The 64,345-nt window shown below is 32.4% G+C and overlaps 2 protein-coding genes across 2 annotated transcripts; both read right to left on the minus strand.

The window, feature by feature from the left end:
* Positions 1 to 2,602: 2,602 nt before the first annotated feature.
* LOC110642837 (chaperone protein dnaJ 11, chloroplastic) lies at positions 2,603 to 3,337 on the minus strand. The gene has a single exon (XM_021795013.2). The coding sequence runs from the start codon at positions 3,311 to 3,313 to the stop codon at positions 2,867 to 2,869; it is 447 nt and encodes a 148-aa protein (XP_021650705.2). The 5' UTR covers positions 3,314 to 3,337; the 3' UTR covers positions 2,603 to 2,866.
* Positions 3,338 to 23,583: 20,246 nt separating this feature from the next.
* LOC110642834 (calcium-dependent protein kinase 28) lies at positions 23,584 to 34,933 on the minus strand. The gene is made up of 12 exons (XM_021795012.2): positions 34,297 to 34,933; positions 33,062 to 33,192; positions 32,893 to 32,934; positions 32,601 to 32,712; positions 32,433 to 32,511; positions 26,546 to 26,715; positions 25,894 to 26,020; positions 25,672 to 25,787; positions 25,468 to 25,575; positions 25,268 to 25,330; positions 24,677 to 24,850; positions 23,584 to 24,116 (listed from the first exon to the last, which is right to left on the minus strand). The coding sequence occupies exons 1-12, from the start codon at positions 34,705 to 34,707 to the stop codon at positions 23,952 to 23,954; spliced, it is 1,698 nt and encodes a 565-aa protein (XP_021650704.2). The 5' UTR covers positions 34,708 to 34,933; the 3' UTR covers positions 23,584 to 23,951.
* Positions 34,934 to 64,345: the final 29,412 nt, after the last annotated feature.

Raw genomic sequence — 64,345 nt, forward strand, 5'->3', positions numbered from 1 at the left:
GTTGGATGTAGGACAGAGAGATCACTTCGCCATTAAATGGGATCGAAGAGATGACTTATAAAGTTGAAAATGCCTAACTAGCTAGCTGATGCAGATCATTTTTGTGGGCTATCTCCTTGAGGTGACAATTAGGGCATGGCAAAAAACAATGAACTTTTGATTCATGGAATATTATTGGGATTCAAAATAATTTTGTGTAAATTTAAATTTTCTACATCTAGACATTGTAAAGTTTTTGGTGCTGCTACAAAACTATGTAATTAGCCTAGCCTACTTGGTTAGTGCTGCTATAAAGTTATGTAATTAGGCCATTATAAATTTCTAATGTATAGTCTATTTGATTTAATAATTAAAAGCATATTACTCACTTGATAGAATCAGATTTAAATTTTTACTCTCTTAATTTATCAACTAAAAAGAAAACTAGAATTTAAACTGTGATGGTGTCCTTTTTTTTAATATAATTACCAGATACTTATCAACTTCTAATATTTAACAAAAAAATTCTCCACACTCACGCATAAAATGATCATAAAAACATCTATCTTCTAAAAACAGTAAAAACATATTTGCAACTTTAAGTGTAAAAGGCACATTTTTTTTTTATCAATGTGTTAAATTTGCAGCTTAAAAAAATTAAAGGGCATAGATCAAAACCCAATGTTTAATTAAAAGCCAACTAATAAGTCTTATTATTTCTTTGGTTTTTCTGAAATTAAATATGAGCATATCTAATCTTTTTCGCAATAGATTATTATGGGCTTTATTTTCACCCATATAATGTAATGTAATATCCAAATTGGGCCTCCTCTTGAGTAGTATTATAAATGGACCTGTATTTCATGGTAAGGCTCAATCTGTATCTAAGGAATTCATCCATACAAAATGTGGGTTCAGTTAAGTGACGCCCCTAATTTTTTATTTTTTATTTTTTTAAAATAAACTGTGTTTTAAGTCGTTTCTAAGACTCTTTGATTGAAGATCTCACAAAATAATAATGTGAGGCTTTTCTTTAGAAAGTGCTAATATCAACACTCATGTTTTCCAATCACGTTTGGAAGCAGAAATCATGCATGCTGTATGTGTAATATAATAATACATACAGCATGATTGAAATTATTCTTTGTAAAATATCACAAATTCAAATTATATCAAGAGGTATTAATTAGTCTTTGTTCTATATTTTTATATAAATATTATAGAAGAGTAGCAGAGTTTCGTTTTCAATGAAGATTGATGAGGAAGCATAACTCTAATGGTCATGGGTTTGTTTCTTTAAACCATCCACACCCTGACCCAAGCTATAATGGACTCATTATTATTTGATGCTCGACATACTTAGTTAATAATGTAATTTACTATTTAAAATTTAATTAATGTGAGGCGAATTAATTCATTTTATCAACTTTAGAATTTAATTAATTCGTTATGTCTTTGAAAAAAAAAATACTATTCAAATACCACTTCAATCAAACTGAAATATTAGCTCCATCATATATATATATATATATATATATATATATATATTCATGCGCATTTAGTGCAAAAACTAATAATGGGTAAGTTGTTGGTTATAATATTCTATATAATGATGGCGAAGACAAACATTTTAATTTATAAGTTGCTAGAAAACAAGTGACAGAGAAGAAAAGTTCATCAAGTGTGTGTGCGAATCTAGTATATAGACAATGGGGTGTAGTTAGATTTTAGATTGATAATAGAAGATAGTTCAACTTGTTTATATATATAGTGACAAAATTCAGAAAATATATTACATAGATTGCAGATTCTTTGACAGCAAAATGGCAGCATGCATCTCATCAAGTCTCAACTATTGTAAAGCATACAATTTCTTTTTTTTTTTAGGTACAATCAAATTGAAATAGAATATTAATAAGTATATTTATTTTTATAAACTTTCATAGCAATGTTAGCTGATGTCTTATTCTTTTACTGGTACATCTGAAAGAGAAATGAGTGGCGCGCTTCCACAGTTTCACCCTCTCGCTTCCCTTGGGCGCTTTGGAATCTATAGTTCCATGTCTTGCCCTGCTGATTGCTTGGCCAAGTTAGGCCATAATATTTCTCATGGGTCTCTACTTCTCCTTTGGCTCTCGAGATGAAGACTGGAGAGTTTGCATTGTGCTGTTTGGTGTTGGCTTCTGCCATCGGCAGTTGTTCTTTTCTTTGTCATCGAAAGGAAGACAAAAAATGAAAATACTTTTGTACAGATTTTAACCGCCGATTGGTATAGGTGGAATTATTATAAGATGAATTTTATATGACAATTAATTTAATAAATATTAAATTAATTATTTATATTTATGCACTCATTCTTTATATTAAATGCATTCATTAGTATAATATAATGTTATTGTGAGGCCAATTTAATTTTCTTCCTTCCAACTTGTCCTATTTCATTTGCTCTTAATTATGATCAACCATACTCTACTTAAATTATGACATAATAGATACATTTTTTCTGTATTAATTGTCCTTGTAACCTAATCAATAAGTTGGTAATTTTTCTTGCTAATCAAAATAAAGGTTAAATTATTAATATAAATAAAAAAATTAAAATTAACTTTTCTTTAAACAAAAATTATCTTTTAAATAAATAAAAGTGTTATTTAATATTATTAATATGGAAGATTTAAATTACAAAATAAGGCATGTCTCAATTTACTGGTCTATTTACGGCTCTGATTACTGGTGGAAAACTTCCATCTGTGGCGACGCAAGCAAGTTAGCAGTAGCAGTTGTTTGTATATGCAGAGTTCATATTGCCATAACTGCAAGTTCGGTTTCATGCTATAATCTCTCTGATTAGCTAAACCCAGTAAGCAAACCAGGTAAGCCACCTCAGTTACCAGCACTGGTCCGTTTCCCAATTCCGGCCACGATACCCCGGAAAACTGGAGGTCAACGGCCCGTTCCTTCTGAAAAACTTGCGATCATAAACGGCGCGTTTCTCAGGATCCGATAGAGTGGAGTACGCAGCATGAATTTTCATAAACTCGTCCGCCGACGTGTCCTTCCGATCCAAAGCGACGTCAGGATGGCATGTCCTCGCCAATCGCCGGTAAGCTGACTTGATCTCGTGGCTCGTGGCTCCCACAGGAATCCCCAGAATCTCGTACAGCGATTTGCACGATGCCATCCGTGGAGGACTAGGGTAAAGATTGGACCTTTCCTCATAGGCGTTGGCGGTGTTAGCAATAAACAGCCGCCGGAATCTGTTCCGTTGAGGCGCAGGGTACGGAGATTTGATGGAAATTTTGGGAAGAGGAGAGAGAGGGGCAGAAGAAAGCATTGCTCGTTGCAGTGAGGTGCTGCAGTGATTTTGAAAAGAGTTTGAAGGAAGATATATTTATGGGTATAAATTTAACTAGGGTTAAGGTTTTTTTTTTTCTTTTTAAATCGAAACTAGGGTTAAGTTAAGAAACGATAAATGACCATCCTCACTTTTATTTGGATAAAGGAGAATTCTTAGTTAAATATAATTTATCATATGTCTAAATATAAATATATTAATTTACATATTTAATAAATAAATCTCATAATATATATTATATTTTTAATTTATAATAAAATTAATTTAAATAAAAATTTTTTTAAATAAATTATAAGTTGCCCCTTCTTTATAAAATACCATTCATCTTTTTATTTTTAATTTAAAATTATTATATTTTTAAATTATATTTATTAAATAAAATTAATTTTTATTCAAATTTATTATAATTTATTAAATTAAAAGAGCTTGTTGAATAATTCGTGAATTGAAAGATCTCAAAGTTTATATAATTCTAATGAGCATCAAATAATCAAAACTCTGATACTACGTGGGACATTTGAGTCCAATTCAAGAGTCCTCAAAACATATAATTTTAGTAAGCGTTAAATATTCAACTATGTGATAATAAATTAGAAATTAAGAAAATAAAAAAATAGTTGTATGTAAATAAAAGAAAATAAAACATTTACGTAAATAAAATCATTTTATTGATAGAATAAAATATAAAAAACGTAATTGTTTTAACTTGAAAATAATGTTAAAAATATTCTAATTTTTAATCTATAACTAATAATAAAATAAAAAAATTTGAATGGAAAAATAACGTTAAAATTATTTCAAATTTAAATAAATTGAGATATGATTTTTGGTAAATTTGAAGCGGCAACTTCTAATTTTTTTTTTATAAATTTAATTTTGAAACTAAATTAATAAAATAAAATTTGAGGATAAATCGTTACACAAATATAAATGAGAAACATGAAATTTGCTGTCCTTTAAGAATTTGGTGACATTGACAATGAAAGTGTTTTCCTTCGTCCAAAACTCCAAATTCAAAGGATTTAGCAATGCAGAGTGGACCTTTGGTGCCTCTTATCTAAAAATGGGATTTAGCTTATCCACCTTTTTAAGTTTCAAATGCTGTCTTAAATGTCGCTAGTGTGAGTTGTCTTTTATGTCCTAATCGTCTATTCCTACATGTCGTAGGATACATTTGGGAAGATATAATTCTTCTCATAAAAAATTGTTGATTATTATTTTTTAATTTCTTCCAATAATAACAGTTATTAATTTTTTATATATACAAAAATGAGCAACATAAATTTTTAAAGATTACTATTTTTATACATGTTTTTGTTAAATTGTAATTAATAATAAGAGATATGAACTTGCAAATCAAATTAAAATTATCTAAAATTTAAAGAATATTTATCTTCATGCTATAGATATGTGTATAATGATATATAAATTATCTTAATTAATATTTTTTGATGCTATTTGTTAAATTTTTTCTATGAATTTTTTTATGGATAGAGATCTGTAAGATAGGAGAGAATATTCGGTAGGTTGCATTAGGTAACTTTTTCGATGCTTAAATCAATAATTGTGTCATGACCCAACCTATAGGCCGGACCGGTACTAGAATTTGGGTCAGTCTAAAGCCTCCGAGGTCCGTAGTAAGTCTAATTATTCCTTAACCCAATTCTATAGCCCAATTTCAAGAAAATAACTGGATTGAATCTGGCCATAACATGGACCATACAACGGAGAGTTTTTGACTCGCCTGACCTGTAAGCATAATATATAATAATTTGAGGAGCTCAGCTCACCATCTACATACTCATAATGTCATAAACTCAAATGGGAGCTCAGCTCCCTCATTCAATCCAATCATACACGCATCTAATAATTTTACAGATCCAATTCAAATAAAATATTTCTAACACATGTAGAATTCTAGAAGTTAGTAAAATTATATAAAACATCACAGACATTAATAGATGACTTGTGAGGGAGAGAGGCAGGTTAAAACTCAACAAGAAATCTCCTATATCCTGAAAAAATAAGGTGAACAGGAGTGAGTGTTTGACTCAAAGAGTAAAATACCAATTTTAACTACAATTTCTATAGCTATCTAAAGTTAGTGCATCCTAAAGAGTGGAATGCAGCATCATCACAATTTTTATACAAATCACATCATAACAGCAAAAAGGTAATTTGGAGCATTCACGCACCCATGTAGTATGCAAACTGTACATATATGGGAGCTGATCCCCTATACAGCTCTCTTAATCCAACCTCTGCCAGCGAGTACATTTTAAGTCAGACTTTCGCTTAATAGACCAAATGTGGGGACCAATGAGATCAGCTCGAGCCGTGCCTACCTCTACTTATCCATAAAATGATCAGGTCTCAGCGAGTCAAGCTCCAGCTGCGTCTACCCGTCATATCCATATCCAACACCACACACTAAGAGCACGCCAACACACGCACACTGCTCCAAATTAACAAAAAACAATATCCATGACACTTCATCAATTAAGAATGCAATATAAAACGTGCCTAGAGTTTAACTACATAGATATATATTTATAAGTGATGCATGGGCATGCCTGAACATATAATAATATTAAAATTATAATTAAAATCAATATTTTACTCACATACGTGAATCGAGGTCACTGCAGCTGCTGAACGAAGGAGGAAAGTTGTCCCAGTTCACCTGACAATTTCATTATAATTATTTAATATAATTGATTCAATACAAGCTTAAAAAGAACCAAAGACACCCTAAGTCATGCCGAAAATCTAGTAGAGTCTCCCTTATACCTAGGACCTATCCAACTCATAAAAGGGTTCAAAATATACTTCTATATCCACAAGTCATACAACCACAACTCAATCACAACACATGGCCCCTCCTAGGCCCATCCAAACAGTCAACAACCACAATTTAGAAAATTACTATTTGGTCCCTACAACTAACCATTTTGTAAAAACTATCCAAAATGAGCTCTAAAAATTCTAAAACTTTGGCCTGTTGTCCCTGGCAAAATTATCAATCAATGCAAAAGAAATTATAATTTTCTAACCTACCACGAATATTTTATAGATTTTTAATCAAAATCAGGCCTAGATAATTAAGAAAAATGAGGGTTCAGGCCTATGCCAATTCCGACCCTTGGGACGCGTCCGGGGCGTCTGAAAACGGTGAGGTAGCTTATAATTTCAATACGATTATGAAGCTTTTCTGGTAGCCTGCCTGCTCGGCCCGAAATTGCAAACCTGAGCAACTGTCGAATTTTCACAAAATGAGCGTACCTACACGAAGCCCATAAACACGGGGGTTAGTACATAATTTTTATAGAATTTATCAAGCTTATTTAATACAGAAAAAAAATACAGCGAAATTCTGTGAGACCCATCAAAAAACGGTGTCAGAAAAATTCGAAATGGGTATTGCCGCGAAGCTTTCGTCGAGGGGAGTACTTTAGTACTTTCAGATTTTTCGTGGGGTTCACAGTTTGTGAGAAATCTAGCACAAAATTTAAAATGGGCTAAAACTTCCAGAATAAAAATCGGACAAACCGCTCAATAAATTTTTGTGTTTTTTGTGTCTATGGAAAGCTCTCGAGGTGTAGATGGGTTTTGGGACAATACCTGATCCAATCGGTGGCTGGATCAGCCAGAATCCACCCGGGAAGCTGAAGCGGGGTGCACGAGCGTAGGGGGAAGTTTGGCGTGACTTTCCGGCCAACTGGAGCATCGACCGACTGCGAGGAGGCGTCTTGGAGGTGCGCTGGCCACCGGAGAAGGCTAGGGTGATAGCTGGCCGGAGAGGGGAGGAGGGAGGAGAGAGAAAATGAAGAGGGAAGAGGGAACATCAGGCGCACGAAGGAGAAAGGAAAAGAAAAGGAAGAGGGTCGGTCCAATTCGATTCGGTTGGTCCGATTCAGGATACCTGAAATTGAATTTTTATTCTGCCCTGGAACAAAAAACGAGGCCTAAAAATTTCAAAAAAATTTCATAAAACTCAAAAAAATTTATAGAGTCTAAATATATTTTTAGTTTTGTCACGTGGTCTTTAAATTAATTTATAAAAATTAACAAAGTTTATTGATTTTGAAAAATCAAACCCGATTCTAAAATTTGAAAAATTCAAATAATTTCCCCAAATTTTTAATAAAATAAAATACTAACATTTATCCATGAAATAATAAATTTAAAAATTAGGGATATTACAAATTGAAACTGAGTAGATTATAGAATTGATTAGAGATAACAGCATACCTGACTTTGTAAGTTTGAACTCTTTAGTATTTGACATAGAATTCCTATTTTAGAGAAAGTTTAATTAGAGTGGGATTCAGAATCCCTAATAAGATGGGATTCTTATCCTTAGTGAATAATATTTGTATCGGATTAGAATTATATTCATTTGGTATTTTGGGTGGTACTGTATCATTAGTCCCCTCGAGTGAGAATCTTTAGGTTCGATGTCAGATGATTTGTTAGATGATAGAACTTTGACCATGTGATAGAGCCTTTTTTAAGCGAACCATTGCCCTATAAATTTTTGGCAAATTGACATCTTGATGTTGGGTGAGTGGTTGCCTTTGGGTAAACACCTTAAAGATGGGCAAATGATTGCCTTAAGGCAGACGAATCATGCATCTTACGTATGGGTGAGCGATCTTAGTTTGGCAGACAGAGAGATGCCTTAAGTTAGGTGTGGGAGTACATTCCTTTTAGGTGGATGGGCGAGGCAGATAGATATACAACTTAGGTAGGACGAGAGAGTGATCAGCCCGATAGTCAGGCAGATAAACGTCATAGTGTTCTTAGCAGGCAGATATACGCCTCAGGTTAAATGGGTGAATGATCAGCTTGGTAAGCAGGTGAATAAACTCCTTAAGTCTTTTTGGCAGATAAATATATGCGTTAGCTTGAGCAGGCTAGTGATCAGCCTGGTAAGCAGGTGAATAAATATCTTAGTTAGAGCGAGTGAGTGTTTAGCTTGGTAGGCAGGCCGATAAACACCTTAATTTGGGCAGGCTAGTGTTCGGCCTAATATTCAAGCACATAAACGCCTTAGTTTGGGCAAGCGAATGTTTGGCATGATAGGTAAGTGGATAAATGCCTTAGGTCTTCTTGGCAGGTGAATATATGTCTTAGTTAAGTGGGTGAGTGATTACCCCGGAAGGCAAATGGATAAATGCCTTAAGTTTTCTTATCATGCAGATATATGCCTTAACCTGAGTGAGAGAGTGATCAACCTAATAGGCAAGGGGATAAATGCCTTAAGTTTTCTTAGTAGGTGGATATATGCCTTAGGACGAGCAGGCGAGTCATTAGCCCAGTAGGAAAGTGGATAAATGCCTTAAGTTTTTTCGGCAGGCAAATACATGCCTTAGCTTGAGTGGGCTAGTCATCAGCCCACTAGGCAGACAGATAAACACCTTAAGTCTTCTTGGTAGATGGATATACGCTTTAGGTTAAGCAAGCAAGTCATTAGCTAAGTAGGCAAATGGATAAACATCTTAGTTAGGGCGGACGAGTGTTCGGCTTGATAGGTTAGTGAACAAATGTCTTAAGTTCTTTGCAGTTGTTGGCTCTTTAAAAAGAATTGTAGCCCGTTTTTTGGCTCTTTGATGAGAGTTGTAGCCTTTGGAGCTTTTTGCAAAAGTAATGCTTGTACAAATATTCTTGTAATATATGTTGTGAATAATATACAATGCAATACAACAAATGCGCATTTCACATTTCATGTAGTTCTAAATATTTGATTTTGGCTGAAAATAAGGGCGTTCATGCTCAAGGAAGACTTGAGGGTAGCACATGATTCTTGTGTTGATGCATGCATAATGAATTTAATTTCAATGAAAGACTAAAGCATGCACTATTGTAAATAAAGTCAGATAGAAGATTAAAGTTGATATTGAAGCATATAAATTTAAAGAAAATATACTCTAAAACAATGGTAGATGCCCGCTCAACTTGTTTTTATCATTTACAGTAATTTTTAGACTAAATAACTTAATCCAATTAAACTTGTGAAATGTCCTCAATTAATTATAGGAATTAATTAATTTTAATATTCTCTAAAAGAGCTAATTTTAATAACAAAATAATAATGATAATTTTTTTAATTATCATTAAATCTCATGGCAGCCTATTAAGTGAATAACCATCGGCTATTTTGTTATTAGTGACGAAGAAATATAAATATTTAATTGACAAATATGTAATTGATGCAAAACTTCCATATGGCGAGTGATCTTCTTACAACTTTTAGCCAAAATAAAGGGCTTCTTTCTAACATTTAATTGTTGTCAATTCTTGCAATTTTCAGCAAGCTCTTCGTAGCCAATTAAATTAAAAACATGGTGGCATTTGTTGTTATCACAATTACAAATCCAGCCTCCTTTTCATGGAAAAGGTTGGCCATGATTGTACTTTGACCTAAGGCAATTATATTGGCTAAAGATGAATTGTTCTTTTGGTCCAATGAAATCTATGCTAATGTGTAATATAATGCAAAATCTCATGTAACACAAAATTGACAACAATTATGTGATCATGCCACTGGTAACAACTATTTATCCAGTGGCAAGCTATGTAAATAAAAGTAAAACTCATGGTAGCCACTGGATAGTGACAGGTTCAAGAAATCAACATTCCATATAAGTAAACGACAATTTCATACATATCAACTAAATTAAGGCAATTAATTAAATAAAAGAAAGGTGACCTTTTTGTAATCAAAATTTATGGCTCTCAATTTTTATGAGTGAAGCCGTGGTACTTTATGATAATAAAAACAAATGAACCATAACACTGTGACAACTCTGAATAATATTGTTAGAGAGTAATCTCATGTTACATATTGTATCACTAGTGTGCACAAAAAGTATATTAAGATAATATTTTAGAATGAAAATTTTACAGGTTTAATCCCAAAAATTTTAGAGTATACCTCATTCGATCGAGATTATTTGTCAAGATTTAATCCGAATAAATGTTGGAAAAAAAAAAGAAATATAATGAATGAACCTCAAAATACTCTCTAAGAATTTTTGAGTTTTTCTAGTTGGTTTATCGTTAACCACAAGCCATCCACTTTATTCAATCTTGATATTAAAAAATGAAAGGGGAAGATGTACAACTTTCTTACGTTGATTTCTCACGGATAACGCCACTAATGCTGTTCTTGAATCTTTCCTGTAGGTTTGGATTTACAATACAAGAGAAGACATCAGGTGAGTTGCATTGGGCAACTTAGTAATTGAAATTGAGTAAAATATAGAATTGATTAAAGATAATAACATATCTAGTTAGAATGGAATTTAGCATTTGATATAAAATTTCAATTTTATAGGAAATTCAATTAGAGTTAGATTCAAAATTTTTAATAAGATATGATATTTCTGGATAATGTTTGTAATTGATTAAAATTATATTCATTTAGACATTTTAGGTGATACTATATTATTTTTTTAATAAAATTATTATGTATAATTATAAATCTACAATTAGATATACTTACACTATTTATTTATTTGCAAAGCATTTTGAAATAAAAATCTATTTCTCTGGCAGCCTGAAGAAATGTTTACTTAATCTCAATCCTCTGACATGAAAAAAGATGATGATGGAAATTGGAAATTTTAAAGCAGAACATAAGACTATGATTAGAGCAATCAAGTAATTCAGCAAAGTTAAGGTAGGCAAGCTTTGAGCTTTAAGTTATACACATCATTGTATAATCTAGTTCTGCACACCCAACCATACCTTCATACCTTTAAGATGAGCTGGATTAACGACATATTCACGTTCCAATTCCTAAGATTCATTATTAATATATAAATCCTTTTTAATATTATATAAAATGAAGCTCAATAAATATATATGAAATACAAATAACTTATTTAGAGATACAGTAAATTTACACAAATGAAATTAAAGGCATATAAAATTTTAACATGATTCAACACTTTATGAATTAAATAGGTGAATTTTGAAAAATATAAGAACTAGTATATATGTTTCAGTAAATTTCAAAGATTAATATGTAAGTTTTATCAAATTTTAATTACTAAATTAATTTAGATGAAAAATATAATAAATAATATTTTAATATTTTTACTAAAATTAATAACAATTTAATTGTGATTTGAACAATAAATATTAATAAATAAATTAATTAAAATATTAAAAATTAAATATGTAAATTTTAAAAATTCAAAAATTAATATATAAATTTTGTTAAAAATTAAAGATTAATTATAATTACCAAAACAAATAATTTACAAGTATTAAATTATTTTTATCCCTAATAAATCACTTATAAAATCAAAAGGTCACAAAAAATTATTAAAAGTATTACGTGTGTATAAATTATTAAACGCATTCTGTATATTTATATATATATATTTATTTATTTATTTATTTATTGTGTGTGTTCTTTTTTTATAAATATAAATCTTATCTTTTTATAAATAAAAAATTTATTTTATTATATTTAAAAAAATATTATTTTTTAATATTTTTATATATCTAATAATTAATCTTAATCAACCTGTTCGCGATGCGTATTATTGTCAACCCTCAATAATTTCGGTGGGCCTCCACGTGAACTTTCCATTCACAGCAGTCACCACTAACTAATTTGGCCACTTGCAGCATGCTTGCGTAGCTAAATAAGTCCAATTTGCCAATCCCAGCAAGTTAGGCATTAACCAAATTAAACACCAATTTTTTTTTTCCTATTCCTAATATAATTTTATTATAAACTTCTTATTTAATTTTCTAACTCTATTGACTTGGAATTCTAACATGCAGATTATTGTTATCCTGTAAACATTATCCATAAATGATAATAATAAAAAAAACAAAACCTTAATAATTAAGAATAAATTAGGTCAAATTTTGGATTGGTCTTGCAAAATATGGTCTCATGTATCAGATTCACTAGTCCTTAAAGGTATAGCTTGTCGAGATGCTGTTTTACTGGCCAGCTTAAAGGTTTTTCCAAGGTTTTGGTTGAAGGAGACTCGTCGATATCATCCAGGCATTTCCTGGTCATTTGGCTCCTTTGGCTATCCATGATATTATCACAGATATCACTGCTTTAATGCAAAGTTTCTCTACTATTAATTTTTCGTTTGTTAAAAGGGATGGGAATGCTGCAGCACACAATTTGACTGCTAAATTTTTTCGTGATGTTAATTTAGATGCAACCCTCGCACTCAATTGCACTATGTGGTGAATGTTTTGTCAGCTTAATGAAGATTATCTTTTGGTAAAAAAAAAAGGAATATACCAAATATATTTTTACGAGGAATACCTTATGTAGACATTGAAAATCATTTAGCGTTCTCATTATATTAATAGTTTCAGTCTTATTAATCGTCTTTTATGGTGGGCGTCAGTTAACTCTATTATAATCTCTTTTAGTAATATATTCTGACCTAGATTGGAGAACCTCCTCTCATCTAACTTTTTGTTTTTTTTTTTTTTTAAAAAAAAAAAAACAATTTCTCATATGCTCAGAAAAAGCTTATTCGATTAGATTGAATTGATCGCAAGCAAATGCATAATTATTGATTAGGAAGGTTAAATTGCCCAAATTTTAATTGAATTAGAGCAACTAACTAGCATATACGATTCGTATTCGATTAGAGAAACTGATCCCAATTGTATCCTCATAGCTTTTTGCTTTTAAATTAAAGCTTTTATTCATTTAATGTTTAAGCCCCAAATTTGAAGTTCAATTTCATGAATAGGAGATAGATCATCATTTCACTACAAATCCATGCTAAAAATATAAACATTTAACGAAAATTTACTATTTATCTTTTTATTTTAATAAAATTAATTATTTAATTTTTATATTTTAAAAAATATATATTATTTAATTTTTATATTTTCTTTTCATTTGTTTCTCAGTTAATTTTTTTCTTTTGTCACTTCTCTTTTGTCAAATAAATATTTTCTAACTAAAACAATAAAACCATAGCTAGCATTTACAGTTGGGCTGTATGGTCAATAGATTTTAACATCAGTTAAATTATTATTTAATTTCTCTATTTTAATAAAATTAATTAGTTAATCTCTATATTTTGAAAGAGAATATTATTTAATCTACTTATTTTAGTAAAACTAATTAATGAGTCTCTATAATTTTAAAAACATAATATTTTGAAAAACATACTACTTGATAAAAACAAAAATTTTGTTGTGTATAAATGAAATCTGAATTTACATTTTTTAAAATTATTCAAGTATATTCATTCAATTCTTGATGTCATTTTTGTGTTTTTTCTATTATAAAATAAATTTTTCTAGATTATTGCCTTAATTACGTGAATATATAGGAAAAATTATGTAACTTTTTTACGTAAACAGCCCTAATATTTTTTTAGGGGGAATGAAGGGAGAAAGGTTATAGCAAGAAAGAAATAAGGGAGAGAGTTCAGGACAATTTTAATATAAAAAAAATAATAAATTGAGGAGCTAAAGAGTTAACGAAATCAAATTACAGGAACTAATTAATGTAATACCCCTAATTTTTAAATTTATTATTTTGTGGGTAAATATTAATATTTTATTTTATTTAAATTTTAGGAAATTATTTAAAATTTTTCAAATTTTAGAAATCGGGTTCGATTTTCTGAAAATATAAAACTTTGATGATTTTTTTAAATTTATTTTAAAGACCACGTGACAAAACTAAAAATATATTTGAACTCTACAAATTTTTCTGAGTTTTTTAGAATTTTTTTCAAAATTTTTGGACATCGTTTTCGGTCCCAAGGCAGAGTAAAAATTCAAAATTTTGTATCCTGAATTGGATTGGCAGAATCGAACCGGACCGGATTGAACTGGTCGAATCGGATCGGCCTTTTCTTTTTCTTTTTCCTTCTCTCTCGCGCACGCCCAACGTCTCCTCTCTCTCTCTCTCATTTTCTCTCTCCTACCACCTCCCCTCGCCCCGCCGCACCGCTACCACCCCAGCCCTCCCCACTCGCTGGCTCACTGCCCCAGTCACTACTCGTCGCCGGCCGACTCTCCAAGCGGCCGAAAAACGCGCGCGAAGGCCCCCGCTGCTCCCGCGTGACGCTTTGCCTTCCCGGCTAAAATTCGGTCGATCCGGCCACCGATCAAATATGGTCTTATGTCAAAACTCTTCTACACCTCGAGAGCTTTCCATAGACACCAAGAACACCAAAATCCATCAAGCGGTTTGCCCAATTTTTATCCGGGAAGTTTTAGCCTATTTCGAATTTTGGGCTAGATTTCTCGCAAACAGTGAACCCCACGAGAAAACCGAGAGTATCAAAGCGCTCCACTCGTCGAGAGTTTCGCGATAATATAAATTTCAAAATTTTTCGACACCGTTTTTTGGTGGGTCCCACGAAACTTCGTAGTGTTTTTTCGAACACTAAATGAGCTTAGAAAATTCCATAAAAATTGTGTACTAACCCCCGTATTATGGGTTTCATGTAGGCACCTTCAATTCACAGAAATTTAACGATTGCCCAGGTCTGTAAATTTCCTGCTAGACTGACAGGCTACCGAAAAAGTATTAGGATTGGGTCAAGATTTTGGCTACTCCACCATTGTCAAAAGTCTCGAGCACGTCCCCGAGGTCGGAATCGGCATAAGTAAACCCGAACCTTACTTTTTCTTAATTGTCTAGTGCTTGAATTGAATTAAAAAAATTCGTAAAATATTCGTGGTAGCTCAGAAAATTATAATTCCCTTTGCATTAGCTTAGTAATAATGTTAAAGACCGTGAGGCAAAGTTTTATAATTTTTAGAGCTCATTTGGGTAGTTTTTGCAAAAGGATCAATTATAAGGATTAAACTGTAATTTTACATATTTTGATTGATGACTGTTTGGATGGGCCTAGGAGGGGCTGTGTAATGTGATTGAGTTGTGGGTGTATGGTTTGTGGATATAGAAGTGTGTTTTAAGCCGTTTTGCAGATTGGGTAGGTTCTAGGTATAAGAGAGATTCTGCCAGATTTTCAGCACGACTTAGGACATCTTTAGTCTTTTCTTAGTTTATATTGAGTCAAATGTATTAAACAATTATAATAAAATTGTCAGGTGAGCCAGGACAGCCTTCCTCCTCCGCTCAGCCGCCACAGTGACTTCGGTTGAATCTGTGAGTAAAATATTAATTTTAATTATAATTTCGATATTATTATATGTTTAAGCATGCCCATGCATCACTTATAAATATATATCTATGTAGTTAAATCCTATGCATAATTTATATTGCATTTTGAAATTGATGAAGTGTTATGGATGTTGTTTGTGGTAATTTGGAGCAGTGTGCGTGCGTTGGCGTGCGTGTGATATTGTCACACCTTACCCCTCTGTAAGGCATAACATGATCCCGTAGACTACCTAATGAACTACCGAACTTTACCTACCGATAACTCATTAAGTACCCTACAAGGAATTTTAAAATAATTTTTCTTACATTTTGGAAGTGGTAAGCATTTTGGTAGGAATTAAAATCATTTATTCAAAGCTTATAAACTAGTAAGAATTTTTGTCCATATTAATTTTACTGCAAATTTTATAAAAATTTTGACAGAGTTCTATCTGTATTTTGAAAAAGCAGTTTTTCAAATACCTGTGAAAAACACTTTCAATAATTTTACACAACTCCCAACCACCAAATAATTTCAAGTCAACTCAAAATTTTGAAAACAAACCATTTCAAATAATTCCATTAACATTGTATGCATAAATTAAATTTACAGATATAAAATCCAAAAATAATATTATTACAATTTATTATACAGCTGCTCACTTTACATTGATACTTATGACATTACAGTATTTACATCAAAATAATTACAAGGGTATAAAACAATACTCGTACAAAAGGGATCAAGAAGTTCTTGTCAACCCCGCAGCTCACTCTGCTGCTTTCTCTTTGCTCTTATTTGCGACAGTAAATTAAACTATCGCTGAGTATAAAAATACTCAGTGGTGCACAATAAAAAAAAATTTAAATACAATACATAAATCATTCATTAACAAAACATAATTTAAATATTTCTCAAATTATCAAAACTCATAATAATACAATTTAGTCAAATAATTTAAAAAACACAGTGTTGTCAATTCATACACAACTTAAGTCATGACACAAAATTTTCAATCAATGCCGTGTTGTGCACCACGACAAAGCAATCTACAACCCCACTAATCGAAATCAATGAGGGAGGTGGCTAGCTAGCTAATGAGTACTCATCCGATCTACAACCTAAACTGGTAAACCAGAGAGGGAGGAAAGATAACCGATCTCACCCCATAAATGGAGGAGGAATAATATGATACTGTCATGCTAAGTGTGAATCAAAAATCAATTTCAAACATTTTATTCAAATGATTCATGAGAAATCCAATAAATTTTCAAAGTCACAATTTCATTCACAATGTGACAACACAATTCATAATTAACTTCAAATTTTCATAAATCACACTAAATCAATTTTTCAATGATAAAATGCTCAAATAAAGTTTATTGTGCACAAACCTGACGTGAGTCGCCTCTAGGCCTTGACTTAGTCTCTCCGAGCTTCCAAGTCTTTTTCAGTTGAAATACACAGTTTCACAGTGTTTCAGTACCATAACTTAGCATAAATCCAAAAATAAATTTAACTTCACTTTTACCTAGCTCTAATGTGCTAAACTCGACATTCTTGAAATTTTTGTGTTTTGGGTTACTATTCACTATACTATTCAAGTCAAATTGTTGACTTTCTAAGGCTTAATAGGTATGGAAATTTCAACTTCACCCACATACTACATTTTGGTCACTAAACTTGTTGGTTTTAGTCATTTTCTCAACACTTAAGTCTTTTAGGCAAAATTGTAAATTTTCAGTTCCCTATTGTCTTAAGTTTATTCTCCTTTTTGAATCACTCCAATTGGAATTTTGTAGCTCAAGTTATATCCAAATTACGGTTACTGTTCATGCTGCAGAATTTAGTTCTGCAGATTTATTAATCCAACTTCGTTCAGCAATTTGATCAAGTTAAGTCTATAATTTGGTCTAATTTTCTTCATATGAAATGTTCTACTATGTCTTAGGTTTCCATCGGTTCAAGAATCACCTAAATCGGAGTTTTCTAGAGAGAGTTATAGCTATTGAAACTTTACTGTTCATATGGTAAATCTACAGTTCTGCAGGTTCAGTGATTCAATTTTGCTCAGTAATTTGATTGGGTTAATGGCATAATTTGGATTTGTATTCTTCATGAAAGTTTTAGATCTATATCTCATCTAACCACTGGTAAAATTTTAGGTCATTTTGACCTGCCTAGCTCGAGTTATAACCAAATGAACAAACACTGTTCATTTGGTCAGTTTGTGCAGGGCAGTCTGCAATTTTTCAACTTTGGTCAATTTATTCACTAGGTTTTAGTCACTTTTTGGGCATGCTTCCTAAATGAAAATTGTTTCATTTAGTGCCTATTTTCATTACCAATTGGTATTGGACTTGTAAAATTTCATTTTTGATCCTTCAAAGTTGACTTGGTAATGCTGCAGCAGCATGACTACACTCCCTCCGAATTTGACTTTAATTCCAACACTTCTAACACACTTAATTAGGTCACAAATGACCATTTCTCACTTCACATTAGGTCAAAGACACCATTTACAAGTTTCTCACATTTTTTGTCTTTAAACCCTAATGTCTAAAACCCTAATTCATGTCATTTGTTGTATTTAGCTAATTAAATACCTATAAGCATGCTTCCTTAACTCAATTATGCTTCCTAACATGTTTAGCTCAAACAAATTCATACTTTATCCAACCAAACCCTAGCTGGCTAAAATTCTATATAATCCCTCAACAAGTATTTTCTTTTCATTTTAAATGAATTTCTAAGTAATTCAAGCTAAAAACACAACAATTAAATCTCAAACTTTCAAATTGATGTGCTTACCTCACTTTGTAGATTCCCTAGTTCTTCAATTCTCCAAGTTTTCTTTCCCTTCTTGCTCCCAAAGTGTTTATCTAGGTCTAAGGGTAAGATTTAATGTTAGGATTTAGGGGATTTATGGAAAGGAACCAAAGAGTTCAAGCTTTTGTTCCTTAAAAATGGTGGAAGAAAAAATGAGAAAGAGAGAAGAGAAAATTGGGGCGGCACTTAGGAAGAAGAAGACCAAAAAAACGATTTTTTTCATTTCTTTTTTGTTATTTTATGTCTCATTAACAAGAATTGACTTGGTCAATTTGGGTAGGCAAATTAAAATTGTATTTTGACATCATGATGATGTCATCCAATGAGGTAAGCATGAGTTAATAAACTTTTTTCAATTTTCTTTTTTCTTTTATATTTATTTTTTTTATTAGTTCTTTAATTTAATTAAATTTTTCTTTCTCCGATTTTATTTGTGACTAAGTCGAGTTCAATTGACCAAAGCCCGTTCAACCCGGTTTGTAAATAATTCAATATTTTTTTTGGCTCCCTAACCTAATTATTTGACTGGCTTAACAGTTCTTTTTCATGATTTTCTCTTTTTCACTGTGTTCGTAATGGTCCTAAGGACCGCGGCATCACATTTTACGGTTCGAAATTTGAGTTTAAAATGACTTCGCAGTCATTCCCGATAAGGTCACCATCGCTGTGACTCTCGGCTCGTTTAACTTCTTATGTTCTGTTTTTCTTATTTATACTTAACTAATTGGCAATTAGTAATTATTTGTGTTTATAGGTTTATCTAGTTATCTTAGATGTGGTTCTAATCCCCTTAATTGTTCGGACCGACACCGGTCACCGGAACAGTGAGATCTACCAAGCTATGCAAATGGGGGTGTTACAGATATGGTATTGGATATGGACAGGACGGATAGACACGGCTCGAGAGACACTCGCTAGGACCCGGTCCTGCTGGGTAGATACGGAGAGACACTCGTTGGGACCCCGTATTTGGTTTATTAAGCGAAAGTCCGGCTTGAGAGACACTCGTTGGCAGAGGTTGGATTAAGAGAGCTGTATAAGGGATCAACTCCTATATATATATTGTTTGACAGTGTTTGGTGTGTGAGTGCTCCAAATTGCCTTTTTGATGTGATTTGTATGAAATTTATGACGATGTCGTATTTTACTCCACAGGGTGCTTTAGCTTTAGATAGCTATAGAGATTATGGTTAAAATTGATATTTTACTCTCTGAGTCGAACGCTCACTCCTGTTCATCTATTTTTCCAGGCTACAGGAGGATAAATTGTTGTGGCTAACCTGCTCTTCTTCTTCGCAGGTCCCTTGGTAGTATTTAATATGTTTTGTACTATTGAGTTAAATTCTTAGACTCCGCATGTGTTAGAAGCACTTATTTTATTTGGGCCTGTATTATAAAAGTTATGATTGATCTGTAAAATTTTTATCTGCATGCATGATGGGATTGGAAGAGGGAGTTGAGCTCCCATTTGAATTATGATAATTTGATTATGAGGAGGATGAGCTGAGCTCCCCAATTTATTTTATATTGTATTTACAGTTCAGCGCGAGTAAAAAACTTCCCGTTAAATGGTCCATTTTATTGCCGAACTCTGTCCGGTTGAATTCTTGAAATTGGGCCCATATGGGTCTTAGAGTTGGGTTGAGGAATAGTTAGGCTTACTATGAGCCTCGGGGGCTTTAGGCTGGCCCAGATCCTAGTGCCAGTCCGACCCATAGGTTGGGTCATGATAATTAAAGTGTTTTTTAAAATACAGGGACTAAGTAATTAATTTCAGTAAAATAGATGAACTAAATAGTAATTTAACTTACATTAAAAAATTACTGACTAATGAAAAAAGTTGATAAAGAGACTAAACAGTTTAAAAGAAGTAAAATACTGAGATTAAAAAATATATTTTTCAAAATATAAAGATTAAATAATTAATTTTATTAAAAAATATAAATTAAATAATAATTTTTAATATTTAATATTAATTCATCTTATTTTAATGATATTAAAATTATTTTTAAAATTATAAAATTTAAAATACAATCAAAATAAAATAAGATGTAATAAAATTCAATTTTAAGTTTTTTCGACTATAATGGTTAAATATGGAGTAACCCAATCAATTCAATTGAACAAAATTGAGAATCGATTTCTTAATCAGTCCAATTTAGCTCTTTAAGAATCCTCTAAAGAATCAGCTTGGTAATAAAATTCTTTTTCACTGATAATAAATTTCTTCAGTGAAGTATTTCTATTTAGTTTATTAATTCTTCTCTTTTATGATTTTTTCATTAGTTCTCTATCTTAGCTAGTGAGAGTTTTTTTTTTTTAAATGTTTGAGAGATAATTAATTAAAATTTATTTCTTTGTTTAAAAAAAAAAGGTATATTAAGAGGACTAAAATGGTATTTACATCGCTGTCAGATGGAAATTGAGAAGCACATAGAGAATTTCCTAGTTAACACGTTTCACTCAATTATTAATAGTGAATTTTATCCTGATAACCGTCCGTGCATTATAATCCATTTGTTCCTTCCAACAATATACATGGCTGCTGTCATGATTTTGTCTTAGGAAATTTATATTCCAATTTCATTGACTTTTCTCTACATGTTTATCTGTTTGTCTCTTATTTTGGTAGGGTTAATTGTGAAAAAAAAATAAATTTATTAATTTTTATAATTAAATTTTAAATTTATATAATTATTAATTAAATTCTCACATTTAATTTATGTCTTAAATTAATATAATTATAAATAAATTATTAATATATTTCAATAAATAAAAAATTATAAATTTAATTTTATTATACTTTTTATCTTTATTAACATTTTAATTTTATTGTACAAATTATTAATTAATTCATTAATATACTATTTTTATCATAATTCAATGAGTTACATTAATTTCTTAATAATTTTATTATTAATTTCTTTTAATTCTATAATTTTCTTAAGAATATTTTTTGATAAAATAAATGTATAAGTAGCTCTTTCTCCCGGTTATTATAAGGTACATCAAATCACTGAAAGAAAAAATAGTTATTCTCTTTAATTAATTGTTAATTAATATCAATTATCAATAAACTTATAAAGTACGGCTCTCAATCAATATAGTTAAGTCAAAAGCCATTATAATTACTTCCTAAGTATCATATACTAACGATCTGTTTTGGTCGGATCAATTTAATACATCAATTAAACATGAGGATTTACTTGACAATTATGTAAACTTTAAAGTTTAATTATAAATTTTAGCAAACTTTATGGTTTTTTAGCAATTAACTCTATATTAGTAATTATTTTTAATCTTTATTTCTGACTGCATCATATTAATAGAAATTTTCATATTTTAAAATTATAAAAAAAAGTCAATATAGGTAAATATTTGACTTAATTTCATATATTTATTTTAATATTTTAAAATTCTTAAAATAATAATTGTTTAGTAAATTGAAACACTAATTTTCCACCGAATAAGTTGACTATGTTTAGGACTATCCCTCTTGGCGCTGCCGTTTGTTTTTGGTTTCTGATTGTAATTGGTTCTTATTTAATTATAAAACAAATATTTAGTTTAAAATAAATTGATTCAATTCAAAATAATTTGTAATCTTGTTTATGAAGATTTTATTATTGAATGATGAGAGTTTTACTCTTATTTATTTGAATTTAAGTATGATAAATAACATATATATAAATAAGCATAGCATAGCATCCCAATTAAAATAGGTACGATTATAGAGATTAGTATTTCAATAATTGAATTTTTCATCGTCTTCTTCATCTTTTAAAAGTAAAATAAATTTCCTCATTTTTTAAATATACAACAGACAAAGACGATGATGGGTTTGAAAATTCAAAGAGCGCTTAAACATTCTACCATCTTAAAACGTTAAATAACAATAACAACAGTGACATCCATTGAAGAAATTGGGAATCCTGCTCTGCTTACCTTACTCATCCATATCTCCATTCCTTCATAAAATTTTATAGTCACCATCATATTGCTCATTCCTATTGGCTTGCTTTGATGGTAAACTGTTTCATTTCACCCACTTTGTTTCTTTGCTTCTATTTAAAGTCGCAGCTTTTTTCGACGCAGCTTGCTTAACCATGCAAATTTTCTTACAGTTCCAGTTTTGACACGAACACAAAATATTGGAAAGATTCACTGATCAAAGGAAATGTATATTTGTTTCCATTACCATCAGAATCAATCAATCATGGATTTGACTGTATAAATTGAATGCTGATTTATCAAAAAGAAAGACTACATCAAAAAGATGAAGAGTGGAGCAAAAGTCTTCAACAAAATTGTACAAGATCATTTACAATGAAGAAACCCATTTAAAGTAACCGCAGTAGGCTTAACGATTAGATACAGGTCCCTACAAAAAAAAAAAAAAAAAACAAGTATCTGCAATTATTTCACTTATTCTTTTGGTAAATCTAGTCATTATCCACCATTACTGGTACGCTGCGCAGCTGCTCAACAGACCTAAGTCCTAAACTTGTAAATCTTTACAGTGATGTGCCACAACAATCATAAAGATACTCGAGCAGAACTTTGAATACTTGGAGTTCAATTGAGCACACTACTCGAGCTTGACTCGATTAGTAAACTCGAAGTACTTGAAGCTCTATCACCATTACAAGTTTAAGTGAACTTCTTTATCCTCAAGCTTGAACCAAAGCTCAAATTCATAAACTATCATCATTACAGGTCTCTAAACCTTGGAATTGTATTTAAAAAGACACATTTTTTTAAAATAAGGTTTTTAGAGATCATTAAAAACTTTCAAATACCTCATTTATCAATCTATCAAATTAGCAAGCAGAAAGATTTTTCTTTTTAAGAGCTTCAAATATATTAAAATACTTTTCCTTCCAAACAATAAAAATTATAACTTCGCTTTAAAACACCTTATTTTGGGATGTGGGCAAGGATGAAGATAGATAAATCTGCTCGGCCCCCAACTATTAATTCCTATTAATTTCACTCTGCCCTCAAAAGTGTGATGTTTTGATGGGCATCTTTGGAGGAAATCAACCTGCAGTTGCTGAATTTTCTGACATAACTTAAATATACCAAAATTTTACACTCGTGGAGCTTCAGGTACCATCCTCCATTAAGCAAATAGCCAGGTTTAATATGCTGCCAGAGAAGACAGCACTCGTACTTGAGTCAAAATATTATCACAGTCCAGGTTTTAATGCACTAATTATTATACGAGTAACATACACTAATTTTCTAAAACAAAAAAAATACGAAGTGCAAGTTCATGTAATAAACACGATAGATCTCTAAAAACACCAACGTTCAATGGTATTTTATTTGTGGTTAGGTATTACAATTCGCAGGGCACGACAAAGAAAGTCCCCAACACTCCAAAATAATGTACAACAGCATGACCACCACCCGCAGAGCCATCCTCCATAGAGAACCAACACCTCTCCCCTTAATATGATACATCCTCTTAACAAGCATCCTATGGGGAATCCTACCATTGAAAACTTAAGAATTCAACAGAGGTAAATGGATGTTAATGGAGCGAGATAATCAATCCAGAACTCTTTGTAACTGCAATCTTTGAGTAGAACTTATGTGAAAGGCAACTCTGCTTCTGTAACTCTCTCACTTGTCTCCTTCAAAATTCCATTTCTCCTCTAAATTTTCTGAGAATTTCGATGACCAGATGGACTCGGTGCATTTCTTGAACCAATACTTGCTGTTCTTAGCAGCCTACGAAATTCTGAAAGGCTTATTTTACCATCTTTATCAATATCAGCCTCCTCAAGAAGTGGGTCAATGGAGCCTTTTAAGCCCGTGTGCTACAAGGTAATAAAGCAAAATCAATTAGAAGCAATTAGGCCAAAACTTTTTCAGCTACAAAGTGCATTAAACATGAAAGCAAGTAACCCAGGCTTGCCCTTAGACAAAGCACAGACAAGCCTCCCCAGTCCCAAACTCCTCTGTGATCTAGGTTTTGATTACAAGATCACTTGCATGATTGCAACGTGGGAAGGGGTCTTTCACATGAATATAAAGTGCAGCATATAATAAGTGTGATAGCAGCAGACAGAAGATGAAGGCAGGAATTATTCAATAGCTCCCACCTAAGAGATTCCACAGCCAAAACTAAATGAAACTGCTACTCCTTCAACCCCTGGAAAATCTTTTCTAATCTAATACATGTACTAGTACCATAAAGAATCATAACACTCATTTCTTCAATTATAGCCACCAGTGAGTTCAAAACCCATATTAATTATTGAAACCTGAAAGGACCACTTAGCATGTGTTTCATGCCAACCAAGATCAAATGCTTAAAACAAAAAATGAAGTCCTAGGAATTATGATGGTTGTATGTTCAGTGTAAAGAAATACTAACCATTCTTAGTTCTTCTGGTGTTATATATCCATCCTTATCAAGATCAAATTTCTCAAAAGCAGTTTGTGAACGCTGATGCCACTTCTCAGAATTGTGTTCCTCTAGTTGATGCACATGTAGAGCGGCAGCAACAAACTCAGAGAAATCAACAAGTCCATCTGTATTACTGTCAATCTGCATCAAACAGATAGACACCCCATTAGGTTCCAAAACACAGCAATGAAGCAGTGTTGCTGAGGGATTATTATTTCATTGAAAGTTCTAAAAGAACACTATAGCAAAGTTCTAAAAGAGCACTATAGCAGCTAAACCCCTTGGGATGGACACAGCATCACAAAGTTTGAAGGGTTATGCCACAACCTGTTATATTAAAAGCAATCATTTTCTTACTGGGGAAAAAAAAATCATCATCATCATCATTATCTACAAGACCAATGAATCCTGCACTACTCATTTCTAGCAGAAAATGTAACAAATGGCCAATCCATGGAAAGTGAGGACAGCATCTTTAACAAGTTGAAGGCTCATTTCCCCTCCATTATCTGTTGAGAAAAAGTTCTTCCTAGACAAGAAAGCATAAATCATGCTTACCGCTTGAAGAATCTCCAGGACACGGGAGTCCTTCAACTTCCAAGGAAGGTCTTTAGCAAGTGCCTGCATTGAAACCATCATTGTTAAAATAAAATAAAGGAACCATATATTTCATTCAAAAATAGAATATATGACATGAAATTATGGGTATAGATATCACGATAGAAATATTAAGGGACTAATGGGAAAAACAAAAATACCTGTCTCATCTCTTCAAGACTAATAGAACCATTTTTATCAACATCAATGGCGTCAAATTGATCCCGAAGATCAGCCAGCTCCCCATCATCAAGTGTGCTAGCCAACGCCTGCAAGCCATCAATTATTTGTAAAAAAAATTATACCTAAAGGAAGCATTTGTCTCTTGACCTAGAAGAATCCAACAATAAAGATGTCTGTTTTACCCTTAGAGCAAACTGTTTCAAACGACTGTACTTCACAAATCGTCGCATATTACTCAGAACAGATATGTCGATGGGAATTTCAGATGCATCTCCTCCTTCTCTGACCCATGGATGTGCTGCAAAATGGAACACCCTTTAGAGCCAAACTGGTCATGTATATTTGTAATACATCATAATTTATCAGCATTTATTTCTTCCCCTAGTAAGCAGTTGAACACATACATAGGGCCTGAGCAGCAGTAAGTCTGACCCGAGGATCCTTCACCAGTAACTTCTTTACAAAATCTTTGGCACTATTACTTATGCTTGGCCATGGTTTGCGGCGAAAATCAGGTTTATTCCTCAAGACCTGCAGACTTTAGACATTGGTAACTGAAGATAGTAAATATTAACAATGAAAATAAAATATGGTACCATGCTATCCAATTAAGAGAAATTCAAAACATCACAAGAGCACATAAGCAATTCAGTATATATAAAATATCACCAAAACATATTATACTATGGACATCAGTTTTCTGAATTTAAAATGTCATTAGCCCCTAAGCACGTGAAAACAATTATTCAGAAAACTGAGAACGTCACATAAAATAAAGGATGATAGAACTGTCTATTTTTTTTCCTTCAAATACACAAACTGAGAACTGGAGCATAAATGATTACAGCATTCACAAGACAAGCAGAAAAAGTGTAGATGTTGTGAAAAGGTTGTTTAGAGCAACATCACCCAAAAATATCTATAAAGCAAATCAAATTTTGCTACCAAGACGGTGGGACAACATATTGTAAGTTTGCAGCGATAGGCCGGCAGGAAAGAGAAATGGAACAAAAAAAAAAAAAAAGCAGCCAGTATCTTATTAAGATTGTACTACACCTCTTTAAATATACCATCCTCAGTCTTATCCCAAAAAGGGCGCCTCCCACATAGCAAAATGTATGTAATAACACCAATACTCCAGACATCAGATTCAGGTCCGGACCTGCGCTTTAATACTTCAGGGGCTACATAGTAGGCACTGCCAACAATGTCCTGAAACTTCTTGCCTGCACTAATTGTATCAGTGTGAGATATGGTTTCAGCTGTTTTTTAATGAAATGGTCTAAGTTTCACATGTTGGCAAGAGTACCAAAGTCTCTCAAGTGTATGAGAGAAGTGTAAATGTATGCATGTGTCTGTATATTTGTATGTCTCAACTCTCAAGTATATTAAATGAACAAACATCTATATATTACCCATGTTTATGTGGGGACAAGCTGTTATTGTGAGATAGTTACATAACAATTTAACCTCAAAAGCACAAGTAAGGCTTTTGTTAGGATTGAAACCCTAACAGAGAAGAATTAGAAGAATTTAGGAAGGAAGAAGAAGAAGTAGGGAGAGAGAAATAGAATCAGAAAAGAGAGAGAATTGTTATTTCTTGAGAAAGCATCAGAATGCCTTTACAATGAACTACAATAGAGTTTATAACTACTTGACAGCTATTTGACAACCATTTTCCCGCCAAATACAACTCATACAACTAACTACTTGACAGCTACTTGACAACTATTCTCCTGCCACTTATAAATCATTCAACTAACCCTTATTTTGCCTCAGTCTTCTTCTCTGATATGTAACAATACCTCCCCCATTAGAACTTTCTTGTCCCCAAGAAAGTGTAGCTTCTGGAAACTGGTTCACAATAAAAGAATAGTCTTCCCAAGTTGCATCTTCTACAGGAAGGTTCAACCACTTGATTAACCCCTGAAAAACATGGTGTTGATCTCTAGTAATGGTTCTAGTTTGAAGAACCTGTTCTGGAGCTTCTATCACAGCATCTTCATGCACTGTAGGTAATTCAGAAAGGGGAACAATATTGCTGTCCAATTTTTTCTTTAACATAGACACATGAAATACATGATGGATTGAAGAAGTAGGAGGTAGCTGAAGCTTATAGGCCATTGTCCCAATCTTAGCTAGGATTTGGAAAGGCCCATAATACTTAGGAGAAAGCTTCAAATTGTGTCTTAATGCCACAGAAGTTTGCCTGTAAGGCTGTAACTTCAAATAAACTCAATCTCCCACCATAAATTCTCTTTCAGACCTATGCTTATTAGCTTGCTGCACCATTCTATTCTGAGCCATCTGCAAATTCTCCTTAAGCAATTGATCCAGCTGCTGCCTCTGTTGTAAAAAATCCCCCACTGCTCCCACAGAGGGCAAGTCAGAAGGAAGGATTGGAAGGAAGGATGGTTTATAGCCATACAAAGCCTCAAAAGGTGACATCTTAATGGCACTATGGGAGGATGAATTATACCACCACTCTGCAAGTGAAAGCCAATTGCACCAAGTTGATGGCTTGAGATGAACCATGCATCGCAGATAAGCCTCTAGACACTGGTTAAGTCTCTCGGTCTGCCCATCTGATTGAGGATGATAGGCAGAGTTATAAGACAAAGTAGTGCCTATGCATTTGAACAACTCCTTCCAAAATAGGCTTGTAAAAACTTTGTCCCTATCACTGACAATAGTAAGTGGTGCTCTATGAAGTTTAAACACATTATCCAAGAACAATTTAGCTACTGCAGCAGAAGTATATGGATGAGCCAAAGGTATGAAGTGACCATACTTTGTGAATCTACACACTACCACTAGGATGGTGTCTTTCCCTTTCGACTTTGGTAAGTGGTCAATGAAGTCCATTGTAATGTGTTGCCATGCTTGAGTAGGAACAGGCAATGGCTGCAATAATCCTGGTGCAGCACAGTGTTCACTTTTGCATCGTGCACATGTGTCACATTGTTGAATCCATACCATGATATCCCTTAACATCCCAGGCCAGAAAAAATGTTTTTTTAGCCTCAAATAGGTCACATTTACTCCTGAGTGTACCCCCAGAGCACTATTATGGTATAATTCAATTAACTGCTTCCTCAAAGTTGTAGTAGAACCCACATATAACCTATCTTGAAAATAAAGAACACCATTCCTCAATTTAAACCCTGGATGAACATTATTGTCTAAAGATAGCTGCTGCACCAATTGAGTTGCTTTGCAATCTTTATCATAACTTTGAATGAGATTATTCATCCATGTAGGGGAAATAGAAGAGTGTATAGCACCACAAAAGGACTCCTATCTTGCTTGTCTCCTAGTTAGGGCATCAGCTGCCTTATTTTCAACCCCTCTTCTATATAAAATTTTATAATCAAGACCCAACAACTTAGAAATCCCCCTCTGCTGTAGATTAGTATGTAACCTATGCTCCAGCAAGTATTTGATGCTCTCATGGTCAATTTTTAATAAAGAACTGACCTTGCTCAAGATAATGCCTCCACTTAGAAATGGCAAAAGTAATTGCCAATAACTCCTTTTCATACATAGATAGGGACTGACTTCTAGGACCAAAAGCTTTGAAAATATAAGCTAGTTGATGGCCATTTTGTTGGAGAACAGCCCCTATACCCCAATTACTTGCATCAGTTTCAACAATGAAAGGAAGATTAAAATCTGGCAAGGCAAGTACTGGTGCTTCTGTCATGGCTCTTCTAAGAGTATCAAATGCCTCTTGAGCTTTCTCAGACCATTGAAATGAGTCTTTCTTAAGAAGATCAGTAAGAGGTTTGCTAATTATGCCATAGTTTTTCACAAACTTCCTGTAGTACCCCGTCAACCCCAAAAAACTCCTCAATTCTTTAATAGAAATTGGAGTTGGCTATTGCAGCATAGCCTGAATTTTTTTTTTATCAGTAGCGACACCTTTAGCAGTTATAATGTGCCCCAAATACTCTATTTCTGTTTGCCCAAAGGAACACTTGGATTGTTTAGCATAAAGCTGCTGCTCTTTCAAAATCTTAAAAACCTCCTCCAAATGCTGCAAATGAGATTCCCAATCCTTGCTAAAAATAAGAATGTCATCAAAAAATACCAACACAAATTTCCTTAAATGAGGTTGGAAGATCTGGTTCATTAAGACTTAGAATGTGGCTGGTGCATTTGTCAGTCCAAATGGCATGACATTGAATTCAAAGTGACCATGGTGAGTTCTAAATGCTGTCTTAGGGACATCTTGAGGCTCCATTCTGATCTGATGATAACCAGCCCTCAAATCAATCTTTGAAAAGTACTTGGCCCCATTTAATTCATCCAACAAGTCATCTATAATGGAGATAGGAAATTTGTCCTTAACAGTCTTCTCATTCAACCTTCTGTAGTCTATACAAAACCTCCATGTGACATCTTTTTTTTTTAACTAAAAGTACTGGCGATGAAAAAGGACTTGTACTTAGTTGGATTATTGAGGAAGCTAACATCTCTGAAACCAGCTTCTCAATTTTAGCCTTTTGATAATAGGGATACCTATATGGCCTAATATTAATTGGTTGTGTATTAGGTTGCAAAGGGATAGCATGGTTATGACTTCTGAATGGTGGCAGCTGCTGAGGTTCTTTAAAAACCTCCTGATATTTCTTTTACATAGACTACAGTCCCAAATCTGCTACTGCAGCTTCACCAAATGCCTCCTTTTTAGGTGCTGAAGATGATCCAACTTAAGACTCCACTATACAAAGTAAGGGAGATTGAAAATCCACTCTATTTCTTCCAAATAAGTGACATAACACAGCAGCCTTCCTTTTCCCCCTTTGCAATTTCAGTCCCTGTAAAACCACTTCCTTTCCTTCTTTCATAAAGGAAATCCTACAGGCTCTAAAATCAAAAAGCACTGGATTAAAGCTCCTAAGCCAATCCACTCCCAAAATCATATCAAAACTCCCCAATGCTAATATTCTAAAGTCAAATTGAAACTTATAGGACTGAATTTTCCACATAAACTGCTGACACTGATGACTGCACTTCAAATTTCTCCCATCAGCTACTGCTATTGTTGTAGCAGGTATATCCACTAACTCCAACTTAAGTTCCTCAGCCACTTTCTTGTCAATAAAACTACTATTGCTGCCACTATCAATTAAAATCACCATTTCTCTATTTTTATGGATCCCTAAAATTCTAATAGTTTCTGCCCCTTCACTCCCTTTTACTGCATGAACAGAAAGCATAAGTTCTCCTTGATCACCCACATCTTCCATTTCCTCTGCCACCTCATGCCAAACCTCCTCTCCATTCCCATCTTCTTGCTCTCCAACTTGCAAAGCTACTAATGTCTTAGTTTTACATTGATGGCTTGGAAAGTATTTGTCTCCACTTTTATAACAGGGTTTGGATTGGAATCTGGAGTTTGAGTTGTTCTGGATAGTAGATTTGGTAAGATTAGTATTAGAATTTTGGTTAACAAAAAAAGTACTTCCAATAGAAGTTGGTTTACTGTTAGTAGGAGCAGAATTTAGAGCTTCACTGGTCAAATCTAGATTTGGTGGTTTAGGGGGGTAAGGAAACAATTGATTAGGTTTGGAGTAGGAATTATATGGAGTGAAATTGGAAGTTACAGATCTTGGGTTGTAATTGAAGGTTTTATTGAAGGTTCTATTCTTTTTTGTATCCCATAACTGTTCTTGCAACCTAGCAATCTCTATTGCATCAACTAAAGTAGCTGGTTTCATCATTCTCACCATTAATCTAATTTCATCCTTAAGCCCTCCAATAAAGGCAGAAAGAAAATAAGCCTCTCCCAAATCTGGCATAACCCTTTCCATCCTTATCCTCAAATCCTCAAAGATATCTTGATATTCTTCTAAGGAATTTTCTTGCCTAAGCTTCATAAATTCTTCCACAATATCTTCCAACCCTTGTTCCCCAAATCTACGACAAATTCCCTTTTCAAACTCCTCCCAAGAATGGTTTTCCCCTCTATTCTAATTTTGGAACCAAACATCTGCCCTATCAACCAAAAACAAACTAGCAATTCCAATCCTTTGGTCCTTAGGTACTTTGTAAACCTCAAAATATTTCACACATTTCCGTAGCCAAACCCTAGGTTCCTTTCCCCCAAAAGTAACCAATTCAATTTTAGGCAAAAAAGGATTCATACCTTCATTGTTATAGCTATTTCCATAACTTTCTTGATCCTTCAATTGCTGATTAACAGGAGGAGTGGGTAACAGTCCCCTATCCTTGGCTTCTCTAATACTAGATCCCGCACCAACTTCCCCAGCAACATCTCCTATTCCTTTATCCTTGCTCAATTTGCTCATAAAGGCTCTCATATTCCCTCGCAATGCATCATTATCCCTAGCTGACTGATTAATTTGCTCCTGCATTCTCTATCTGATATGAGAAACTTCTCATCTTCTCCTCCAATTCTGCCAACTTAACCATCTCAGGACCTATTACAACAGATCTAGTCATTGTTGCGATCTACAACAATGAATTACCCACTCAATTTCCCCACCGTAAAGCTCTGATACCAAATGTTAGGATTGAAACCCAAACAGAGAAGAATTAGAAGAATTTAGGAAGGAAGAAGAAGAAGAAGGAGGGAGAGAGAAATAGAATCAGAAATGAGAGAGAATTGTTATTTCTTGAGAAAGCATAAGAATGCCTTTACAATGAACTATAATAGAGTTTATAACTACTTGACAGCTATTTGACAACCATTTTCCCGCCAAATACAACTCATACAACTAACTATTTGACAACTATTCTCCTTCCACTTACAACTTATTCAACTAATCCTTATTCTGCCTTAGTCTTCTTCTCGGATATGTAACAGCTTTTTGTTTCCCTTCGCTACCCACCAATATGAAAAAACAAAACCAATACCACCCTAAAAAATTTTTAAATTGTCTATAAGCAGATCTTCACACAAGAAATTACTACTCACCTGGTTTAATGAAGTCTGATAGGCCAAAATCTGTTGCCTTCAGAGGTGAGTTCTCCTTGGCTGACTTGAAAAGAAAATTCTACAGCAAGAAAAATAAGCAACCATCGTCAGAAAGCATGACTATAAATATGCCAAGCATCTTATCCACATTAATAAACTCTATTATACCTCTGGTTTCATGTCACGGTGTACCAAACCATGTAAATGGCACTCAGCTGCAACTTTGAGCATCTGTCGTACGACTACTGCTGCATCTTTCTCAGTATAACGACTATCCTTCCTGATTGAAGAAAATCAAACAGAGGCATATGAAATATTCTACTGAACAAGATAAAGCCAATATATATATATATATATATATATATATATATGCACACACAAATTTAACACCAAAAAAGAAATGTTAGAAAGGCACAACTCCAGCAAAGAATGGTAAACTTTCAGAAACAAAGATTCTTACTTTGCCAATATGCGGTCCAGCAATTCACCACCCTCACATAACCTGATAAACGACAGAGTAAAGAAGCCATAAAGTTAACCATGTATTAGGATGATAAAATAAATAAGAACATAACAAATGCAGATTAGAAAAAGAAAAAAAAAAAAAATTTTATAACTATGAAACTTACTCCATTACTATATATACATAAGAATCATCCTCAAATGCGTCATAAAACTGAACTACATTCTCATGACCAGCAAGTTCCCGCAATATCCTGACCTCCCTCTTAACATCCTCAACAGCAATAGGAAGAAGCATCTAGCATCAAAGCCAAGGATTAGCTTTAGAATAGCACAGAAACATTTACCTTGCAAATGATCCCTTAAAAAGAAAAATGAAGAGAATTTACAGTATTAAAAAACAAGAAGGTACTAAAGAACATAATTATAATTTTTCATGGACAAGCTTGAAAAGGAAAACTTCATTAAAGAGATATAGAAGAGTCAGGACATCATTTCTCAACAAAATATTCTTCTTGTCTTTTGATGAAGGCGAAAGAAAATACATGCCTTTAAAACATTTTCTCTGTCGCAGAAACAAATGATTACAGCTCCAAAAAATGTGATTGATTATTTAACCTCATTGAGGAAGATATGGTAAGGAAAACTCTTTAAATCAAAGTCCATAGTTTAAGAAGGAGTAAGAAAGGAAATGATGCTATTGATTAAACCAAACCAAATTCCCAGTGATCATTTAATAATATCAATACTCAAATGAGTTAAGCCCCTCAATATAGCCAAATCCCACTTAATTGGATACTATTAAGATACCGGTTAGCTCAATGACAATGAAGTGAGATGTTCTCATGGATGCAACAGTTTCTAAACAATGCACACAAGAATATATGGAAATAAAAGTGAGCATGGATACCCAACAAGAAAATCATCAATCTTCAAATCAATACAAAAGAAAACAGTAAAAACCACTTGATACTAGCTTGATGTTCAAGCAAAAAGGGATCATATTATAATCGCAAATTAAGAAAATGGGAATCTAACTACAAGAAAAGCAAAAGACCCTTCAAGGATCTTATGCACAATATTCATTATTCATTGTCCAAATCCATAATCGGATCCTTTAGCATCCAAAACATGATAGTAATCACAAAAATTATTCCTTTAGATTTCAGTTACACCCCATTAACCAGACAAAACCTACATTAAATTGAAATCCCAGTTCATTTACAACAGGGACATAAATGAATCTAAAAACCCATAACAACAGAGAATCATGAATACCCAATTTAGGTAATAAAATCCCCACCACCCCCCCCCCCCCAAAAAAAAAAAAAAAAAAAAGAATTGACAAACAAAAAAAATACCCAATTGACCAAAATAATCATAAAACAAAGAGAAGGAATACCTTATTTTTGTCAATCCTCTTGACTGCGACGCGATCTCCACTAGCTTTATCAGTGGCAACATAGGTGTAACCAAATTGGCCATGACCCAATAATTTTCCGATCACGTATCGCCTATCAAAATCCTTGGCATATCCAAAATCCGTGCGTTTACCACATGGGATCACCCCGCTCTGTCTCCTGGAAGTCTGCTTCTCTTTCACCTTATGCTGCTGCTGAGTTTGCAGTTGTCTACTCTTGCGAGTCTCATTTTTATTATTATTGTTGTTATCATTCTTTTGATCCGACGATCGTTTATTCGTGGTTCTTGATTGTGGCTTATTGGTGCTTCCCTTGCGGTGGCCAGCTATGGCGGTAGTGGTGCTGTTGCTGTTAGAACCACTGACTTTGATGGTGGAGAAGCAGACACCCATTTGATTCTAGCGATTATTAGCAAACCTTCATTAGATGTTTCGGAGAAACAATCATGAGAAATGTCATAGGCAATAGTCTTTGATGATATTTATATCAATATCTAATTCATAAGAGGATAGAAGATGGGATCTCTGGAGAGGAAGAGAAGGAGAAGAAAGGAGGAAGAAGAGAAGAAGGAGAGAGGCGGTGATGGTGTTGGAGGCGGTCAAAAGAGACTTTCTTCTTTTTTTTTTTTTTTCTTTTAATTACTTTACACTGAATTTTGAACATAATTATTTCTCTATAATTTTAAATTAGAATTATAATATTTTTATATTTTAATTTTCTTTATTATATAATCATGAGTTTTAGAATTTATAAAGTAGTTTTCAAAAAAAAATATAAAGTAAAAAATTTTCATTTAAAAATTATTAATTTTATTTAAATAAATTAGAGTTTTTATTTTAATACTTTTAGTTAAAATTGTAAATAAAATAACGAAATAAGTTAGTAATATTATTTTAAATTTATTTAATGGGGTAAAATATAATTTATAAAGATTATATAACAAATGAAATTTAAAAATTAAGTATATTATAATATAAATTTAAAATTATAAGGAACTATTACTAATTATGATAAAGCTTTAGGAGCACAAAGTAATTAATTTTTTTTTTCCTTCTTGTTTTTCACTTTTGACATGAAAGGAAAGAGAAAGAAACAATGGGAAAATTGGGTTGCTTCCCAGTTGCATAAATTAACTCCGTTTCCCATTTTCTGGACGGAAATGGTAACGGAAAATAAACGTTAATTAGTTAATTTTGTTATTATTATGATGGTGGATATATCTTTTTTTTTTTTTTTTCAAACGCTGAACACTAACTAAAAAAACTGTAAGTTACTGTTAGGCATACACTGGCTCCCAATGCCTTTTTACTGTTTTACAATTATTTTTTTCTAATAGTAAAAAAAAAATTCTTTTATGAGATTAGGATATGAGAGTTGATAATTGTATATATGTGAGAATGACCATTTATATTTATAATACGTTATTATTATTATTATCAATTTAAAATTGTGAAATAAATATCTCATAAAAATTTAACTAAAAAAACTAATTAATATTTTAATTCTATTTAATATTAGATAATATAAATATATAATAATAAGTTTTTTTTTTATGACTGATTTTATCATTAAAGTGGACATTTGGAAGAATACGAGAAGCCTATATTGGCTAAAAAGAAAGAAGATTGTCGATTAACTAAGAAATTATGTATTTATGTGATTTAAAAAAAAAGAAAAAGAAATTATATATTTTGTGTGGAATATAGTAGCAGGGTATGGATCACTCCTAGATGTAAAGATGACATTCAAACCCTCTAACTAAACACAAATCAAAGACTTTGACTTTGACTTTGACTTTGGTGACAACAAATATATAAAAATTTATTTAAATATTAAATTTCAATTAAAACTTTTAATTAATTGTAGCACAAAACCAATTTTCTATAAATTGATAGTATAAAATAAAAATTTTGAATAGATAAACAAAATGTATAAGACAAACGAGCTTAAAGAGAAATAATAAAAAATTAAGACTATTTATTTTATCAAAATATTTTTTTATATATTTTTCAATATTTGAGATATTTAAAAAAATTTATAAATGAAAAATATATTTCTTATCAAAGAAAAAAATTAAGTTATTTTTAAGGAAAAATTTATATTTTTTAAAAGAAAAAATTATTTTTTATATTTTAAATTTTAACAATTTTATTAAAATATAAATATAATTATATATATATATATATATATATATATATATATATATATATCATTAACTTAACATTATAACAAAATAATGAAAAATATTTTGATAAAAAAATTTTATAAAAAAATAAAAAATATTTTTTATATATAAATTATTTTTCATGAAACAAATATATTTTTAAAGTTGAATTATATTATTATATATAATTATGTTTAGTGCTTTAATAATATATTTTATAAATAGTTATTAAAATTAAATTTAATATGTACTATTTAAAAAAAATTATATTTTTAATTGAAATTTTATATTTAAATAAAAGTTTAGAAGAAAGTTCATAAAAATTTAAGCATAATTCATAGAGAAAATTTTATATTTTTCAATAGAAAATATTATAAAATAAAAAATAATTTAATAGTTTATTTAAATCGATATGAATGGGTCGGTTTTAATAATGATGACCAAACCATAAGAAAACTAATAAAAAAAAAACAAAACGGAAGGTGAAAGATGGAAGAACATGGCACCGCCTTAAGAAAATGGGCTGCTTACTTAGTAGTGAGATCTTAATATATCTTTCTCACTTTTAAAATTAAACACTTAGAGCATGAAATATTTATGAGAGATTCAAATATTAATTAAAGAGACTCTAATATAATTTTAAAAAGAATAAGCTAAATTTAATTCACTAAAAAAACTAATTTAATGAGGAAGAAATGCCCAAAAGCACAAAAAAGACATGTTATTGATAAAGAAAAAAAAAAGTATGAATACAATAATTGAAAACGTATTGGATTCTATTATACATATTTAGAGCATGCAAGTTAGATATATAGTAAGAGTAGTATTTCAAAAGATAAATAATTTTATTTTAAGAATATATATCAGATTTTCATTCATAATGCAGCAAGTAATAATGTTGTTTCCTCCACCAGACAAAAGAAAAAGAAAGGAGAAAAGTTGCCACTACTTTGGATAATTGGATGTAAGAATTGTTCGATTTTTAATTTAAAATTTAAAACAAAAAGAAAAATTTTTTGGCTCAGGAAAGTTTGTTTCCTATTTTTTTGAGACTAATTTCATTGTTATTTTTTAATGTTACTTGCTTGTTACTTTTAAGGATTAGTGGCCTAATATATCTGATTAGTAAATTAAAACTATGAATTTTTTAGTCGTTGAGAAACACATATTTTTTCTATTCATGAATCACCCATTATCATCACGTACTCTCCACTAAATCCCATCTAACATTTAATCTTGTTTTCTTCTATATCTCACTAATTGATTGTTATAAATTCATTTTATATTTATTTATTTATTTATTATATTTTTCAGCATTTTTTTTTACTCTATCGAAGGAAGCAATTTTTCTGTCTGATATTTTTTGGTATATTGATAAAAAAATTTCGAGCATTGAGAATAATCGGTTCGGAAAACTCTTAGATGCACACAAGAGCTCCAACGGATTGAAGTATCTTGCGAGAGGAACATGGTTGATTGATTACTCGGTGCAGACGAGCCGTTTCCTCTCAAAGGTTAGAGTCAAAATTCAGTATGCTTCAATCCACAAATTCACAGACTGCTCTAATCCTTTTTTCTCTTGATTTTATATTATTATCATTTGAATTTTATTGTTTGTTTGTGGTCTATATTTGCTGTTTTTTATTTAATCTGATTGTTGATTTGGTATTAAGTTTTCTATCAATCTTTGAGAGGAAAGCGTTCATGATTGATTGTTGAAATGGATGTGTTAAAATCTTTGTCTAGCAAATCAGAAAAAATTTACTAGACAAAATTTCATTTATTGTCAACGACAAATGAAATTTTGGCTTACTGAATTATGACTGTTTTCTGTGATTTTGACTGGATTTAAGGATAGAGAGTCTTCTTTTCCCACTGAAAAAACTATTCTAGTTGTTTCATCCACTAGTCAGTCTACTACTGCTAAGGATGATTTAACTGAAAAAGATATTTTATGTCATGAAAAAAATCTTAAGTGCATTGTCTGATAATATTTATCGTATTTTCTGTCATACAAAAAATGCTCTTAAATTTTGGGAAGCTTTAGATTATAAATATGAAACTGAAGAAAAGGGTTTGAAAAGATGTTCAATTGAAAAAAGGCTTGATTTTCAAATTGTTGACGGAAAAGGTGTCTATAACCAAATTCATGATTTTAAAAAGATTATTTTTTACATGAAAATAAAATATGTTTCAATTGATGATTCTATTTTGGTTACATCTCTTATTAAAAAATTACCATCTTCATGGTCCGATTTTGCTAGAAGTTTGAAACAAAAATTTGAAAATTTTTCTTTTCATGAATTACTTGTCTCCTTGAGAATTGAAGAAAGGCATCGTCTTACACAACCCCAAAACCAAAAAATTGAATTTCAAGCCAAGGCACATGTTGTTGAAATTTTTCACAAACCAAAATCTAAGAATTTTAAGAAGGTTGCATCTAAAAAGAATTTTAATGGGAACAACAACAATAAAATGAAAGGTAACAATTTTAATTAGAAAAATAATGTAGAATATTGGGTTTGTGGAAAGACCAATCATGTTGCCAAAAATTGCTTCAAGCGTCATGGCCAACACAATAAGGCACATTCTAGTAAAAAACCACAAGCTAATGTAGTGACCATAGGAGATAGCTCCCAATCCCCATCTCATAAGTACTTTATCTCTAACCTAGAGTCCAGTATAATTTTTTCAAATGAGTGGTGGATAGACTCTAGGGTTAATGTTCATGTGTGCACTAATAGAAATTATTTTGTTTCATATCAAGTATCAGGCACAAGATCTGTGAGAATGGGGAATGAGAGTGAGGCTCAAGTCTTAGGAGAAGGCCAAATAAAACTGAAATTGTCTTCTGAAATTTTTCTTGTATTAGATGGAGTCTTTCAGGTTCCTTCTATTAGGAAAAATTTAATTAGTGCATCTTTGTTAGATCAGCATAGTTTTAAACTTGTTCTTGGTTCTAATAAAGTTGTTATTATTAAACATGATAATTTTATTGGTAAAGGTTATTTGGTTGATGGACTTTATAAGTTGAATGTAATGTCCTCTTCTATTAATGCAGTTTCTTTTACTTCTGTTACTAATGTTGAATGTGATACTTTTTAACATGGTAGACTTGGACATGTAAATTTGATACTATAAAAAGAATGATAAGTTTGGATTTAATTCCAAAACATGAAATTAATAAAAAGAATAAATGTCAAATTTGTGTTCCAGCAAAACAACCCAGGAAACCTTTTAAATCTATGGAAAGGGAAACATACTTGTTAGAATTGATTCATAGTGATATTTATGATAGTAATAATATTTTGACCCGTTGTGGTAAGAGATATTTTGTTACATTTGTTGATGATTTTTCTAAATTTTGTTATGTGTATTTAATTAATTCTAAAAATGAATTATTTGATAAATTTAAAGTTTATAAAGTAGAAGTTGAAAATCAACTAGAAAGGAAAATAAAAATTTTACGTTCTGATAGAGGTGGTGAGTATTCTTCTAATGAAATGAATGATTTTTGTGAATTGCATGGTATTATCCATCAAGTTACTACTCCATACTCACCTCAATCTAATGGAATAGCAGAAAGAAAAAATAGGACCTTAATGGATAGTTCTGATTTACCTGATAATTTATGGGGTGAGACTTTGTATTCTGCATAACTTATTTTAAATAGAATTCCTTATAAAAATTCTAGTAAAACACCTTATAAATTATGGAATAACAAAAAACCCTCTTTGAAATATTTCAAAGTATGAGAGCGTTTAGCTAAGGTTAATATTCATATTACTAAGAAAAGAAAAATAGGTCTTAAAACTATTGATTGTGCTTTTGTTGGATATTCTTTGAATAGTAATTCATATCGTTTTCTAGTATTACATTCTGATATTCCTAAAATTTCTAATAATATTATTATGGAATCCAAAGATGCATGTTTCTTTGAAAATATATTTCCTATGAAAAATGTGTTATCTAAACCTGTTAATAAGGGTCCTTCTAGTTCTAATTATAATAATGCGAGTTCATATGAACCTAGAAGAAGTAAGAGAAGTAGAAAAACTAAAGTTTTTGGTACTGATTTTTTCACTTTCTTGCTTGAAGATGAACCTAAAACATATAATGAAGCCATGATTTCTATTGATGCTCCATTTTGGAAAGAAGCAATTAAGGGTGAAATGGATTCTTTTACTTCTAATAAAACTTGGGTTTTATCTGATCTTCCATCTTATTGCAAAACAATAGGGTGTAAATGGGTTCTTAAAAAAAAATTAAGGACTGATGGTTCTATAGAAAAATTTAAAGCTGGGTTAGTTGCCAAAGGGTTTAAACAAGAAGAATGAGTAGGTTTCTTTGACACTTATGCACCTATTTCTAAAATTACTACTATTAGGCTTTTGATTGTTTTAGCTTCTATCCATAAGCTAGATATTCATCAAATGGATGTGAAGACAATTTTTTTAAATGGTGAATTAGAAGAATAAATTTACATGGATCAACCATAAGATTTTATAGTACCAGGACAAGAGAGAAAAGTGTGTAAGCTTGTAAAATCCTTGTATGGTTTGAAACAAGCTCCTAAATAATGGCATGAAAAATTTTATAAGATTATGTTATCTGATGGTTTTAATATTAATATTGTTGATAAATGTGTTTACTGTAAGAAATTTGGTAATACTTATGTTATTCTTTACTTGTATGTAGATGATATTTAATTTTTGGTAGTAATATCCATGTCATTAATACAACCAAATATTTTTTATCTAGTAATTTTGATATGAAGGATCTAGGTCAAGTTGATGTAATTTTAGGTATTAAATTATTGAGAAATGTCAATAACATTGCTTTAACTCAATCTTACTATATTGAAAAAATATTGAAAAGGTTTAATTATGCTAATGTGTCACATGTATCTAGTCCTTTTGATCCAGCAGTTAAATTGAGAAAAAATACTGGAGAAAGTATTTCACAATATAAATACTCTCAAATAATATGAGCATTATTGCATTTAGCTAATCATACCAAGCCTGATATTGCATACGCAGTTGGTAGATTAGGTAGATATACTCATAATCCAGGCTCTTTACATTGGCATGCATTGGAAAGAGTATTTAAATATCTTAAAGGAATAATTGATTATGCTATTCAATATTGTAACACCCCTGCATGCATAGCCTGGTATATTGTACTGTTCCGATTACCGATGTCGATCCAGATAATTAAGAGGATTAGAACCACATCTAAGATACCTAGATAAGCCCTGAATACAAATAATTAGTAATTACCAAATAGTTAAATATAAATAAGAAAAACATAATATAAAAATGTTAAATGAGCCGGGAGTCACAGTAACGGGTGACCTTCGCGGGAAGTTACTGCGAAGGCCATCGTAACCCTAATTCTGAATTGGAAAATGTGACGCCGCGGTCCTAAGGACTATTGCGAACTTAGTGGAAAAGAGAAAATCACAAAAAAGAGTTGATAAGTAGGTCAAATAATTAGGTCAGGACTCTGGAAGAAATACTGGATTATTTACAAACCGGATCAATCCGGCGAGGGGCAAATTGGTTAATTCACCCCTAGAGGTGACTCCTGACCTAATTATCTAATAAAATCAGAGATGAAAATTTTAGAATAGTGAATTAAATTAAAGAACTATGGAATGATTAAGGAAAATGGAAAAAGAAAAGAAAAGTCTTTATTACATCATCAAGATTACCTCACCATGACCTCATAATTCAAGTTTAATTTATGGAAATTTTGACTAAGTCAAATAAGACATAAAATGACTTAAAAAAAGACAAATTGGTCATCTTCCTCACCCTTGCCATCACCTCCTCTTCCTCTCTCTCTCTCAAAATTTTCTTTTACCTCCATTAAAGCTTAAGTCCAAGCTTTTAAACCCCCAAATTTCTATCAATTTCCCCAAATTAGCTACTTAAACCTTACTTTGGTAACTTGAGAAGAAGATTGAGCAAGAAAGAAAGAAAGAAGAAAAAGTGAAAGGAATTGGTGATTGAATTCCAAAGATTGAGGTTAGTGAGTAAACTTGAATTTTATTGTTTAATTCCTATGTTTTTACTTAGCTTAGAATTTAACTTAAATTCAAACAAAATCAATTATGGGGAGCAAATTGAGAATTTCGGCCAAGCTTTAAGGGGGACTAGAATTGCAAGAGTTTGATAGAATTAAAGTGATATAGAAGTGTAATTAAGTGTGTAGATGTTGATTTTACTCTTTAATTTCACTAATTGAATGAAATACATAAATTAGGGTTCTTGGAGAAAAATTAGAGGAAATGGTCAATTGATGCAATTGACCCTCATTAAGGTTAAAAATGGTCAATTGGGACCATTTGTGATGTGTTTGAATTGGTAGAAACAAAGTGTAATTCGGATTGGTTAGGATTCCTATTCTGGCAGCTTGACCTAGGTCTATTTTAGGGATCAAAACTGAAAATTTACCAACCCAATTGGTGTGAGGCCAATTGAGAATAAAAATAGACACATAATGGCACATTTTTAATTCAGAAACCATGCCCAGAAAATGACATTAACATAGTGAACAATTAGGTCAAACCCGGGTGTTGTGCACTACCACTGTACCAAAATGACCAAATGAACAGTGTTTATTCATTTGGCCATAACTTGGTCTATATAGGTCCAAATGACTTGATTGTTGTGGCATTGGAAATGTATGACATAGCACTAAAACTTTTATGAAGAACACCAACCCAAAATCTGCCCATAACCAAGTCATTTTACCACCCATAGTTAGTTGTCCAAAACTGTCAGAACCTAAATAAGCCCAGAATTCTGGGTAACACCAATCCGGCCAGCCTTATTCAAATGGCCATATCTTGGGCTACAAACTCTAAATGGAGTGATTCAAAAAGAAAATTAAAGATAAGACAATAAGGAACAACTTTGATGAGGGACACTTAGCCAAATTCTCACAGTAACCAAACCAATGGAATAGTGTAAAATAGGGGATCAAAACTAAAAAATGGCAATTTCTCTTAGGAGACCTAGAAATTGAAATGGCAACTTAAACTAACAAATTAGGCATCCAAAATGTGATATGTGGGTGTGATTAGAATTTACATACCTATTAAGCATGAGAAAGTCAATATTTTGACTTAAATAGTATCATAAATAGTAACCCCGAAATGCAAATTTCAAAGAACATTAATTTAAGAATATTAGGGCTAGAATTTACTAGACATGAATTTATATATTGGATTTATTATAAGTTATGATACTGAAACACTGTAAATTATATGTTTCAGTTAAAAAGAATTTGGAGAAAGGAAAGGAAGCATCGAGTCAAGGCTTAGAGGCGACTTACACTAGGTTTGTGCAAAACATAGAATTTTTTTGTAAATTTTCTTTGGCAAATTGTTTGAATGAATAAATTGTGACTTATTTGTATTGGAAATTGTGATTTAATGGAACAATATGCTTTTGACCTAAATTGTTTGAAAATTTAGTGGTATGTGATGAATTGCAAATAAATGTTTAGAAAATTGTTAAGATAGTTTTGAAACCACAGTGTCATAACCATATATCTGAATGCCTCACTAGCATGACTAGTGGGAGGAAATAGTTTTGAATTCCCTCTCTGGCTGAAGTGTTGAGGTGTGTGCCAGTAGAGGAAAAAATTTGAATGGGTACCCATAGTTTGAGCTAGCTAGCCTTAGTATGCCTCATAAGCCTCTAGCTATTGAGATGAATACTATATTGATGGCATGATATAACTGTGTATTTTTATAAAATTTGTTTTATGACTTTTGAAATGGAAATGCTTTGATGAAAATTTAAAATTGTGTTTTGTATCTATTTACTGACTTCATCATTATAATTGGATATTTATGATTTAATTATGCATAAAGGAGTATTTTTAGTATGTTGTGTACCACTGAGTCATTATTCTCAGCGATGGCTTTTTATTGCTGTCGCAAGTAGAGAGACTAGTAGAGTAACCGAGTGAGTTGCTAAGGAGTATAGTACTGCCTTTGGATCTTTTATCGAGTATTACATTATATCCTTATTGTATATATTTATTTTGATATAAATGACTGTATGTACATTGTAAATTGGTCTTGAGCAGTTTGTATAGAAATTGTAATAATATTATTTTTGGATTTTCTGCTGTAAATTTATACTGATAAATATAAATTAATTTTTCTTTAATGGAATGTGAATGAAATTATTTAGCATTATTTTTGAAGATATTTGAATTGAGAATTGCTTTGAATTATGGAGTTTGGGGAAAATTGTGTTGATTTGAGTTATGATGGTGGTTGATTTTGATGAAGTAAAATATTTGGAAGTGTTCTCTACAGGTGAATTTTTTTTTGTTTTCTCAAATACAGTCGGCACTCTTCCAAAATTTTTACAAAATTTATGGAAAAATAGAAATTGTCAAAAATTTTACATAGCTTTTAAACTTCAATTAAATGTTTTTAATACTTGCTAGAAGTGCTCACCACTTTCAAAAAGTAATAAAATTGTTTAAAAATCCCTTGTAGTATATTTAATGAGTTATCGATAGGCGAAGTCGGTAATTCATTAGGTACACTACGGGATAATGTTATGCCTTACAGAGGGATAAGGCATGACATGTTTTAGTGGTATCAGAGCAAATTTTTAAAGTATGTTTTGACTTGTGAATTTGTATATTTTCTTTGATAAGTACAACTGTTCAATGTCCTTATTTGATACAAACAATGCATTACATTATAAATATGAACTAACGGAGAGAAATCTCCTTATGTTATTTGTCCAGGAGATATCCTGCCCCCGATTTGAAATGGAAGAAGGGGACCGCTCAGTTGAGCAATCGGTAGAGGCTGAGGTACAAGAGGAAGCCCCAGCTCTTCAAAATGTCAGTGGTTCAGTGGCACCAGCCCCACAAATGCCACAGTTTCCTATACAATTTGCTCAGCAGATGGCTACAATGTTCCAACAAATAGCTGAAAGTATGCCTGCTCAAGCTCCACTTCAGACACCGGTGGTGTAATCTCAGGCTCCAGCCAGATAGTATGATAAACTACTAAAGTACGGAGCTACAGAGTTTAAGGGTACAATGGACCCTTTAGAGGCAGAGCAGTGGTTGGAGAGAATAGATAGAGTGTTTAAGAAGCTGCACTGCATGGATGAATTGAAATTTGAGTATTCAGTGTCATTGCTATAAGGGGATGCGTATGATTGGTGGAAAACTATCCCCCATAGCTTGTTGGAACCTCCAGTGCTAACCTGGGATGACTTCCTTCGAGAGTTCAGATAAAAATATGTCCCTGATGCCTATGTAGACTAGAAGCTACAAGAGTTCTTAAGTCTAAAACAATGAAGCAGAACAGTAGCAGAATATGAAAGGGAGTTCTCCCGCCTGAGCCACTATACAGGGAGTTTACTTTCTACTAGCAGAAAAAGATGTAAGAGATTTGAAACTGGCTTAAAACCCAGTCTGAGGATGCAAGTGTTTGGATTCAGACATAATAACTTCTCTAAGCTCATCTCTCAAGCACTTGAGTTAGAAAGAATTGAGTCAGAAGGGGCACTAGTGAAAGAGAAAACAGAGAAGATAGAGAAATCAGAAAAAGAGAAAAGTGGAAAATCTGTGGATCAAAGTTCCAGTGGCAATACTGGAAAAAGAAAGAAATTTGAGGGATCAAGCAGAGGTGGAAGGTCTGGTAGGGGTAGATTTTCTGGGCAAAGACCCCCTTGGTCTGGTCAGTAGACGACCAGGAGTTCTCACCCTCCCCGCCCTTGTGAGACATGTGGCAAGACCCATGGTGGGATATGTTACTGGGCTACAGGAGCCTGTTTTAACTGCGGGGGTATGGGGCATCGAGCTAAAGACTATACCAGTATCCGTAGATTTAGGCCATCTCCTACTATTGCAGAAGGATCTATTCAGAGTTCTGCTACCAGAGGTTCACAACCAGTTAGCAGAGGTAGAGGCAGAGGTCGGGGCAGCCCTTCAGGCAGTCAGGGTACAGTAAACTAGTTAGAACAAGGTAGTGCTCTGGCCAGAGTCTATACAATGAGACAAAGGGAAGAAGCTGAAACTTATGATATTGTGGCTGGTACCTTCTCTATCTCTGATCAGGATGTATTTGTGTTGTTTGATCCGGGTTCTACCCACTCATATGTTAGTGCTAGCATCATTAGTTCCCTTGCTGTTCCGTGTGTCAAAATAGATTTTGAGGTGCTAGTAACAAGTATGTTAGGACCAGAGGTCAGAGTCAACAGAATGTATAGAGATTGTTCTTTGGTGATCCAATGACATATTTTTCTATCAGATTTGATTGAAATGCCCTTTAGAGATTATGATATTATCTTGGACATGGATTGGTTAGCCAAGCATCACGCCATGATTGACTGTAGACTAAAGACAGTCACTTTTGGTCTCCCTCTGTACGGTGATGTAGTGATACAAGGGCAGAGGCAGTTATTGCCATCAAACATCATTTCGGCTGCACTAGCCAGAAAGATGATCAGAAAGGGGTGTGAAACATACTTGGCACATGTGATAGACACCCAAATGGGGAGTCCAGCATTGAGAGACATCCCTACAATATGTGACTTTTAGGATGTGTTCCCTGATGAGTTGCTAGGATTACCTCCAAAAAGAGAGGTGCAGCTTGAGATTGATGTCATGCCTGGTGTGGACCCAATCTCCCTAACACTATACAGAATAACACCAGCAGAATTGAAAAAGTTGAAGGTGTAGTTGCAAGAATTGCTTGATAAGGGCTTAATTCATCCTAGTGGGTCACCTTGGGGAGTGCCAGTGTTATTTGTTAAGAAGAAAGATGGCACTCTCCTCTTATTTATTGACTACCAGCAGTTGAATAAGGTGACAATAAAGAGTAGATATCCATTACCCCATATTGATGACTTATTTGATCAGTTAAGGGGTGCAGCTGTGTTCTCCAAAATTGACCTGAGATCAGGTTATTATCAGCTGAAAGTACAAGAGTAGAGTATCCCAAAAATTGCCTTTAGAACTCGATATGGCCATTATGAGTTCCTGGTCATGCTATTCGGGTTGACTAATGCTCTGGCTACTTTTATGAATATGATGAACACTATCATCAGACCATACTTAGATCAGTTTGTGGTGGTATTTATTGATGACATCTTGGTGTATTCGAGGAGTGCAGAGGAGCATGATAGACATCTGCGAATTGTACTACAGACTTTAAGAGAGAAACAACTATATGCAAAATTGTCAAAGTGTGAATTTTGGCTGAAGGAAATATTCTTCTTGGGGCACATAGTATCGGCAGAAGGCATTAAGGTAGATCCTAGCAAGATGGAAGCTGTCCTTAATTGGAAGCTACCTAGGAATGTCACAGAAATTCGCAGTTTTTCTGGGTTTAGCTGAATACTACAGTCGATTTGTGAAGGGTTTCTCTATGTTAGCTTCTCCACTGACAAAGTTGCTTCGGAAAGATGTAAAATTTCAGTGAATGGACAAATGCCAGCAGAGCTTTGATAAGTTGAAGAGATGTTTGACTGAAGATCCAGTCCTTACTTTACCTACACCGAGTAAAGAATATACAGTTTACAGCGACGCTTCTCACAATGGGTTAGGCTGTGTATTGATACAAGATCGGAATGTCATTGCTTTTGCATCATGCCAGCTGAAACCGTATGAGAGGAACTATCCGACACATGACTTGGAGCTTGCAGCTATTGTGTTTGCTTTTAAGATCTAGAGACACTACTTATATGGAGAGAAGTGTTACATCTACACAGATCATAAGAGTTTGAAGTATTTGGGCACCCAGAAAGAGTTGAATTTGAGATAGAGGAGATGGTTAGAATTGATTAAAAATTATAATTGTCTAATGGACTATTAGCCAGGAAAAGCTAATGTGGTGGCTGACACCTTAAGTCGCAAAACTATGGCAAGTCTACAAGTTTCTCCTTTGTCCATAGTACATGAGTTGAGAGCACTACATGCCAGCTTGAAATTAATGATGAGGGGCAGACAGTAGTTGCATGGCATGTACAGCCAGTGTTGATTGATCAGATCAGAATGGCTGCACAGAATGGGTATATTATACTGTTTTAGTGACTGGTGTCAGTCTTGACAATTAAAGGGATTAGAACTACATTTAAGACACCTAGATAAGCCTTGAATACAAATAATTAGTAATTTCCAAATAGTTAAGTATAAATAAGAAAAACAAAACATAAAATATTAAATGAGTCGGGAGTCAGCGATGGGTGACTTTCCCGGGAAGTGACTGCGAAGGCCATCGTAACCATAATTTTGAATAAAAAAATGTGACGCCACGGTTCTAAGAACCATTGCGAACCTAGTAGAAAAGAGAAAATCACAGAAAAAAGTTGATAAGTAGGTCAAATAATTAGGTCAGGACTCCAAAAGAAATACTGGATTATTTGCAAACCGGATCAATCCAGCGAGGGGCAAATTGGTCAATTCACCCCTAGAAGTGACTCCTGACCTAATTGTCCAATAAAATCGGAGAAATAAAAATTTTAGAATGGTGAATTAAATTAAAGAACTATGGAAAGATTAAGGAAAATGGAAAAAGAAAAGAAAAGTCTTCATTACATCATCAAGATTACCTCACCATGACCTCATAATTCAAGTTTAATTTATGGAAATTTTGACTAAGTCAAATAAGACATAAAATGACTTAAAAATAAAAGAAAAACAAACAAATTGGTCATCTTCCTTACCCTTGCCGTCACCTCATCTTCCTCTCTCTCTCAAATTTTTCTTTTACCTCCATTAAAGCTTAAGTCCAAGCTTTTAAACCCCCAAATTTCTGTCAATTTCCTCAAATTAGCTACTTAAACCTTACTTTGGTAACTTGAGAAGAAGATTGAACAAGAAAGAAAGAAGAAAAAGTAAGAGGAATTGGTGATTGAATTCCAAATATTGAGGTTAGTGAGTAAACTTGAATTTTGTTGTTTAATTCCTATGTTTTTAGTTAAGTTAACTTAGAATTTAAGTTAAATTCAAACAAAAACAATTATGGGGAGCAAATTGAGAATTTTGGCCAAGCATTAAGGGGGACTAGAATTGCAAGAATTTGATGGAATTAAAGTGATATATAAGTATAATTAAGTGTGTAGATGTTGATTTTACTCTTTAATTTCACTAATTGAATGAAATACATAAATTAGGGTTATTGAGCTTTAGAAATTAGGAGAAAATTGGAGGAAATGGTCAATTGATGCAATTAACCGTAATTGAGATTAAAAATGGTCAATTGGGACCATTTGTGATGTGTTTGAATTGGTAGAAACAAAGTGCAATTCGGATTGGTTAGGGTTCCTATTCTGGCAGTTTGACCTAGGTCTATTGAAGGGACCAAAACTAAAAATTTACTAACCCAATTGATGTGAGGCCAATTGGGAATAAAAATAGACACATAATGAAACATTTTTCATTTAGAAACTATGCTCAGAAAATGATATTAACATAGTGAACAATTAGGTCAAACTCGGGTGTTGTGCACTACTACTATACCAAAATGATCAAATGAACAATGTGGCCATAACTTGGTCTATACAGGTCCAAATGACTTGATTTTTGTGGCCTTAGAAAGATATGACATAGAAATACAACTTTTATGAAGAACACTAACCCAAATTCTGCCCATAACCAAGTCAATTTACCACTCAAATTTAGTTGTCTAAAACTGTCAGAACCTAAATAAGCCCAGAATTTTGGGTAACACCAATCCGACTAGCCTTATTCAAATGGCCATATCTTGGACTACAAAACTCCAAATGGAGTGATTCAAAAAAAGAATTAAAGATAAGACAATAAGGAATAACTTTGAAGGAGGATACTTAGCCAAATTCTCACAGTAATCAGACTAATGGAATAGTGTAAAATAGGAGATCAAAACTGAAAAATAGCAATTTCTCTTAGGAGACCTAAAAATTGAAATGACAACTTAAACTAACAAATTAGGCACCCAAAATGTGGTATGTGGGTGTAATTAGAATTGACATACCTATTAAGTATGAGAAAGTCAATATTTTGACTTGAATAGTACCATGAATAGTAATCCTGAAATGCAAATTTCAAATAACATTAATTTAAGTATATTAGGGCTAGAATTTAGTAGACATGAATTTATTTATTGGATTTATTATAAGTTATAATACTGAAACACTGCAAATTATGTGTTTCAGTTGAAAAGAATATGGAGAAAGAAAAGGAAACATCGAGTCAAGGCCTAGAGGCAACTCGCACGAGGTTTGCGCACAACATAGAATTTTTCTGTAAATTTTCTTTGGCAAATTGTTTGAATGAATAAATTGTGACTTATTTGTATTGGAAATTGTGATTTAATGGAACAATATACTTTTGACCTAAATTGTTGGAAAATTTAGTGGTATGTGATGAATTGCAAATAAATGTTTATAAAATTGTTAAAATAGTTTTGAAACCATAGTGTCATGACCATATATCTGAATGCCTCACTAGCATGACTAGTATAAGGAAATAGTTTTGAATTCCCTCTCTGGCTGAAGTGTTGAGGTGTGTGCCAGTAGAGGAAAAAATTTGAATGGGTATTTATAGTTTGAGCTAGCTAGCCTTGGTATGCCTCATAAGCCTCTGGCTATTGAGATGAACACTATATTGATGGCATGATATGACTGTGTATTTTTTTAAAGTTTATTTTGTAACTTCTGAAATGGAAATGCTTTGATGAAAATTTAAAATTGTGCTTTGTATCTATTTGCTGACTTCATCATTATAATTGGATATTTGTCATTTAATTATGCATAAAGGAGTATTTTTAGTATGTTGTACACCACTGAGTCATTGTACTCAGCGATGGCTTTTTGTTGCTGTCGCAGGTAGAGAGACTAGTAGAGTAGCCGAGTGAGCTACTGAGGAGCATAGTACTACCTTTGGATCTTTTGTCAGGTATTACATTATACCCTTATTGTATATATTTATTTTGATGTAAATGACTATATGTACATTGTAAATTGATCTTGAGCAGTTTGTACAGAAATTGTAATAATATTATTTTTGGATTTTCTGCTATAAATTTATATTGATGAATGTAAATTAATTTTTCTTTAATGGAATGTGAATGGAATTATTTAGCATTATTTTTGAAGATATTTGAATTGAGAATTGCTTTGAATTGTGGAGTTTAGGGAAAATTGTATTGATTTGAGTTATGATGGTGGTTGATTTTGATGAAGTGAAATATTTGAAAGTGTTTTCTACAGGTGAAATTTTTTTGGTTTTCTCAAATGCAGCCGGCGGCACTCTGCCAAAATTTTTATAAAATTTGCGAAAAAATAGAAATTATCAAAAATTTTACATAGCTTTTAAACTTCAATTAAATGTTTTTAATACTTGCTAGAAGCTTTTAAACTTCAATTAAATGTTTTTAATACTTGCTAGAAGTGCTCACCACTTTCAAAAAGTAAGAAATTTGTTTAAAAATCCCTTATAGTATATTTAATAGGTTATCGGTAGACGGAGTCGGTAATTCATTAGGTATACTACGGAATCATATTATGCCTTACAGAGGGGTAAGGTGTGACAATTATTGTGGTTTTCCTGCAGTAATGGAAGGTTATAGTGATGCCAATTTCTGATTCAGAATAAACTAAATCAACTAGTGGTTATATTTTTACCATTAGTGATGGTGCAGTCTCATGAAAGTTTGCAAAACAAACAATAATTTCTCGCTCTACTATGGAAGCAGAATTAGTGGCTTTAGATGCTACTAGTACTGAAGTAGAGTAGCTTTAGAATTTTATAAATAACTTGCCTTTCATTGTTAAACATTACCTCCAATTTCAATACATTGTGACAGTCAAGCTACTATAGCTAGAGCTAAAAGTAAAAATTTTAATGAAAAAAGGAGGCACCTAATGGTTGGACATAAATCTATACATCATTTAATTTCTCATGGTGTGATTTCTTTAGACTTTGTTAGGTCTGAAAGTAATATTGCGGATCTGCTCACTAAATAACTGGCATGCCAGTAAATTTTTCAAACTTCGAAGGGAATAGGATTGAAGCCTATAAAGTAGTTACCACAATGGACACCCGTCTTTAGAGGTATGGTGATCCCATGAATAAAGTTCAATGGGTAAAAATGAAACTGTATGGTAACAAAGGAGAGCACATAATATTTTTATTATTGCGGAAAAATTCCGATTTCTATTCCTATGATGTAGTGCTCTCTACTGTGATGTATAGGAATAATTAAATTCTGAATAAACCCAATAGCATTTTTTTTTTTTTGGTGGGGTAATGATCATAGATTGCTCTTGGAGGGTTCACTTAGTGAGTGTGGTGGTGGGGTCGCCACTGTGACAATTTGGATAATTTTCTAAAGACACTTATGAAATAGATACGTGTACATGACCATAAAGCACAAAATTGATAGAATCTAGATAATTTCTCATACTGTGTGTGTGGTGAATTTTAATCTGGTGCAAAAAGAATTAGTTCAAAATATTTATGTTACTGTGTTCTTTCAGATTAAAACTCACTAACACTAAGTGTAGATTCAAACCCTGAAGTGCCTAACACCTATTACACAGTATTATATGTTAATAATTAATTAAATTTTAAATCATGTGGGGGAATGTTGATTTTTTATTTAAAATTAAAAAAAAAAAAAAAAAAACTTTTTTGGCCCAGTAAAGTTTGTTCCCTATTTTTTTGAAACTAATTTTATTTTTATTTTTTAACGTTACTTGCTAGCTACTTTTAAGGATTAGTGACCTAATATTTCTGATTAATTGATTAAAACTAGAGATTTTTTAGTCGTTGAAAAACATATATTTTTTCTGTTCATGAACCACCCATTATCGTCACGTATTTTCCACTAAATCCCATCTAACCTTTAATCTTGTTTTCTTTTATCTCTCATGAATTGATTGTTATATATTTGTTCTATATTTATTTATTTATTATATTTTTTAGCAATTTTTTTTACTCTACCGAAGGAAGTAATTTTTCTGTCTGATATTTTTGGGTATATCGATCAATAAATTTCGAGCATAGAGAATAATCGGTTCAGGAAACTCTTAGCTGCACACAAGAGCTCCAATGGATTAAAGTATCTTGCGAGAGGAACGTGATTGATTGATTACTCGGTGCAGACGGGCCATTTCCTTTTAAAAAGTAGCACTAAAATTCAGCATGCTTCAATTCACAAATTTACATGCTACTCTATTTTTTTTCTCTTGATTTTATATTATTATCATTTGAATTTTATTATTTATTTATAATCCACATTTATCATTTTTTATTTAATTTAATTATTAATTTGATATTAAGTTTTCTATCAAGAATTGACACATATATATATCAATCTTTTTCTTTTCATGATCGCCACGAGGTTTTATAGCTGGCAGGCCCATGTGTTTGATGTGCAATTTTGCCTTTTCAGCTTGCAATTTATGGCTTCTGTAGCAAATGCGGCCACTGAAGTTAGAGCTTTGCTTGCAATTCATGCAATTATGCTTTTATTCTCCAATCTTATCTTTACTCATCAACATCATAATAATTATGTTTATATATTGTTTTTCTTTCTTTATTTTTTTTATGGATTCCTATTATTTTCTTAAAAAATGCTCAATTTAATTAATTAATAAATTTATTTTCATTTTATTATTTTAGTTTTATAAAATCAACTTATCACTCATAAATAGAGAGAGATTTTGTCATTTAACATAGTGCTTATAATTTGACTCAATTAAAGATTAACGAATTTTATTAAAAAAAATATTAATGAATTTAATATTATATGAAAAAATTAATTAACCACACATGACAACAGTACTATCGTTAAAATGATAATAAGAAAAAGATTTTCAATTTTGAACAAATCCTTAAAATAATTTCGAATAAAATATATGAAACAGTCATAATTTACTAGCTAATTATAATAAAATAATATAAGATGTTTAACCAAATAAGATTAAGACTTAAAAGACTATATCTTATAAATAATTGCATATAATTTGTTTGTTTTTGATATATAAGAGTATTCTTTATTTTTATTTTATAATTCATATAAGATCAATCATTTTGGAGTTTATAGTTGCTTTTTTTTTTTTTTTTTTTTTTTACAATTAAACCTGAGTTCTTCACTTGACAATGTAATTAACCTTATTTTAATTTTATTTTTTATTTTTATTAAATATAATAAATATTTATATAAAAAAATAATTAAGTAGAATAAAAAATAATTTAGTAAATTATTAATATATTTTTATAAAAATTAAATTATTTAATTATTTTTTTAAATATTATATAAAATTTAAATGTGATAAATAAAAAAAATGAAGGTAATGCTTAATTATTTTATGATAATATAAAAATAAAAATTCCAATCAAATTGACACCTGGGAAGAAATAAAGCAAAATCTATGTCTATTTCATTTTTTTACTTTTTGTTGCCCCAATTAATATGTCTACTTTTAGAATCTTGTATATATTCACATTAATTGGATTTCTTCAAAATAAAATAGTAAAATGAAAAAAAAAAAAAAAAACCTATCCATACTGGCACCTTCAATTAGGGTATTGATGAATCAATTTCTTCGATTATTTTTTAAAATAATTCAAACAATATTTAATTAAATAAATTTAAGAAAAAAATAAATTAAAATAATTTATTTTTTGGTTCTTGGGATGATGATTTAATTAGTCCACTAGGATTATAAATAAAATATGTAATTGCATTACATTTTTCTATGAAAAATAATTTCATAGACAATTGGTGGGAGATCCTTCACATTGACTGGATCCAATGGTCATAAACAGTCATCTTCTTTTTCTTCTCATTTATTTCAGTTGGGTTCCAAAATCAAGAATCATGTTTGAGAGTGGAACATGCCAACCTTTATTGACAACCATCATTATCAATGAGGGGAACATACTACCTAATCTTTATATTTGCTTTTCATATTTCCATGAAAAAAAAAATTAATTTTATTAAATTATTTATTTTATCAATTATATATATACGTATCAAGTAATGTTTTGTTTTTTTTTTAAATAATTATTTCATAAAATATACTAAATTTGCATAAGAATTAATAATGTCATTTCATAAAAATGAATATATAGATATATAAATTTGATATTTCTATAAAATTAATATAATAAATAGTATTTTAAATAAATAATAGTGAATGATGTTATATGTTTTATTATTAAATTTATGTACCTTCACTTTTTTATTAGTTTAAAATAATATTTTATTATATTATTCTATAAAGAAATTATACTTATATATATGTGTAGTTTATTTTTTAAAATGCAAATGCCACTAATATGCCATATTTTTCTTCAATTAAAAAAATTAATGTAATTTAATTTATTTTATTTTTAAAAAATTATTTATATATTTTATTTTTATATATTAAAAAATTAAAAAAAAAGTATTATGGATTAGTCGTCCAAATGGCTGCTTCATTTCAAAAAATAATATAATAAAGGTAAGGTTATTGATAAAGTTAAAAATTAAGAGATTCAGATTTTATTTTATTTTTTATTGAGTTATTATTTAAAAAAAAGAATAATTGAAATGCACTAGCTAACCACTCAATATTAGATAACATAATTAAATATAAAGTGCAAAATGAAATAAGGTTGTGTTTACATGGCTATGTGAATGAGACGAAGTTGGTGAATGATCCTACTTAACCTTAGATCAGATTCTTCAATTTTGAGAATACAGCCATTAAGTTCCATCTTTTAATTATTAATTGATTCTTCCACTAAATCTCCTATGATAAATTTTGAAGGTGGCATCTAATAATTTACCAGCTACTTATTAATAGGTCATAATAATAATAATAATAATAATAATATAAAAAATATTATTTTTGTTATTAAACTCTTTAGATGAAATTGTTTATTATTAAATTCTTAAAATTGTTAATTTGATTTTATCGAGTTTAATTTTAGCAAAATTGATAAAATTAAATATCTAAATTATTATTATTTCTTTTTTTTTTTTAAAGAAAAGTATAACTATCATTCTTGGGAGTAGGAGCTCAATGTGGTCCTAGGCCTTAGCCCTTTGAGCCTCTTTGACAATACCCAGTGGAGGACCACTTGCAAGGGAAATTGTGCGAGCTTTTTATGTTCCATCTACTACGAACCGAAGACAAATAATGTACGGCCTATATCATTTTTATTTTGTTTAAGTAATTTATTTTAATTTTTTATATAAAATTTGTATTTATCATCCTTCTTCATTTAATGAAAATTTTATCATTTATTTTTTTTAAATAATAATAATATATATATTCAGATGTGGTCACCGTTCAGAAATTATCAATTATAGTTATTGAATTATTAATTTAGATTTAATAAAATTATAAATTTAAATCATAGGATAATTTAAAAGGCAATTTTAAAATTATCAATTTTAATTTGAGTCCTAATTTAAAATGATTTGAAGGGCGATTAAAAAAAAATGATTTGAACTGATTTAAGGGTGGTTTAGAAAAAAATTAAAAGAAAATTTTATTGATTTAAAATTAAGTTATATTTGTAAAAATATTTTAATTTTTTCTTAAAAATCTTTTAATTAAAATAAAAAAAGAAAAAAAAATAAAATTAATTTTATTTAAGAAAAATTTAATAAGAAAATATTTTGACTTGATTAAAAAATTAGAGATGAAATTAATTTTTTTAAAGAAATTAAAAAAGGTGCATGAACTTAATTTTGTCTATATATCTTATTGGGATTTAAAGAAATCAAAGTTATCAATTCTATTGTTTGCCCTTTCTCTAAAACATTATATTATAAATTTGATAATTAAAAAAAGTATATGTAACACCCCTGATTTTTTTATATATTATTATTGGGCTTCGTGTAGGTATCCTCGATTCGCGGAAATTCGACAGTTGACCGGGTCTGCGAAATTCCGGCCAGACAGACCCGTTACCGGAAAAGTCTCCAAATTGGACCGAGGTTTTGGCTAGCCCACCATTGTCATGCATCCCGAGCGCGTTCCCGAAGTTGGAATCGGCAAAGGTAAACCCGAACCTTACTTTTTCGTAATTTTCTAGTGCTTAAATCCATAAAATATTCGTGGTAGCTTAGAAAATTACGATTCTTTTTGCAATAGCTTAGTAATATTTATAAGGACCGCGGGGCAGAGTTTTATAATTTTTAGAGCTTATTTGAGCAGTTTTTACAAAAATGATCAATAATAAGGACTAAATTGAAATTTTGCGTATTGTGATAGATGACTGATTTGATGGGCGGGAGGCGTGTGATATGATTGAACTGTGGATATATGGATTGTGAGTATAGAAGTGTGTTTTGAACCCTTTTGCGAGTTGGGTAGGTCCTAGGTATAGGAAAACTCTGCGGATTTTCTAGTCGACTTAGGACGTAATTGGTCTTTTCTTTGTTTGTATTGAGTCGATTGTATTAAATAATTGTAATATAATTGTCGTGAGTGGATGACCTTCTTCCTCCGCCCGCCCATGAGAATTTGTCGTCAATTTTTTTAGTAAAATATTAATTATAATTGTAAATTCTAAATTATTATATATTCAAAGATGCCCATGCATCACTTATATGCATATATTTATGTAGTTAAACTCTAGGCACGAATTATGTTGCATTCATAATCGTTAATGTGCCATGAATGTTGTTGTGGTAATTTGGAGCAGCAGTGTCGTGCGTTGGCGTGCGTGTGATGTGGTGTGGACTATGGATAGGGCCAGGCGATCCACGGCTTGAGTAATTATTTGGGACCGATCCTTCGAGGGGTAGTCACGGCTTGAGTAATTCGTTGGGACCCTCGATTTGGTTATTAAGTGGAAGTCCGAGCTTGAGTAATTCGGCACCGTGTTGGATTTAAGAGAGTCGTATAGGATCAGCTCCCATATGTTATGATTGATACTACAGGGTGTGTGAGTGCTCCAAATTACCTTTTTGATGTTATGATGTGAAAATGTTGTTAATGTTGCATTTCACTCTACAGGGTACATTAGTTCTAGATAGTTATAGAGATTATGGTTAAAATTGATATTTTACTCTCGAGTCGACGCTCACTCCTGTTCAAAAATTTTTACAGGCCGCAGGAGGATATTTTATTCTGGGTTAACCTGCTTTTATACTTCGCAGGTTGTTTATCGATATTTGTGTAATTTTATTTACTCCTAGAATTTCCGCATGTGTTAGCAGTAATTATTTGAATTTGGTCTGTAATATTATTATCATGTTGGACCTGTAAACTTAATATTTTAAGTCATGTTTGATGGATTGGATGAGGGAGCTGAGCTCCCATTTATTATTATGTTGATGAGTATGTGGAGGGTGAGCTGAGCTCCCCAATTGACTATATATTGTGTTTACAGGTCGGGTGAGTCGAAAACTCCCCGTTGGTAAGTCCATTTTATGGCCGGACTCTGTCCGTTTGTTTTCTTGATATTGGGCCCAAATGGGCCTTAGAGTTGGGTTAATGAACAGTTAGGCTTACTACGGGCCTCGGGGGCTTTAGGCTGGCCCAGGTCCTAGTGCCGGTCCGGCCCATAGGTTGGGTCGTGACAAATGTGGTATCAGAGCGTAGGCATCAGATTCTTAGGGAAAAAAAAATTGTCTAAGTGTTGGGAAGAGTCCACTAGGAGTCACATGCGGAAAAATAGGGTCCACATTCGTCTTGCATTGTCATCTTTGCTTCTAGTTTCTGCTTCATATAATTATGTATAAGTATGGGTTTAAATGGTGTGCCCATTTCGTGTAAGGCACGAGTACATAAAAGTGAGTCTTAAAAGTACAGTTGCCCTAGATAAGGATGAGGATACCACTACTGGCAGTCATCAGTAGATGACCCAGTCAGAATAAGTTTGTGATAATAGAAGATTCAGGAGAGATAAGAAATTAGGAGACCTAGTCCGCAGACGTATCGTAGTAACTATACAATGTTCTCGATGTCCGCTCTGTAGTGCAGATTCTGATCTGATGCACATGAGATTATTGTGTAGAGCTGCGTGCATCCCGTGGTGCTCCATGATGAGGGTGTTTGAGATGGCTTCGCTTTGGTACAGCTTATGCGTAGCGAGTTCTATATTTGCAGAGGAGTTGAGAACTCCTGGCTAAGAGTCTAGAGTTAGAATATTGAAAGGTCACAGTTGGGTGATAACTAGAGTCAGTGACTCAGTTACCCCAGCATGAGCTAGAGTTACATCAAGAGTTGCCATCAGACCAGAGGATCGGACTAGTTGCAAAGTAAAGGTGACACTTATAGAGTGAGAATAGTATACCTTGTGTGTATCAGTATGGAATAAAGTACAACTCTACTACCTAGAGCCTCGAAACTATGAATTGATGATTTATAGAGCTATGATATGATAAAAGAGTCATTAACTTGACATGGTTCTGGCAAGGTGGTAGATGTAGTACCTTTGTTGCAGCAAGTTAGGATATAGTCCTATCTTTTCAGAATGGATCGAAGGTTATTACTGATAATGATGACTTATGGAATAGTGTCCCAGATGGGACTGTAGAGTGTGGTAGAGAGTAGTTGGCTCGGGTATCCTGGAGAGGATACAAGTTCCATTATAGGAATCATATATAATCAGATCACGATGGATGTAAATCCTTTGAATTGGATGACGGGTTTGGGTGCCCGAAATCTTAAGTTTTGGAATTGAGTAAACATGGAAAATAATAATAATAATAATAATAATAATAATAATAATAATAATAATAATAATAATAATAATAATAATAATAATAATAATAATAATAATAAATAAAATTCTCGAGGTAGTAAGGGTATTATGTAAGCTAAAGGATAAGAATAGAGATCATACAATAAAAGTATGACAGTAATTTCTTTGAGTTCCTTTCTAATTTCAAATTATTCAAAACAATAGTATAATCTAATTATAATAGTGTTAAGAGTAATAAATTAACGAAGATAAATCACGAAGGCCAATGGATAAAGAAAGTGCGTAATGAAAGTTTGGGCAATTGATTGCAGATGCAATATAATCTAAATGCTAGTGGAAGTACTAGCTAGAGTGGTCAAAGGACCAAATCTGAGTAGCACAGACATATGATAACGCGATAGAGACTCTGAAGATATAGTTAGCAAGTACAGCTATTATGTTAGGAAGAAGAATGGAACCAGGATAGAATAGTCAAGTTCTATTTTGGGTAAGACAAAGGAAATAAATGAAAGGACAACCTAAAGAGCGCATAATAAAAGGAACAAAGTTAAGATATAGGATAGGCTAAGTGTTATTCTTGGCAAGGAGAATGACAAGGATGGAAAACCCAAAATGGGACCACATTAATGAGAAAAGTGATGGAGGTATGGAATACAATAATAATGAGTAAATGTTAGAAGGTGTGCGATGGTATTGCGGACTACCTAAATAGGTAGAGAAAGAGAAGTTAGTAAGCGATAAGTTGAATAAAAGTCACTAAGGGATCAAATAGGTATGATGAGAGAAAAAGAATGATAGATAATGACACATAGGTTTTAGGTTAGACTTTTGAGATAGTGAGAAGGTAGTTAGAGGTTCGTTATGAATGTCAGCAAACATTTTTAGTCTGATCAACAGAATCACTTTGTAGTGAAGCAATAACGACAGGACAATAGTAGGGGTAGAACGAAAAGTGACAAGTCTGGATGGTTATAAATCACTAGAAAGTTCAAGGATCAAATTAATGACCCTAGATAAGGGTGGAATTAGTGTTGGAAGAATTTATTAGTGAGAGAAATCTTTCAGGAATCAACAAAAGTTAAGGGCACAATAAAAACGATGATAGATATGAATCATAGGTCGAGTATAAGTAAAGTTAATAAATTATAAAATATTATGTCAAGAAGGAAAATGGGACGGGCAAGGGTTCATGCAGATGATACCTTATAGGTAGAGCATAATTGTGCTAGGAGATGATGAAATTTGGAGAGAAAGACCAAGAAACTTAGGTGAAACGTTATAATATGACAATCGGGTGTAGTTGAATATAAGAGGATATTTTCTTTCTTTTCAAGTTTAGCTTGTGCTTTTGGTTCTAGAAGGTTATATAAGGAACAGAAACTGAGTCAAGGAGACCTAGTTATTGAGAGTTTAGTAGGCACAAATTCATACATAATTTCCTGATATGAGAATGACAGTAAGTGCATACCTAGTATTAAGTATGAAAGGACGAACAGAGTAATGACATGAGTTAAATTGAGTTAGCTACTAAGGCTTGCAACTGTTTTAAACTATGAGCTGGAGGAAGTACTATTTATGGATGAGATTCAATAGATGAAATTGTTGCTGATGGGTAATTTGAGGTTGAAGTTTAGAAAGCTATGGGCGATATATGATTATATTAAGGAGAATGAACACGTGAAGTATCTTGTTTGGAATTAAGGCATGACACATATTTCCTACAAAGTGTTAGTTCGGATGGAACTTATAGTTTATGGGGCTCATATTCATCCAGATAAGCAATTTCCTACTAAGGCTGATAGGGAATGATAATGTTCTGATAGTTAAGTTGGAAAAAAGGGGATACAAGAAAAAATTTCTATGGGTAATTATAAGTGTTACATAAGGTGAAGAATGTGCTGGTAGGAGTAAATCATAGGGTTAGAATTCTTGAAGTAATGAAACTAGTATTCAAGATAAGACTAAGAAATAAAAAGAAAGTTAAAGTTGATGATGGGATAGACATCTTTGAAGGAAAAGGTGTAAGGATGAGATAGGACTAAAATTAAGGAATAAGTACAGCATGTTGAAAAGATACCAACAATACCAAAAATAGGAAAAGGGAAGTGGATAAGATGCAAAGGACAGGAAGAGAGCTCGATAGAGTCAGTTATAATGATGAGGATAAGGAGTGTCTAACCACTGCCCCTGTGTTAACACTACCTATGAGCGGTGAAGGATACACCGTGTACTGTGACGCCTCCAGAGTTGGCCTAGGGTGTGTTTTGATGCGGAATGGAAAAGTAGTGGCTTATGCTTCAAGGCAGCTGAAGAGGCATTAGCAAAACTACCCCACCCATGATTTGGAAATGATGGCTGTAGTCTTTGCACTAAAAATCTGGAGACACTACCTGTATGGTGAAGTGTGCGAGATATACACCGACCATAAGAGTTTGAAGTACATCTTCCAACAGAGGGATTTAAACTTGAGACAGAGGAGATGGATGGAGCTTCTGAAAGACTATGATTGCACCATCCAGTACCACCCTGGGAAGGCCAATGTAGTAGCAGATGCTTTAAGCAGAAAATCTTATGGCAGTTTGGCGCACATTTCAGCAGAGAAGAGACTGTTGATTCAGGAAGTACATGAGTTGATGGATCAAGGTTTAATCTTAGATCTTTCAGATGAGGGGGTCTTGTTGGCTCATTTTTCAGTGAGGCCAGACTTGCGAGATAGAGTTAGAGTTTCCCAACACAGAGACAAACAATTAATGAAGATCATAGAAAGAGTACAGCAAGATGAAGGTGGTGAGTTTGGATTTGCCAATGATGGTGCCCTAGTGCAAGGTTCTAGGATATGTGTGCCCGATGTGGACAATCTCAGATATGAAATCATGCGAAAGGCACACTATACACTGTACAATGTCCACCCAGGTTCCACCAAGATGTACCATGATGTGAAAGATAGCTACTGGTGGAATGGCATGAAGAGAGACATAGCAGACTTTGTGTCCAAGTGCTTGACTTGTCAGAAGGTGAAGTTTGAACATCGAGACCGCCGTGAAGCTGCAAGAGCTCCCTATCCCAGAATGGAAGTGGGAAATGATCACTATGGATTTTGTGACTGGGTTTCCTCGTACCACGTGAGGGTATGATTCGATATGGGTAATTGTAGACCGCTTAACCAAATCAGCTCACTTCTTGCCTGTGAATACTACATATTCTGTTGCACAGTACGCCGACTCTACATTTGAGAAATCGTCAGATTGCATGGAGTTCCAACTTTCATAATATCTGACAGAGGGCCCCCAGTTCACTTCTCGATTTTGGAGAAAGTTGCAGGAGGCACTTGGCACACAGTTGAACTTCAGTACGGCTTTCCACCCTCGCATGCATGGATGGGCCTGCGAAGGACAATCCAAACACTGGAAGACATGCTTCGCATGAGTGTTTTGGATTTTGGAGGTCGATGGGATGATCAACTAGCTTTGGTGGAGTTTGCCTACAACAACAGTTACCATTCCAGCATAGGAGTAGCACCCTATGAGGCACTATATGGAAGAAAGTGTAGGTCTCCTCTGTGTTGGACAGAAATGGGAGAAACGAGGGTGCATGATATAGACCTAGTGTAGTACACTTCAGAGATAGTTCCTTTAATCAGGGAACGATTGAAAACAGCTTTCAGTAGGCAAAAGAGTTATGCAGACCCCAGACGGAGGGATGTGGAGTTTGCAGTGGGCGACTATGTATTCCTGAAGGTTTCTCCAATGAAGGGAGTCATGATATTTGGAAAGAAGGGCAAGTTGGCACCTTGGTATATTGGACCTTTTGAGGTTACTGATAGAGTTGGAGCAGCTTGCTCACCGGTTGGAACTACCACCCAACCTTTCTCACGCTCACCCCAGATTTCACATCTCCTCGCTCAGAAGTACATCCTAGATCCTCCCCATGTACTACGGCAGGATGTAATAGAGCTAAAAGAGAACTTGACCTTTGAGGAGCAACTCAGAGCCAGAGTGGACTACCAAGTGAGACAGCTAAGATCAAAACAGATCCCTATGGTTAAGGTTTTGTGGAGGAGTCAGCCAGTGGAAGAGTGCACCTGGGAGTCAGAACGGGACATGCGTAGCAAGTACCCTTATCTGTTCAATGTGTAATCATGTACTTTATTCTGCCTTGTGTAAAATTCGAGGACGAAT

Source organism: Hevea brasiliensis, chromosome 16 (assembly GCF_030052815.1).
Source record: "Hevea brasiliensis isolate MT/VB/25A 57/8 chromosome 16, ASM3005281v1, whole genome shotgun sequence".
NCBI lineage: Eukaryota > Viridiplantae > Streptophyta > Magnoliopsida > Malpighiales > Euphorbiaceae > Hevea > Hevea brasiliensis.

Excerpts from the sequence above, each read along its gene's own strand:
- LOC110642834 (XM_021795012.2), bottom strand. The coding sequence starts at position 34,707 with ATGGGTGTCTGCTTCTCCACCATCAAAGTCAGTGGTTCTAACAGCAAC. Across the intron at positions 26,716-32,432 it reads ATCAGACTTCATTAAACCAG|GCAAGAAGTTTCAGGACATT; the intron begins GTGAGTAGTAAT and ends CAATTAGTGCAG. Across the intron at positions 25,788-25,893 it reads TACTGCTGCTCAGGCCCTAT|CACATCCATGGGTCAGAGAA; the intron begins GTATGTGTTCAA and ends TCCATTTTGCAG.
- LOC110642837 (XM_021795013.2), bottom strand. The coding sequence starts at position 3,313 with ATGCTTTCTTCTGCCCCTCTCTCTCCTCTTCCCAAAATTTCCATCAAA.